Below are 63,016 nucleotides of genomic sequence, written 5' to 3'. Positions count from 1 at the left end.
TGTCAGCCTCCAATGAATAAAGCAAATATTCCTGTGTGAGGGGCACCTCAGTTCCTCGGGGCCTGCATTCTGCTTCTCATGACCTAGACACGTGGACTGTTTAAAATGAAGCATTTAGTGGGAGCACCAGAAACTACTTTTATGGAAAAGATATTTAAAGTCATTGTTTTTGTGCTTTAATGCTAAACTTGATCTTCTGGCACTTACTCATTTGGGGACTGAAATCAGCTGTACCTGGCAGAATCCATGTCTCTTTTGTTGTATTTGCAATACCTGGGCTGGAGCTTGGGTCACGGTAGATGAATTAATAATTGTTCAGTTCGTTACAACTCATAGGTCCTATTGTGACCTACCTCAGCAGAGAAGTAAAACAATTTAGAGTCTTAACTATTCCCACCAGCACATCCTGGGGATTAGAACATGGATTCTTCGGTCAACAGCCTGAAATAGCACTGCAGCCACAGAGGGGGCGCATCTCACTCACTGGGAAGTTTTCCCAGCAGATGCTTCACCCGCCCCCCAGCCCACCCCACTGGGCAGGGCCACATCTGGGGGAAGACTGGCAGGATGCGGACTTAGAAAAGCTTCCCAGGTGGTTGAGTGGCCACCGCTTATTGTGAACCACGGGAGTGAAATCAAAGCACTGCAGGTAGTTCACGGTTGGCCATGCATCTCCTGTGCAAAAAGCTCCGTCAGGGGCCACAGCTGCCCTCCCTGAAGATTCCCCAAGTCCAATCCCCTGTGACGTCCAGTCTGGCTAATCTCTGTGAACCTTTACAGAACGGGTTCACCCTGTCTTCAAGGTTGATAGAAACTAAGAGCCAAAAGTAGAACTGCATCTCTTAATGCAACTGAAATCCTCGGGCTGCTCCCTTTAAGGGCCACGTGACAGTATGTTCAGTTAAGCAAATATTTCTCAAAGGAACACTGACTGCAGAGGGGCCAGGGCTGCGGCCCGTTTGAACTGATGTCAGTTTTCCCTTTCAAGAAGGAGCATCCCTCGGCCCAGGTCTTCAACATTTCTCTCTTCTGTAATCTGTTCTCTGATTTTATTTCTTGGCTTGTAAAAGAATTTCATTTTTGTCTTAATGGGCTTCATTTTTAATGTCTGTCTTCTGTAACCTACCTCAAATTCTTCAGGAAGTAGGTAAGATCTGCATAGCAAATTAACTTTTCAGGACCCCACTTCTCATTAGCATAGAATTATGAATGGAAAGTAACAGAAGAAAAACAAAGACGCAATAAATAGAATACAGTAAAACTTTTATTAAGGTCAGCATGCATGAACAGGCTCTCTTAACAGAAAGATAACTCAACAGCAACTAATTTATAGAACTTACAGCACCACCACATTTCAGCAAAATGCAACGGAAGACATCAGATAAATTATAGTGATTTGTTTTAAAAAAATCCGTTAAATTATCTCTTACCTCTCCAATAAAGTATCATAAACTCAGTTAAAGAAGTTAGTAGGAAAAAGTGTTATCTTCCTTCCCCACTCTCTGCGCATCCATCTTCCAGGAAACCACAGGGGTTGCTGACCAGACTTGGCATGAGGCTTCGAGGCTGTTGCTTTTCCTCCTACATTGTAACAGATTTCAAATGGTACTAGACAAAAACAGACTCTGAACACCCGAAGAAATCAAGAAATCGGTCTGCCTGTGTTGCTCCTAGGGGTCCTACACCTTGACAGAGCAAATGGCAAGTCTGATTTCAGCTGAGCTGCTACAGCAGCTGAATGTTCCAGGGCATCTAAGAACAAGCAGAAGCAAAGCTACTATTAAAATGTGTTAAATTTAAATTAGTTTTGCACTTCTTTGTAAAACAGTTCACAGTATGCAAAGTGTTTTCCGATACTACTGACTTCATCAGGAAAGCAGCACCCTCTCTGCCTGTGAGGCTCCAGCCTGTCCACAAAGGTGAGTTTCACCTGGCCAGGGCAACGCATCCACGTGCCCTATTCAGAAAGAGCATGGACTCCTTCCCGGCCATATGGAAGTGTCAGAACACTGGCAATCTTATTTCACCTCTGGTGTGACACAAAAAAACAGGTGTCCTAAGATTAAGTAGATAATCCTCTAACACAGAATTGAGTTTTGTTTTCAAAATTTCCTGAAAATAAGATTTGTAAACTGTTCAAATTTGGTTTCCCATCTCCAAATTGCATCATCTTTTTGGTTGTTTGAAGCTAAGAAAACATGACTGTATTTCCTCTGATTCCATACCCAAGAGAAAGAAGAGACACACAGTAGAGTCTGTATCTTTCAGGTTCTCGACCAATTCTTTAGGCCTCCAGATATAGGCTTATATTTTTCATGGCTCCTGGAAATAACAGTATGTGCTGACTAGGGAAGAGAAGGAAATAAACTTTGAACACCAGGTTGTCCTCTTTAATTTTCACAATAATCCTGTGAGGCAGGTATTATTCCCATTTTTACAGAAGAAACTGATCCTTAACGTGGTTCAGAAACTTCTCCAGAGTCACAGGACTAACGACTGGTGTAGATCCCAGGTCTAACTCCAAAGTCTGTGTTCTTGCTCCTCTGCCCACTGCCGCCTGTTCCATAGCTGGACTCTCATCTCATTCTGTTCTTGAACTTCATTATGAGCAGCACTGCTGGGCGTGGGGGGATCCTAGGGAATATTTCTGCATGGGATGTTACTGACTGCTTGCATGTTAAACTTGGGTGGACAAGGGACATGACTGGTAATGCAAAGGGTCGGGTGGTTTGGGGTAACTTGTTTTGTTCTCCTGCACCTCTGGTGGCTTGCAGTCTCCATGACTGCAGGAGTGGGGAAGACACTGGAGATGAACCGCCCCGCAATGCCTGTGCTGGACTCCTGAGTGACACCAGCACTAGGCTCAGCAGCCCGTGAGATGGGAAAACAATTCTTTAGCCATAAATGACCTTTACTAGGAGACGCATGGAACTCTTTTTTTTAAAGCCGTGCTCTGTATCTGCTTGATTCTGAGGTTCTATGGTGAGTTTCCTCAAAGTGGTCAATTCTGTGAAACAATCTGAAGTATAACAGGCTGTTCTGTATGCTACACTCCAGTCCAAATCTTAAGAACAAGTTGAACTCTACACCTTGTCCCAAATTCTGCTTCTTTCCTGTAGGAAAATCATGAGGAACTCCTCCAGAACCCTTCAATGGCATGGTGCATATAAACACAGATACCCAGTTTGGATGAACAGTTAATCTTTCTTGCAATGAAGGGTGAGGTGGGAGCACTATCTCTGGAATATGAGTCCCAGAACAGTAATGTCAGTCTCTGACCCTGTCTTAGGTAGGCAGACTGGACTACTGCTACCTGTACTTCAGAAGTAAGCAGTAGGACTTCTGGATAGAGATGTTGGTTGAACACAGGCATACGACCAAAGGAATGTAAAAAAAGAAGGAGCAATCTGTTTCTGTATTATGAACAGGGGAGGGCACCATGCTCCTGCTGGAGGTGATACATGTGAAACCTGGTGAGATATTCACTGGATGAAAAGGACCAGCCTGCCAAATAAGTCAAAGGAAAAATGCTGGTTGAAGCATGTAAACATCCTTAACCGAGATCAGCGAGTCCTAGAGCTGAGTTGGAGGACCCTGAAGCAGGGTTTGGAGGGTAAATCTTAAATGCAACAGCAGCTCTGGGAAATGTAAGTATAAAGTGCACAGAGTGGGGACGTTAGTGGAGTTCTTGCTCTTGACTTTACCTTGGGACAAGCCTTTGCCTTAACTCAGAGGGAGCATTAAAGAATGTGTCCTACTTTTCAGTTGCCACAATAATTCAGAGAAAATAAAGATGTTTATATATATATACAGCAAGTCTTCCTGCAAAAACTGCCCTTGGTCATTGGCCCCATCGTATTCTACCCGAGCTATTGTACCTAAGGTCCAGCAAGTTTAAACTAGGAGAAATCAAATTTTGCCCATTCTCATTTTGTCTGATCTTGGGAGATTTTAACAGCTTTTCACACAATCTCTTCACCAATCCCTTCTCACCTCCCATTGTGAGTAAGCCTAGAGCTCTCTCTGTGATGAGCAAAACATCATGAAATATAAGGGAGGATACAGCAGTTGAAAATGAAAGAGGGTCGGCCCCGTGGCTTAGCGGTTAAGTGTGCGCGCTCTGCTACTGGCGGCCAGGGTTCGGATCCCGGGCGCGCACCGTCGTACCACTTCTCCGGCCATGCTGAGGCCGCGTCCCACATACAGCAACTAGAAGGATGTGCAGCTATGACATACAACAATCTACTGGGGCTTTGGGGGGAAAAAATAAATAAATAAAATCTTTAAAATTTCGATATTTGCATTGCCAAAGAGTTCATTTATTAAGCTGATGTATATTGAGTGATAATATGTTCGAAGCTCCATTCTATGCACTGAAAATAGAATGAAAAACAGTCCTATACCCCCATAGAGTTTATATTTTAGTGAGGTGGAGGCAGAAAGAAAACAATCATGTCGTTGTGTGATTGTGCAGGGTTGTTTTTTTTTCATCACATGCAGTTGTATGACCGTGTTCTTTTCAAGAATATTTAATTATACAAAATATATTGTGTAGTTTCATTGATGACACATATCAGGATTTCTCTAATTGTGTAACAGAGAGTGAAACGTTTACATTTTTACAAACTTAACTTGGATAACAAGAGAGAATAATGTATCTTTAGTAAATTATCATCGCTATAAATCTTATGATAGCTTTAAGTTCTTAATCTGTGAGCAATAGACTCTAATGAAAGGGTCATGGTGGTGACATTATTACAAGGGTTTGAGGAATGCATATGTTGCTGAAGCATTATCTGTTACAGAATAAATAATGTCAAATATTGGCAAATTTTTTTTACAAATATATGTACCTGTTAAGTTTAATAAAATTTAAGTTCATTTAAAAGAGAAAACAAATAATTTGATCAGCGGGCAAAGTAGTGTCAAGACTTCAGAAGTCTTACTACACCCTGCCAAATTCTCATAAAATAACAAAAAAGAAAAGAAGATACCCTAAAAAATCTGTGTTATCAGAAGGGTGAAAATGAAGGGTGGCTACAAGTCGTTGGTCATACATAGTGGCAAGTATATGATGACTCCTCCTTCAAAATGAGAAAATAAAACTAGACTCAGATTTAAGGTGCAAGTATATGCACACAAAATCGATGGATATAAACCTTGAAAATGTCTGTAAATATGTAAGTATTTAGCAATCCATAAAACTCCTATCTATGTCATGTAGATGTATTTTTATGATCTTGCAAATCTTGACTTTAAGTATAGTTTTTTGAATGGAAACTGGATCAACTGTATTTTAGTCTCTTTGGAGAAAAACTATATAAAGGAGGATGATCTGCCTGGGCTGAGATAAGAAGAAAATCAAAGAGTCAGGTCCTGGAAATATTCATCCAAACACAGGAGAGTTAAAGATCCTCATGACACAGAACTTATTCCTCCAGATTCTGTGACAAATTTATCACACTGTGAAGTTTATATCTAATTCCACTTATCTTTTATGAAAATTAATAATCAACATTATGTTCCAGGAAAACTTAATGAAAATAAACCACATACTCTGACATTATTTTCAAATTTTCAGAATAAAGAAAAGATACTATAAGCATCCAGGCAAATTAATTGGGTTATCCTCCAATAATCAAATTTCAAAACAAATTACCCCTTTGCAGCTCTAAACATAGTAAAATAATAGCATAACACCAATAGAGCTTTCAATAAAATATGTGATTCTAAAGTTCAAAACACTCATGAAAGCAACTGTGTACAGAGTCTGCTACTTGCTCCCCAATAACCATTTACCTCCTCTTCCTTTGAATAGAATTCTCTGTTTTTGCATCAGTACAGAGCCAACTGTAATAGACAGTGTATCTAACAGCCCCCACTGAGCTCCTATGGATCTGTGACTCAGTGGGCTCAGTGGGATGTAAGGAGAACTAGTATGTGTTATTTCCAGAAAGTGACCTTAAAAGGAAGAGGTTTACTTTTTCAGCCCTTTCTTAATTTCTTCTCTCGCCATACAGACATGGTATTTGAATTTTCAGCAACCATCTTGTATCTTAAGTGGAAATTATGTTTGAGCATGATTGATAGAGAAACAAGACAAAATGTTACCTAACCAAGTGGGCTCACCTCCTGGTGAGTTAAATAAGGCTCTACACCAGTGGAAGTTGTCTCACAAAGTAAAGGGTATTTGCAGCAAATAGGAGGCCATGAAGAATGATTTCCAAAGTCATGGTGTCCCCGAACAAAGGAAGGTAGGAACTTTTATTTGGTTGGGGAATGAATATTCAAAAGGGAGAGGCGGGTATTCACTTGCACAGGCTCAGTTGGAGAACATGCTTCCACATAATGAGGCCTAAGCTCCTCCTGGAGAGATCTTTGCATTAAAAATAAGGCAAAGGTCATGGGCATGGCTCTTGTGGGGAGCCTTGGTCAGTTTCAGGACGGCTCTTGGCTACATCTCCTTAACATACAAAAGGAAAAGAAACAACTTGGAAAAACAGTTAATTGCTTCCAAACCCACCTTTGAGTTTCTCCAGGCACCTAGTCGGTGACAAAAATGAACTGGGGTCTCTAATGATTTTGGTACCAGCCTTGGACTGTTTCCCTCTGGAGTTGGTTTATATAAGAAATACATGAACTTCCATCTTAGTTAAGCCACTGTTATTTTTGTTTTCTCTTACATGCAGCTGAAACTAATTCTGAGACTGCAACAAAAATTCATTCTTAGCTATAAAAGGGTCTAGCCTGAATGAATTGCACTATAATAAAAACTGCTGGTTGCATTCTATGATACAAACAAGCTCAAGTCTTCCTTCTATCATCCTGATTTTATCTCTCTCCCACCCTGTTTCTTCCTTTTCTTCACAGCATTTGGTTACATGGTAACTAATCAAAAACATGTCCGTTGAATGAAAGAATGAATAAAGAGCATCTTACAGGTAATGAGCACAGAGAGACATGTGCCCCCATTATGAATAAGGATTTGGATGATACAGTTGAAATAAAAACATAAAATAAAATTGTGTACTGAAATTAGTACTTTATTAAGAGGAATGTTAACTTGCAAAAATAAATTAATTCTTATATCCTTTTCTTCTCTCACATGAGATAGATAAATCTTGAAAATAAAAAGTGAAATTAGAAACATGGTATTAAAAGATAGACTCTTATTCACAGCACAGAACACCTGGAACCCATGAATTATCATGGCCGCAGGAAATCAGGTTCTTGCCTATCAGGAAAAACCCAGAATTGCAAAAGCAAATGCCACAATATCCATATACATATATGGAAGAACTGAATCAAAAAGCAGTTGTCCTTTTAAAACAATAGTTCACAGAAAACCTCTGAAAAAAAAAGTAGAAATCATTCTGCAAAAAATAATAAATGAGATTTTAAGAAGCTATCTTCTTTTTATCCTTATTTTCCATTTTTGAGAAAAAAATTTGGGAGTATATAAAATTGTAAAATAAAGATAACACGCATGTACCCATCACTTCAAATTATGTATATTAAAATTTACATCAAATGTTTCAAATCGTTTCCTTTTTAATAAAAGAAGTAAAACATTACAGGTAAAAGTAAAGGACTCACTGTCTCCCACTCATTTCTATTGCTTTCTGTTCCTCCTTTGTGTTCCTATCTTAAGTCCTTATCATTGAGTCTAGTTATAAAGGTTTTTATACACATGAAAGTATTCATGAACTACATATTTTTTGACTTATTTCAAATTTATATATATTGCATCATTCTGACACGCCTTTTTTTTTCCTTTCGACATTTCAGTTTTCCTAGGTACATATGAGAGTATACATTGAAGATAGGAATCCTATTTTTCAATAATGGTGAGCTGAGTCATTTACACTAATCACCCTGTAATAAGCAACCATGGAAACCATATTAAAAAATTTTTAAATTATCTTAAAACTATTGATGAACCAACAAAATAGAGTGGGAAGTGCCAGAGAAAACTCTGGGAGAAAAACGGAACCCAGAAAAGGGAGAATATCAGTAACAAAATTAAATTTGCCCTAGGGTCATTTACTGATACCGGGAAACTTAGGTTTGTCTTTTTAACTTCATGAGGCAAGAGGAACAGAAGTCAATGCCCAGGGTCCATCCAAGGTGGAAAGCTTTATCAGAGATGGTCCCAGCATTGCACTGGATGTGCAAAGGACTTCACCCTCCGGCTTAGAGTGAACCAAAAGTAAACCTTTTGGGTCCTTTCTGAACCCAACCCCAGAGGACTGCAGGGAAGGTTGCCATAGCATTAAATGAAGCAGAAGAAATTAAAAAGGAATAGAAATATAAAAACTTAACCGTGAGAATTTGTAGCCACTGCCCAGACATTGTGAAGATTCATAGCCCAAGTTCTCATGACCTGGGGGGGTCAGGAAAGCCCAGGCTCTAAACATGGTTTAAGGTGGTGCCCAAATGACACAGCCAAATAAATCCGTAGGTGGAAAACTAAGTTATCTCTGGACGAAAGTACATTTACCCTATGCCTTAGGGAATCCCAACAAGTATTTTTACAAAGAGGAATGAGCAGCACAATCAAAGGCAACTAGGCACACAAGGAAATAAGCCCCCACGAATGAGAACCTGCAGAAACAAGTGAAAGAATGACACGGTGACTCGGAGGCGAAGAAACAACCCAGGCTTAAGAATTCTATTCAGTAAATTATTTGACAGTGGCAGCTGTCCCATGGTATGCACTGGAAGCAAATAGACCAGAAGCCTGCTGAGTTTTTGAGGGAATTCTATAGTCAAAGAAATTAAGATATGGACTTAGAAAGCCTTTGACTGTTTAAGCTTTTGGGTGCCCAAATTTCATGGACAGTAAGTAGTCTGCAAAAGCTGTATATCCCCCAAGGAGACCGTAGCCCCTAGCCTCTATTCATGGTCATTCTGAAGTGGCCATGGAGGAAAACGAACAAATAAGAATGTCCCTGGGGCAGATCCACAATACTAGTGACAGATGGTGTTGGCTATAATGAGACTTATTGAGAACAACATAAGAATCAGAGGGAAAGCAGAGCATACAGTACTCCTAAGGCCTTACTGATACTCCATAGACAGATATGCTTGGGCTAGCAGAGCTGGAAGTGCTGTGAAAGATAATTTAATACAAGGACTCTCACTCCAGCACCACTTTACATATTTATAGATTGGTGTAATAGAGAGTATAGAATACCGATGTGACAAAGATTTCCACAGTTCTTTTTGAAATATTTATTTATTCTTAACTGACCCCACTTAGGTGAACCAGGCTTCTTTGAGTCCATGCCATCAGACCCCTTTCAAAAAGCTAAAACCATCTACTTAGTACTACCTTAATCCTCTCAGAGGCCTTAACAAAGCGTGATGACAACACCCTTGAGCTAGTCTTTACCCTAAGGCTATGTTTTAGATTGACTCTAATTTCAAGTTTTTCTCAATTTTATCTTCTACTATTTGGAGACAAGACCCAATTTTAGTTTTCCTACCCTGAAAGTTTTGGACATTCTGGGCTCTCTATATTCTTTTTCAATTCTGTGTGCACACTGGCTGGTTATATTCTGAATTTATCTCTTGTCTCTTATCAAATGTAAAACTAGTAACCACTTATACTATGAACATTCTGCCACAAAACCTCTTTGCTCAGGGCCACAAGTTCAACGGGTAAATATCTGCCTTCTAAGTTATCAGGAGCAAGGGTGGTATCTATTGTTTCACCACTGCAGAGTTGCTATTTTTCCAGCCTCCTTTATATTTTAGGATTTTTCATAGCAGAAACCCACTTCTAAGTATAAATTTCTTAGTCAATTTTTTGCTGCTATTAACTCCAAAAATCTTAGTGGCTTACAAAAACAAATGTTTTCCTCTTTTTTAAGATGGAAATAAGCAGGAGTTTGGATGCGGGTTTCCATCAGATTAGCTCCTGGCTTCAGGTCTAGCTCAGGTTTGATTCCCATGTCTTTGGTCATGCAGATACCCGGCACACGTTCCTCTCATGACTCATAACAGGATCAGAAGAGGCCATGCCAAATCAAGTAAGACATTTAAAGGCTCTACTTCCATTATTTTTGTTAGCATTCCATTGGCCAAAGCAAGTCACAGAGTCTACCTCAGCATCAATGGAATGGGGAAGTCCATTCTGCCTATTATACTGGGAGGTACTGAAAATCACCTAGCAAAGGATGTCCAGGTAAAATCTGGAAGCCATCTGGGCATGAAATTTTCTTTTTGGAAAGATTTCTAATTAAAAACTCAGCTTCTTGAATTAATATAAGACTATTCAAGTTTTGTATTCTTATTGAATCAGGCTTTGTAATTTGTGTCATTCAATTAATTTGTTCATTTCACCCAATTTGTTGAATTTATTGGTATAAAGTTGAATTTATTGGTACAAAATTGGTATTCCTTTATTTTTTTCTTTTAATGACCAGGCTCTGTGGTGAGTGATATATTCTATTGCATTACTGATACTGGAGACTTTTGTCTTCTCTCTTTATTCTTTATCAGTCTAAAGGACTGATATCAGGAAGTTTTTAAAGATCTAACTTTTGGTTTCATTGGTTTTCTCTATTATTTTTCTGTTTGCTATGTCAATGATTTTTGTACTTATCTTTATTATTTCCTTTCTTCTACTTGATTTTATGACCTTATCACTTTGGAAGAGTACAGGCCAGCTATTTTGTAGAATGTCCCTCAAATTTTTTTTCTGATGCTTCCTCATAATTTGATCAAGATTATGCGTTTTTGGCAGGAACACCAAAGAAATGATGCTGAGTTTTTCTCAATGTGTCCTATCAGGAGGAACTTCATGTTATTTGTTCCATTATTGATGGTGTTAATTTTGACCAGTTGGTTAAAGCAGTGTTTGTCAGGTTTCTCTAAAGTTACTTTGTAATTAATAAGTATCTTGTGGTGAAAAAATTGGACACTATATGATTATCCTATTTCTCATCAGACTTTCACTAATTTCAGAACCATTGATGAGTCTTGCATGAAATAATTGTTATTGATGGTTGCCAAATGCTGGTTTTCAAATTGCATCATTCCTTCTACATGTATTAGTCGGAATTCTGCTATAAGGAAGGTACTTTCCTTCTCCTTATTTATTCATTTATACCAGTATGAACTCAGATTCTTATTTTTTTCTATGTATTATAGTCCATTGCCATTATTATTTACTTTTTTCTCTAATTGTCCCAGATTTGGTCAGTGAGAGCTTGTTCAAGCTGGCTTCTGAGTCCTTTTGACATGTTACTATCAATTTTTGAGTACTTACTTATTTTCTGGAACCCTTAATTTCTGATACCACAAGATGTTCCAGGCTCATCTTATACGTTCCCTGCCTCAGCACTGGAATCAGCCATTTTCTCCAAATTTCTTTTATCAGAAAAAGGTATTTAGAAATCTGGGTCTGGAGTCTTCTAGGCTTTCTGAGCAGACAAATCTAACATATATACACATATATACATATATATCATATCTATCTCTATATATACATATATATATCATATATATCGACAACATATGTAAGTCCTCGATAAACAAGAGTGAGTGACCAGAAAGTAGGAAGATTGCAATAACAAGTAGAAGAGGAATGTACAGCTGGCTTGAATTTGCAAACAAATCTCTGGTAAGGCAAAACTACCTCTCACTGATCTCCCTTACTCCACGCGTTACCAGGCCTGGATATGAAGTTGGTGCCCTACTTTTTTCATCATAGCTACTTGCAGACAAATCTCTTTGCTTCCTCACCACAAAACCCTTTCCTCTGAATCTCATGCCATCAGAATATATCACCCACTATCTTATTTTTTGCAGTCATCTTTAGATGCCCAGGCCATTCTAAGCTTAATGGTTGCAATTTATATTCATGAGCATTCACATCAACTGGGCCCTTAGCACTACCCACTAATTTTACTAAATTTCTCTAGTTCTTCCCTTCTTGTCCTCTCTTCAAACATACAACATCTCATGTGTATCATACTCATGATGACCTTGCTTTATACATCATTGAGAAAACAGAAGAAATTTGAGGAAAATTTCCAAAAGCTGTCACCATGATATCCCCGTCGACCTGCAACTGTGCCCTTATATGCCACCTTCCTTCCTGTTAACTATGTGTGATCTGCCCTATCTGCTTCTAAGGCAAATCTCTCCACTTGTGCACTAAGAGCTAAAACTTACTGAGCACTTCCTATGTGGCTGGCACTACTCTAAGCACTTTATGTTTACTAACTTACTTAATTCTCATAGCAATCCTATGTCTCCCCACTTTACAGGTGGAAATCACTTTCAAGATAGATAACTAAGGTACACAGACACGGAAGTTTCCTCGAGTCACACAGCTGTTAAATGGTGGACTCCAAATTAAGCACAGTCTGTCACCAGAATCCACGCTCTTAACCACTAGCTACACTGCTTCTCAGGGTGGAATCCATTACTTCTCACTTCCTCAAGAACTTTAGAATTCTTACCTTTCTCTCCTGCATCATATCCATCAACATGCAGCATGATATAATTTTCCCCATATTTTAAAATGAAACCTCTCTTGATCCCACATTGCCTTCCAGCAAACATCATATTCCTCTGCCCCAACTTCTCTGCAAAACTTCTCAAAAAAGTTGTCTATACTCTACCTGTATTAGCTAGCTCCAATTTCTCTCCCCCAACTCTCTGTTTTAGCCTCTCAGTCTGGGCTTTTACCTACAACCACTCTACTGAAAGAGCTTTAGTCAAGGCCCCCAATGACCTCCCTATTGTAAACCCTAATGTTTAATCTTAGTCTTCATCTTGCTTTCTTCACTTAGGTTCCTTGACACATGTATTCCTATTGCTGACTCCCAAATATATATCTATCTTAAGCCAAGTAACCTCCTCTGAGCTCCAGATTTGTATTTTTGACTACTTATACAACATCTCCACTTTGATGTCTAAAAGGTATCTCAAACTCATCATACCTGAAAACTCCTTATCTTTCTGTTACAAAAGTCTTTCCCAACTCATTATGTGGCAACCTCTCCCTTTGTGTTGTTCAGACTAAAAATCTTGGTGTCATCCTAAGTCTTTTCTTTTTAACTGCACAGCTAATCTTTTAACAAATCCTGCTAGTCGCAACTTCAAAATATAATACACTTCCCATCACTCATCTCCCCAGAAATTGTCAAGATGCCTGGCTTGGAGACTTTGAGATTGCTGGCAACATCGGTCTTCTTTGTTGTTCACAGGAATCTTCTCTCTTCCTGGTTCTGCTTCTTCTACCTCTGTCCTCACAGCTTAGTCCATGATGAGAGTATAGGATTCCAGAGAAGAAAAGCAAGGAAAAGAGTTATCTTTAAGTAGTTCCGCTTCCATTCTGTCATGATGTTCCCCTGTGGCAAGGAAAACCAAAATTTGGCTACCTGCTTGGAATTCAGAGAGGGAAAACTATACGGAAAAAATTTAACATTTTAGTAAATTATCCTACAAGAGTGGAAGAACAGTTACTCTTTTTAAAGAGTGTATGGGAGACTTGAGATGGAAGTAGTGGGAATGGGCAACAAGGAAAACACCACTTCTCAACATTGAGGCATATGCAGTATGAAGAGGAACCAGCCACTGTTGGAGCAGACTGCAAAGGAAGCATTAATGCCAGGGAAGAGGCTGCTTTTAACTTAGGCCAGGGCGTAAAGGGAGCACTCAAGGTCTGCGGGTGGAAAATGAGGCATGTCCACTTTGGGCATTAACCAAAATCAGTGCTAGGGTTCGATGAGACAAAAACTATTAATGTTCAATTGTCCCAAGATTTTTGATAGTGATAGTGGGTTAAATATTATAAAACACAAATTTCTGTGGTAAGCAAGTATAACCTCTTGCAACAAATAAGCATCAGTCTCAAGAATAAAGGCAACACAATCTTTGCAATCAAAGTATAATCTCACAGGAGAGCTTATCTGGGGAAAAAATAAAACTACACAACTTTATGACAACAGGATACAAAGTAATTATAAATCTTCCAGGAAAATCCCAATCCCCTCAACATATCTACTGTTCATATTATTTTCTTCAAGGTAACTGATTGTTAAATATTTTTTCAGCTTTTACCCTTATCTAAATAATAAGCTATAAAACCTAACTCAATGTATGTATTGTCAAAGTTCAATATTTCCCGATGTCTAAAATTCTTGCTATGATAAACCTGTGCCCGTTGATTCTAACTTTTAATTTAATCAAAGTGGAATAACATATTTGGAATTCATAATTTTTGCTTCCACACTAAACAAACAATACACTGTAGCCCTCTCTCCAAGCCTTTCCTATTTTGAACATGCTGCACTACTTGCAGTCTCCAATCCCACCATGTGAATCTCACCTATTTGTCCTTTCTCAATTCACATCCTGTTCTGAATGCCTCCCTGCCCACCACTCATCCACTTAGCAAAGCCAGTTTAGGCACCCTCTGTATTCTGTATCTACAGTTGTATAACTCTACGTTCTTTCTCTCAATAAATGTAGAGTTTTAGTCTTCCTGTGGTAGACTGTAAGCAACTTGAGGGTAGACTACTCTGTGTTGTAGTCATCTTGGTAACCTCAGCACATGGTAACCCGCACATAGTAGGCTCTCAGGTATTTTTCTGAACAACTGAGTCAGTGTTATCCTTGCTACTATCCCAGGAAGCACCAGATTGTCAGAGTAGACACAGCAGGCTCCCCTATTTAACAAATGAGTGAAGTAGCAGATGGATATGTGCCTAGTCACAGAAATGTTAGGAGAGTTAAAATAATTTCCTAATATTAGAAGCTATTAGGAAATTATTATTAATCTTGTTAGTTGTGATGATTATGGTTAGGTAGAAAAAATGTCCTTATTGTTAGAAATGCGTATTGAAGTATTTATAGTGAAATGTCATGATGCCTATGGAATTTACTTTCAAATACTTCAACAAAATAGATGAAGCGATGTGATAAAATAATTATTGTTAAATTTAGTTATGCTTATATTCTAGTCTATTCCAACATTTAAAATGTAATTGGCAAGATGACAAGAATATATTAAGAATTTAGAAATTAATGTGATTGCTTTTAGGTAAATCAATAATAAGTTATACATTAAAAGTAACTGAAAATGAATCATACTAGGATAAGCAAAGGACAGCATCCTAAACTACTTATGGGAGGCAGGAAGGGAATCTCTTATTTAGAAATAAATTATTTACATTTAAGAAAACAAATTTCAAATACTACATGAGACAAAAAAATGTGATTATTTATTTCTATTTAGGGAAAATAGATTTTTTCTTTACATATATTCTTGAATGTTTTTTGTTATACATGTAAAACCAATATGTTCACTGACAAATAAATATAAATAAATTAATCTTAACATTACAAAAGAATAAGATTTACAATAATTTGGCTATGAACATCTCAGCTCAGAAATATAGAATCTTTTTTTATGTTAATATCGTAATATTTCTGGATACTTTTAAAGACATTAAGTCAAGGAAGACACCTTTCACCCTTTCACAGGGCTCTTCCCCCCCCCAAAAAAAAAGAAAGAAAAGATTGTCCTAAGAACAAAATTGTAGTGACAAAGAATTATTCCTTCATGCTATACTCTTCCTTTGCCACCAACTAAACCAAGAAACTGAACACTCTTGGGTCATTAGCATGTTTTCCTTTAAAATATTTTGCCAACCCATTCAGACTCATTTTAATGGAATAAGATGCAAATGCCTTATAGTCAAGAAGGATTATTTTATAATGTGGCTCATTTCTTTTTAGCAATTTTGCTCAAAAGAGTCTGATTTTACTGTTTGTTTTCAATATCCAATTCATGTTTTTTAATTTTTTTATTTCCTTTGTAAGTAAAAATAACATTACATATCTAGGGGGGAAAAAAGTCACTTATTTTCTTCATGCTCACATTCTAAGCGTGAACAAATCTCTACACTTTCCTACACTTTTAGGAAAGTAATCACTCTCAATCCTGCAAGTTGTTCTATTTTCAAGAGTCTTAGGAGTGTTGAGAATGTGATTCCAGGACAGATTCCTTTTTCTCTTTGCTTCGTTGACATTCCTATGCACCTTAAGGACAACGAGAACATGCAACATGAAGAGCACTACTGCATTTATTGTGTCCACTCCTCCAGAAAGCTCTAAGAAACTACAAATGTTCTGTGTACTTGTGTGCACTTTCTTCTTAACTCTTCTTTGGCTAAGTCAGCTAGCCAATAGTGACTAGCATCATAAGCAAAACTGTCAATGTTATACATGTGTGTCCTGAAAGTTAAAAAAAAAAAAGAAGTTAAAATCAAAATAATTTTATTTACTGGTGAGAGACATTAATTTTTTTAGTTACTATGTGATACACCACAAAAAAGAATTAATCGGTTAATTTGGGTTGCAAAATAAATGAAAATTAGTAAGTTAGAATGGAGACGCGCAGCCAGGACAGTTTCGAGTTCATTAGCTATAGCAACAGCAACTAAAACATGAAGCTTGAGTTTCTCCTTCCTTGAGATTAAGTGGCCGAGTTAGAATCAACTAAGATACCTTCAAATTAAAAGTCAATGAAAACCCTCTGACTACTACCTGTGGAATAGAGGAAAGTTTTCATCAAAAAAACAAGACACCTAGAAAGTTTCACAGATACGCTTATGTTATTTTTGTGTAATAATTCTGTATAACAATATAAAGGAGATATCTTACCAGATCTATAAACATGACTTATAAAAGGTACCTCAAAACAAATTTTCATATTTCTGAACTCTGGAAACTCTAAAAAGCCATCAAGCACAAAGGAGAAAGAAATACAATACAGGCCAATCATCTCAAGACACAAATAGTCATAATGAAGGCATTTCTATTTGTAAGCCCTCATGTATGAACCTTTTGGTATTTTTCCAAATATCTGTGGCATTGTTAGCATCCAATCATTACAATCAACTGAGTGCAAAACACAGGATGAGATGATGAGCCTATTGCTGAAGAGTCGAGAACTGGTGACACATCATATGGATGAGAGAGTCTATATGTTAGTCGTCCATTCAACAAAGAATAATTCTGACAATAACAGGGGTTTAAGCCTCTATTATTCTTTAACAGTCAGAGATAAATCCTGAGCCAAGTGTATTGATGAACATTTTGCAAGATACAGAAATGTGATTTTATAAAATCATATACCTTTTATAATTTACCAGGTCTTACTTCTGAGGCATCACCGCTGAGTAAATTATGAGCTATAACGTTGTGTGCTTTGTTGTTCTCATGTGTGTAATAAGAGCTGAACAGTAGAGAAGGAAAACACTAATTGAATTACATAATGTTAATTTCAATCAGAAAGCAATATTGGCATTTGCTTACAATCACATCCCTTTTATAAACTAAAATTTATCATACATACCCAACACTTCCGAAAGAAGTAAATAAATCTTTTGATAGGCAAATACAAAGGATCACCAGGTGGAGGAATGTTATCACCTTCACACTCATTAACTCTTACCCCATCCACATTAAGATCAAATTTTTAATTAAATCGATATGAAATCAGATTGGAAAGGATAAAGTTAGCTCTTATCCTCAGCAAAATACTTATACTTCCAAAATAAGGCAAGTGGAGTGTTTTTTAAGTGTACATGAAAAAGGCTAATTCTTTCTTAGAGGTTTGCATGAATTTCCTCTAACACAGAAATAGAGGAATTAGATTTACTGCAAAACCCAATAAAATTCAAAACAAATATTTTCTCCTATGTTTCAGTACTTTTCATCCTATTGAAAATATCATGGCCAATTATTTTACCAAAGTATGTAAAGAAACTGATGACAGCTGTGAGAGAGCACCCATTAAACTCATCACCTTCCACCCCCCTCCACCTACCAAGCCCCAAAGAACAGGCTTTGGAAGGTAAATTGATAATGCTCTAATTCAAAAGGAGAGCTGAAACAAATGCGAGGAAGTACATAAGACTGGTGGTTTACTTTTTTTCCAGAGTAGTTTTGCCGAGGCATCTGTACCAACTTAATTCACTTTATGTGACTTAGAACTCTGTTGTTTTTCCTGGGCTCTAAACCACATTCTTAAAAAGTTTCTGAAAAATCTGAAGAGAAAGTTATATTTTACTACAGTTGCTATTATAGCATCCAGAATACTTTATTGGCAGTAAACAAATATCTGTAAAATCCATTAAAAAAAAAAAAAGCAGGACCTAATATGGTCAAATATTTTTAACAAAAGACTGAACCATTTAGTGATTTAAAGAACATTTACCTACTTAAGCTTATAACAGGCTTAAATAATATTGTTAATTTAAGAAGAAAGGAAAGAGTTATAGAGGGTAAAAAGTAGATAGTTCACATCACTCAAAGAATTAAAACACGCAATTTAGTAACAGCATTAAAATATAGTTGTTCTTAATTCATTAATGAAAAAATAGACAGGCGTTGAGGCAAGTTTGAAATAACTCAAGTTTATATGAACTCCACAATTAGTTTTCTGAACAGTAAAATCTACAAAACAGAAGAGGGTCAATTTAAAAAATCCTCTGTCTATAAGATATGTCAGAGCCAACCATGACATTATACTTATATATATTTAATGCAGATCAGATGCTTCAAATAATACTGATTTTTTTTTCAGTGTGTTGCTGTTTTACCACCTGAGGGCCCACTATGTGTCAAGCAATGTTCTAACCTCTTTACAGGGGGCAGGCAACTCATTTGGATCTTTACTACAATCCCATGAGGTAGGTACCATATTTTCCCCACTTCACAAATAAGAAAACTGAGGCATAGAGATGTTAAATTGCTCACAGTTACACGGCACTTAAACAGCAGACTCAGGATTCGAAGCAAGCAGTCAGGTTCCAGAGTCTGCCCTCCTAACCACTGGGCTGTTTTTGGCTAGACTGGCACCTATTAATAAACACAACTCAGAAAATGGCCTAATCATAGGCAATTAAACAATATGTTAGAGGTTGATTTTTCCTAGATTTCTTTGCTTCTGTACAACATACAGTTACTATCATAAATTGTACTGAGTAGGGAAAAAGGTGAGTTGATTAATAGATTGCAAAGTGAGACTTCAGCTTTCAAATCACTTTCCTTTGAGATGTTGTTAGTGCCCATAAATATATTGAGAAGTTTAAAAAAAATAGACACAAAGTTTGTTCATCCAGGATAGTAATTACAGACAAAAGGAATATAGAGATAGTAAGGCAAAAAATGCAATTAAGCTAAGAGCGTTATCTTACTGACACAGTGCGAAGTTTTACAGAGAAAAGTTAAGAATAAATTTTTAAAAATCATCAGAATTTCTGCTCACCCTGATTTTCCACAGTCCAAGAAAATTTTGACTAGAATTAGGATAATTATTACAGTACCAGCAACTATTCCTTGAGGGGGGAAAAAATTGGTAAGAGTTAATAGAAACATGAGCAATCACATATACGGTAGTTTCACAATGGCAAATATACTGGTTATGAGGCAAGTTCAAGAAAAAATAGAAGACATGAATTATATTTTGTATATGGCTTCCTTATGTCACAAGTTTGACAGTAAACATTGCTTGTTATTTGTCTTGTTTTCTTTCAAAGAAAAATGAAATAAAATATTTAAAATAAGGTATCACAATGCTCAAACAAAACTTGACAGGTTTGAGAGGATTCTGAAGTGTTTCAACCCCATCATGCTCAATTTTAAATGTTTTGATCATTGATCATTCAAACATGATGACTGAATTATGTAATTTTAGCACTAGAAGGTACCTTGGCGTTCACTCCCATTTATAGATGAGTAAATTGAGTTTCAGAAGGGTGAAGATGACATGTGGTTAATGTGAAGGTCATTTACTTAGTTCACAGTAAAGATAACAGAGATGTGGGCCTTTCTCCATCACAGGAAAGGTATCATCATCTGAGCATGGAGGGTAAAATATATTTTCTTTGCCTACAGAATATGCTTTTCAGCATTCAGTCTATTGTAGATAAAATTTCATTTAGAAAAGCTAATATTTACTTTTAAAATTAAATGCACTATTTTGAGTTAAACAACAGCAAATAATTGGTCAAGTGAGTTGGTCAACAGCAAATAATTTTTATAGCTTGTTTCTTAACACACAATCTTTCATCTCAAAACCACCCATTTGCCCTTTTCCCCTACCCACCTTGGGTCTCCCTTTTCCTCCCCACTCCACCCACCAAAGTCCTTGAGCTCTACTCTTTTGATTTGTACTACAAAAGAAATTAGAGATGATACTAGAAAAGCAACTGAAGTTAATGTGACTAATAAGTGTATTTGGTTCCAAATCAGCAAAATATAGATGTCACACAATTGCACTACCATAAAGATATACGATTTAAAAAGCAGCTATTTCCACCACAGGTAAGTTTTCACAGTATTTTACCCAATTTCTTTAACTGATTTCCTAGCACCATATCATATAGCCTGGAAAGAATGACTCATAAAATAAAACATGGCTTCTCAAAAATTTTGAGTTTCTTTTCCCTTCACCAATATCATTAACCCCATCATTTTCAAATGTTGCAAAAACATCCCATTTTCAATTTGAATGATAAATGAAGACAAGAATTTAAAAGTGATCCAAAATATCTGGATGACAGAAGTAAGAGCTAATTCCTAGAACACTGATCAGCACATATATATAATTCTAGAAGATAGCATGTGGAGGTTGACCATTTAACAGAAAACCAAATCAAGATACTGAAATATGAGAAACATAATTCTACATAAATGATTCCTCATAAATTAATAAGAGCATTATCTCCCAAATTAGAAACAAAGAAAACTTTAAGGTATAAAGGCAATAGTTTATGATCTCAAAATTCATTTGGTATCTATAGAAAACCATCCCAAAAGTGATTCAGTGTCAATTTAATATCTATGCAATTTGGATAAATGAAACCAAAATTATGAGTAAAATTATGATTATGATTCCAATGTTCCTAATCATTAATTGAAGAGCTTTTAAGTAGGAAAATTACATAATTTTGGAAAATGGTTTTCTCCAAGTAAAAGGAGTATTTTAGTAATGTTCCCCATTATGTAGAACTATATTTACATAGTGTTTATTTATTTATTTATTTTTTTATGAGGAGATCAGCCCTGTGCTAACATCTGCCAATCCCTCTCTTTTTTTGCTGAGGAAGACTGGCCCTGGGCTAACATCCGTGCCCATCTTCCTCCACTTTATATGGGATGCCGCCACAGCATGCCTTGCCAAGCAGTGCTTCGGTGCGCGCTGGGATCCGAACCGGCGAACCCTGGGCAGCCGCAGCAGAGCACGCGCACTTAACTGCTTGCACCGCTGGGCCGGCCCCTACATAGTGTTTAAAATGTTGCAAAACAGTTTGACACCTGTTATCTCATTTGATCACCTCCAATAACTAGCTCAGTTCTTGACAAATAGTAGGAAGTGTTTAATAATTGTCTATTAAATTGCATTGAATGATACTCTTTTTGCAGATGAAAAAACTGAGGCCATTAATGTACAGAGTATCATCTCCATTTCCAAAGAACCCAAGTCAGAATTCTACCTACAAGATCTGGTGTTAATTAAATGACCTTTATCTCCTTTTCTGAGGAAATGTGGGTTCACCCAGTCACTTCAAAAGGTCTCACTTGAATACCTAATAAAGGAGAAATGCAGTCCAGATGCTATGAAAAACTGAGAAAGTTGTGGGTAGGTTTTGTTCTTCTTTCTAATCCTATAACAAAATAAAGGGACTGAGGTCCGTGGACAAGTGAAGTCACACTAGAAAGAGACTTTTGTAGAAGGAGAAAGCATGTGCTTGAGTAAACGTTAAATTTTCAATTTATAAATCAGGATTCAACAGTGCTTCCTCAGCAACGTCCACAGGTCCCTCTAAGTGCCTTGCTAGTATCCTTGGACTTTCTGTGCCTCTGTATTTCTTCCAAGTTTTTAAATAAGGAAGGGAAATTCACACTTGCCTTTCCAGACTAAGCAGATCACTGAAAAATTACATGTTTATATTATCTGACTTCTTAACTTTGAATAACATGTAGATAACTGAAGTCACTTTATAATGGGATTTAAGTTTGCCACGAGTAGGGCCAGTTAGTAAGACACAGTAAAGACGTTTATATCAGCATCTTATGCATTTCAAATAGCTACCGATGATTCAAGGCTCTTAAAAGCACACTTCAATTTGGGCTAGTCTGTAATATATGCCACATTAAGGTAGACATATATAGCATAAATATATAAGCATGTGATATTTAAAAGTACAGAAGAAGTACTTTAGATATTTCACTGAGTATTCTTTAATTTTTTCCTTAATAATTCCTTCAATTGATCTATTAATCCCCTTAAAACATCAGGACTATTTTAATTGTCAAACGAGTTGCACAGTTTCCTGTCCTGCCACTAGGACAAGAATCTTTCTATCCTTTCAAGTACCTAGTGCTGGAGAAACTAGTCATCTGCCTTTATTTAAGTGCCTAATAGCTATGTGACCTTGTGCAAGTTACAAATCTTACAAAACCACAGTTCTCTCAGCTAAAAAATGGGACATAGCTATATCATAGGATTGTCGTGAGAAGTAAATGAAATAACATATACAAAAATCTTAGTATAGTATTTGCCACACAGCAAAAGTGCAAATATTACCTTAATAAAGGACTATGCTTATTCTTTGGCGTGGCCAGAGGGAATGATAAAATTGTCAGAAATCCACCTTAGAAAAAGAATAGTGACTGCATTCTATGACTTCTTTAAGCTGATATTTATTCAATTTTTAGCACTGTACTGGGAGTTTTCATCTCAATTACCTCAAGCTACAAAGAGTTTAAATAGGAATCATGGTGGTCATCTCATAAATGAGAAAATTGGGACTCAGAGAGATTAAGTTAATCTCTTGGGTTGAACAATTACTAATTAAAAAAAAAAAACAAACAGGCTTCAGCTAAGGTCTGGCTAACTCCAAAGCACAAGCCCTTCTTCTATATAATATTGTCATAAAAAACAAAAACAAAACACAACTACATAGAGCACGTATTTTCAGTGTGGATGGTATCATCCCAAAAGGGTGAAAACAAATTCCTACCTTTTTATATATAAAGTATGGGTATACATATAGCACATAAACAGATTTACAATGTATCTGTGGTATTAAAATTTCACGGGGGATGACTAGGAAAAAAATGTCTAAAAAGCTCCTTAGGGGGGAGAGAGCAATGACAAAAAAAATTTTGAGCAACGCTGATAGAGAGCCAGCAGAAGAATAGCTTTAAAATTCACAGTAAAGGCTTCATTTATGTGGCAAATAAGGAAGTTCTGAGATTAGTCAGTCTCTGTCTTAAGGGAATTAAATAGGAAAAAATTCAAATACTTCCAAAGTTCTTATATCATCTGTATCATTCACTTCCATTGCAGTGTAATCAATAAAAGCAATTTCCCTGCAAACAGAGTTTGCTTATCTTTAAAATGAGAAAAGTGACCTGATTCACAGAATAAATTTAAGAAATAAAGATAATTTTCAGGTTTATATTTTACAAGTATAGGATCCCAAAGAAAATTATTGTCATATGTCTGATTCAAAAGGCAAAGAGCTACTCTTTATTTTTGAGCACAATTTGGTATTACAACTAACTCTAAGAGAAGGTTTCTGGGAAATCATATAGTACAGACTTCAAGAATTTCAGAAAATAATAAGCGCTTTAAACCTTCACTGAATGCCACTGAGCCGGTGAGAAAAAGCTCATCTATTAAACCCATCACTGTTGTCAATATTAAATCATTGAAATCATGAGATTTTCATTTAGAATACATTTATTTCTATTTAAAATATAGAATGAACAAAGTGAATTCCAACTGTTGGAATCTTTCAAGATAAATCTTTTACCTTAGGACAGATTAATTCAAAATATAAAAGAACTGTAATAAATAACAATAATAAAAATAATAAAAAAATAGCTGCTTTCAGAATTATAGTACCTTGGCTAGTTCATGCATGCATAAAACAGGATACTTCAGCTTATAATGACATAATTTTAAAATATGCACTTTTTTATAAGAGCATATTTTCTATTGGACATTACTTATCAATATGCCAATTTAGTTGCATTGCTTCTTAACAAACGTTTCTTTTACCACCTTCTTTAGGAGTTAGTAATCTTCTTGTTAATGCATAACATCAAATAATATATATGGACAAATATAGAAATGGTCAAGGAGTAGTTTATGATTAATTATAAAATACTTCAGGATAGAAACTATATTAATAACTGTCTCCACGTGGTTCTTCAGCTCCTAGAGTGATGCTTGAAACAAGAGGCACGCAATAATACTTGATTGATTGGCCAAATGATTTGAAGTTGTCCTAAAATTACCTTGGAACAAGAACATGGTTGAGAATACTTAGGAACATACCGGGTACCCAGCGGTGTCCACAAAACACGCCGATAAAATGCATTTACCTGTTTTCTTTTTGGCACCCATAAACACTGCATTTTAATAGTATTTCTAAGACAGTTAAAAGACAATATTCTCTTCCAGGAATATGGATTGTACATGCCACAGTGATGACAATTTCTTTTAACTGCTGGAGAGCCAAACTTACCAGATGCAATGATGACAGCACCTAAAGAGAAAAAAAGAAGAATTACAAAAAGAAGAATTTTAAAAAGTCATTGATTTTCTAGCAATTTAATATATATATATTAATATATATATAAATAAACTGTACTTGAAAGGTCAAAAGTAACTCAGATTTCTGTAACTAAAAGAAATAATTATGAATAAATTTATGAAAACAATTTCACATTATTAACTTAATCAAGTAACATACACCCATGCCTGTATCTATTCAACAGAGTTAACACTATAAACATAAACCATGAAAAAGAGTTATTGAATACTGAAACAAACACCAACTAAATTTGGTTATATGACTTGATGGGAAGAAAAAAGTTTGAAAGGTTAAATAGTAAATAACTGCTGATCAATCCTATGATCAAGAAACTATCAGAAAATGAAATCTCTTTCAGCAGACTCTATCAAAACTTAAATGACCATATCACCTTATTATTTTTACCTTTCAATGACTATGAATGAGGCACTGCAAAAATTACTTTCATATATTTATAATAATAAACATGCTGCTCTCTTAAGTGGTGAACAAATTTACTCAAAGTGCCATTGAGAACAGGCAATATTACACAGCAAGATTTAGAGCTAGCAAATGTGTTTAAACCTCACTTTTCTCCCTATTAAATATGCACTGTATATGTATCAGACAAGTTAATCTCTAAGCCTCTAGTTCATCATCTATAAGATGAAGCTAAAAAATACTTATTTTGCAAGGTCGTTGTGAGGACTAGTGTTGACAAATGGAAGCTGTATGGTACGTGTCACCATAATACATACTCAATAAGTGGTAGCTACTTTTTTTTTCAATAAGAGCAAAACATGATACATGATATTTAAAAATAAATTAATTGTACATGAGAGAAATTTGATCCCACATATTGATTGTATTTTTATAATAATTGACTCAGATTTAATTTAAATTTGTTAAATTATCTTGCATTTTTTGCAGAAAGAAATACTTCAACAAAGTTCTATAACAAATTTATATAAAGTGAAACTCATTTCTCTTTGCCTTGCCCTATCAAACACTGGGTATATTCAACCTAAAACTTTTAGGTTGTCATAAAAATTTAAGAAGTCAGTAACCACATACATGTGTTAAAATTAATAAACTAAATCTTATCTAAATGTATTAACATACACCTCAAAACCAATGTTGAGGGCAAAACGTCAAGTTAGGTAATGAAATATGACACACTCTTTATGTAAATTACAAAAAAAAAAAACCCATACAAAACAATATTATGTACTAATTATGTATACATACATGTAGCATAAGAATAAAAAATTAGGAAGATTGCACTCCAACCACAGGGCAGTAATTGCCTTAAAGCGAGAGAAATGGGAGTGGGAAAAGGTGAAAGGGAACTTGAACAATAATATCTGTAAGGTTTAAATTCTTAAAAATATCCAGGTAATGGCAAAATAGGCTTCAAGATAACAATTATGAAATGTATGAAATCATTATGAAAATATGTAAATTCTGTAAAAATTCTGTAAAACTATTTTAAAAAAAATACAATTATTTGATGCCACTAAAGAGTGACCAAAAGAAGGCAGGAATTGAAGTTCCTCTTTTAAAGAGGGGAATTAAATGGGGTAAGATTTTGTGTATTTGGCTTTTTACCCACAGGAATAAAGAAATATACAAAGGAAATCTCAACAATAATATCTGTAGTGTTTTAAGTTCTTAAAAATTACCTGGATAATGGCAAAGTAGACTTCAACATAGCAATTATGAAGTCTGGACAAAATATTGAAAAATAACAATAACAATGATTTGAAGATACTGGAGGGCAAACTAAGACAGGCAGAAACTGTTCAAAGCCAAGGGAAAGAACTGCATGGAATGAGATTTGCATACACGCAGCTGAGGGGACTCTCTAGGCCATGTAGTGTAGGGAGCAGAAAGTCACAGTTTTACCAGCTTGAGAAGTTAGAGGATGGAGTTCAGGATCAAGAGAGCACCTGAAAAGCGAGGAGGCAAATCTAAGGGCCTGCTAATGTTCTATTTCTTGACACTTGCAGTGGTTACACAAATATTTGCTTTAGAAAAGTTATTGAGCAGTACATGTATGTTTTATGTGGTTTTCTGTATGTGTGTTGACGTCAATGAAAAAGTTAAAACAAATGTTTAAAAATTATCTCTTTGCTCAGTCCTATTGAGATTTTTCCAAGGAACTTAAAAAAATAGGTATCTCTATGAGAGAACAAGAATGTCTATAAAATGATTATACATTAGGCAAGTTGTGAGACAAGAAGACAGCCCGGTGGCCCGAAGCAGCATTAATTACTAAGAGGAGTTTCATTCATTCCCTCAACAGGTATTTCTGATGTGTATGGCATATTTTACTCCACTTTCATAAAAATTGTCATTTAAAGAGCCTTGTATTAACATGAACTATTTCAAAGAACTCTGTTTTCAATTACTTAGAAGACACTGCTGAGATGCTTTACCAAATTAGCAACTCTAGGGCACCGGGAGAGATCCTTCGGCATGCTTGCAGGATGAGTCTCTGTCAATAAACCAGACCCAGAAATCAACCTTATGGATGGTACATATTTACTCCCTTGAAGGGTCTTGAAGAATTCCATGACTCCCTAAAGCTAACACAGAAAACAGAATTTCTTCACCAACCTTAATTTAGCACTGTTTTTATGGGGCCACACCATTTTCTATATTATCACAAAATGTTTCTTTTTTAAAGATTTGCCCTAGCACAATCCAAGTCTGCCTCTGAAGAAACTCAAAAACATTAGTATGAAAAAATTCTGGCTACAATAAACCAGAGATTATTTAATTTTGTAATCCCAGTCAAGTTGAAATTTCCACCATCGCACATTAGATCCATACCTGGGAAACCTGAACAGTGTCAACTGACCTGAAAGAAGGGTTCCTCTTCCTGCAGATGTGGTTGTTACAGGAAAACGCGTGGTTGCCCTGGGAACAGCTGGAGTCGGTGCTGCTGTAATAGGAGCAGCAGAGGTCAATCTCTGTGTTGTATGGAAACCCTTAGTCACTGAGGCATGTACAGGAGTGGACTTTTGTGTTGCTGGAAGACTCTGTGTGTTGACTCTTTGGGTTTTTGGTGTGACTTGTGTAGCAGAAGCATTTGTCACGATGGGATTCTGGGATGCTGGTGGGGTCTCTGCAAATAGAGTGTTCGATATGGGGGATTTTTTGACTGTTGTAGCTGAATCATTTGCTGTGGTGTGTTTCCGAGGAGTTGATTGGGCTTCCGTAGTTGGAACATTTACTGTTGTGGGTTTCTGAGAAGTTGATGGGACTTCAGTACCTGTAACATGCACTGTGGTGGGGTTCTGAACTGTTGATGTGACCTTGGAAATCCTAGAATTATCTACGGAGGAAAAATATTGAAAAAAAATTAGCTAAATAATGCTGTCCAAGTTAAGATTTAGGAACCAACTGCTTGCTCTATGAATCTTCTCTTTATTTCCTCACAAATACCTAAATATGACTTGTAGGAAACCAAGTCTTATTGTGTATTTCCCAAGTAACTGAAATGCTACTTTGTTTTTGCTTTGATATAAATTACCTACAGGCAACTAAAGTGGATTTACACCAAAGTAGTATTGAGGTTCTTAAACCATTTTCTGTGTGAGGAAAGGAAATCAAAGTCAGAGTTGACAATGATCTCATTCTGTGAAACACCCCAAATAAAGATATTTTCTCTCATAAATTGTCTTCTTTCACTCATGCCAAGACCAAAGAACAGCAGGATGCAACCACTGGATCAATGGAGATAATCACAAGATAGTTAACTTTTTCCAAAGCTTTAAGGACATGTTAGCGACCTTGGATACTTGTTTTGTTTCACTTCTTTTTAAAGTAATAAAGTCAATTGGAATAAAATAATTTGCTTTTTCTTCTCTTCCGCTGGTTACCAACTTTACATACATTAGTTCCTCTTTGGATTTTAGGGCAGATGATAAATATCTGAAGTGCAACTTCAGTTAAGATCCTATTCTGAGAATCACAAATCTAACAATGTGGCAAAATGTTAGGTCTTCAGTGTCTGTCTGACTTCGGGTTGCTTATACAAACTCTCTCTTGTGGCAGTATTGAGTAGTGCTTAAGCCTATTTCATCACATATTAGAGACTGTCGTCAATTTCTCTAATCCCTCTAAGATTTGGTTTTCCCATCTGTAAAATGAGGATAAAAACAAAGAAGATTTTATAACATCATTGTAAGGAATAAGGCAAATAACTTCGGTAAGTTATTTCACACACTGTCTGTCCCTGAAGCAACACGCTGTATCATCCCATACTACTACTGCCAGCACCATCAGCACACATTCTAGGTGCTGTATGTCCTTTACTTCTGCTTCTTTTACCTATCTCACGGGATGCTATAAGGAATAACTCAAGTAAAATACCTATCAGGTAACACAGCACTTAGCAGGCCCTCAAAAAATGATAGATATTATTAGGGTAAGTGAAGTTTCTATATGGACTTCATCTAAGGCCATCATATATAAAATTTATTTTTTGTTCTACCAAGTCAGTTCTCATTTTTGATCCAGAGGACATATGTACTACTATAGTTTAAATTTCCTGGGAATTACTTCTCCAGTTATCTTTTGTTATTTGGTGTCTAGTTTAATTCCATTGTGATCAGAAAGTACGGTCTGATTACTTTCAGTCTTCTGAAATGCATCATGATTTAGCGCCCAGCATATGGTGAATGTCCCATGTACACTTGAAAAAATTTTGCCCCGTGTCCTTATAAGGTTCAATACTCTTATATATCAATTTTTCAAAGTTTAATTGTTGCTCAGATCTTCTATTTTCTTACTGATTTTTGGTTTCTTGTTCTATTAACTATTGAGATAGGTATATGGAATTCTCAAACTATAATTGTAAATTTGTCATTTTTCTTTCTGTCCATTTTTGCTACGTATAGATTGAAGCTACTTTCTCAAGTGCACATAGATTTCAGATTGTGATATATTCCTGTTGAACCTACTCCTTTATCATTATGAACTGTCTTATCTTAAAGTATACTTTGATATTAGTAGAGTTGCACCAGCTTTTTTTTTGGTAATTGTTTGAATAGTATCTTTTTCTATCCTCTACTTTCAACTATTCAGTGTTCTTACTATAAACTGTCTCTTATAAACAGCAAATAGTTAGATTTTATCTTTTTCTTTGTTTGTTTTTGTGAGGAAGATCAGCCCTGTGCTAACATCTGCCAATCCTCCTCTTTCTTTGCCGAGGAAGACTGGCCCTGGGCTAACACCCGTGCCCATCTTCCTCCACTTTATATGGGACACCGCTACAGCACGGCTTGCCAAGGGGTGTATCAGTGGGTGGGTGCCCAGGATCCGAACCGGCGAACCCCAGGGCCCCCGCAGCTGAGCTCTCAAACTTCACCACTTGCGCCACCAGGCAGGCCCGATTTTATCTTTTTAATCTAATCTGACAATCTTAGTCAAATTACACTTAATGTAATTACTGATATAATTGGGTTTATATCAAATACCTTACTATTAGCTTTCTATTCCACCCATCTATTTTATGTTTCTTTTTATTTCTCTTCCTCTCTTGTTCCCTTTGGATTAAATATTCATTATCATTCCTTTATTAGCTTACGATTTATACTTCCTTTTACTATTACTTTCATGACAACCCTAGAGATTACAGTTTGTATTAGACTATGTCAATTATGCAAATTAACACTTTTACCATGTTTTAGTACTACTAGAACCTTGTAACTTTTAGATTCGATTTACCTCTTTCTGCCTTTTGCTTTATTGCTATTGTACATTTATATTCTACATATATACAAACCCCACAAGACATTGCATTTATTGTTTTGTAAAGTCAGTGTTCATTTGCCCTTGGCGGTGTTCTTCATTTCCTCTTGCATTTTCATGTTTTACCTGGTATTTTTTTCATTTTACCTGACGGATTTCCTTTAGTTTTTCACTCGGTGCAGATCTGGTCTGCTGGTGAGAAGTTCCTTTAGTTTTTATATGAGAACATCTTTATTCCGCAGTTTTAAAGGATATAGTCATTATTATAGAATCCCAGGTGAATGGCAATTTTCTTACAGCATTTTAAAGATTTCTTCCTATTGTCTTTTGGCTTCCATAATTTTTGTTGAGAAGTCAGTGACTGGTTTTATTGTTGCTCCTTCAAAGGTAATGTGTCTTTTTGTCTCTCAGTGCTTTTATCATTGTTTTGAGTTTCCAGAGTTTTGCTATGAGGTGCCTGGAAGTGTTTTGTTTTTATTCTGCTTAGAGTCCTGAGAGCTTTTGCAATCTGCTGGTTGATGTATTTCATCAGTTTTGGAAAATTCTCCGTCATTATCTCTTTAAATGTTTCTTCTGCTCCTATTTTTTTTTCCTCTCTCTCTCTCTCCTCTTTTTCTAACATACATTAGAACACTTTAACATGTCTCAAATGTCTCAAACTTTTATCTATATTTTACATTCTTTTTTCTCTTTGTGCTTCAGTTTGGGCATTTTTCATTAATCTCTCTTCTAGTTCCTAATACTGTCTCCTGCTGTGTCCAAATCACTGTTAAATCTATCGTGTTCCTAATTTCAGATATTCTATTCTCTAGTTGTAGGATGTCTATTTTACTTCATTTTCATAGATTCCAATTTTCTTGAAATTCCCTATTTATCTTTTCCTTTAATATCTTAAACATATTAATCACTCATTTTCAAGTCCTTGTCTGTTAACTCAATTACCTGGCTCCTCTATATTTGGTTTTGTTTTCTCCTGATTTGGTTATAGTTTCTGGCTTCTTTCGATGTCTAATGATTTTTTTGTTGTATGCCAGACAATGTATATAAAACCTTCAGATGATATAATCTTCCAAAGAGAGAGTCCCTTTTTCTGACAGGCAGATTGGTTTGAGGGGATCACATCCTCAGCCTATGAGGGACTGAGCTGGGTCACAGTGTTAGGAAGACTCAGTCTACTTCTGCTCGTGCTTTTGCTTTTGATGGACAGTCTGGTGGATCTTCATTTCCTCAGCCCTGAGAGATTGTGGGAGATCCAAGTCTGTCCTTCAGAGGTCCCCCAGCCTAGCAATCTAGCTTCCTTTTCCACAGAGCTTCAAAATGGGCAAAAATGTCTTACGGGGGAGACTTGGACATATGCCTGATATGAGCCTGTTCCTCTGACGGGTATTTGTTGTCCCAATACCACAATGTTCAGATAGATTTCATTTTGAACTTTGGAAGCTTTGGGTCTAGCTCCCCACTGGAAGTGGGGAGTCTCACATGTGGTCCACATGCAGTCCCAGAAATCAGCAAATGGCCCGTGGGAAAAACTGGGTCTTCACTGAAGACCTCAATTTCCAGTGTATTATCCTAGCCCACGACAACCATTAAAGGCTTTGCTAGTTTCTCTCTTTCCTGGTAGTGGTCTTTCATCTGGGTCAAGATGGATCCTCAGCCCAGGCGTGCCTCACAATAGTTTGCCTTCACTCCCCACCCCCAGGAATTTTAGTTCATTTGGTCCTAGTTGTTCCTATAGCTGTATCTTATGTCTGTAAAGATATGAATTTTTAAAAATGCCACCCAGGTTTTGTAGTTATTATAGTGGGAGAATTGGCCTGCAATGACCTACTTGGGCACTACCATAGAGTTGTAAGCTCTAAATAACTGATGATTTAATAAAACAGAGGAAAATAAATATGAAGCAGATCAAATGGCCAAATTAAAAAAAAAACCAAATATATCAAACTTCACTCATAATTAAGTAAATTCAGACAATAAAATGTTCACCACTGATACTGTCATATCTCCATATCATAATAATCATTATTATTAACAGTACAGAGAACCAGCACAATGATGCAATATTGGTGGGAGAGTAAATTGGTACAGTTTCTTTGGAAATACATACACTTTTGATATAGTAATTACACTGCAAGGAATTTATTGTACATAATGTACTTGCACACATGTACAATGAACAAGTGTACAATAATATTTGTTGTAGCATCCTTTGTAATGATAATTAAAAAAAGAAAAAAAACCTAGAACCAAAAACTAAATTCCCTTCAATAGGAGACTGGTCAAATAAATGATACATCCATACAATTGATATGATTTAAAAAAGAAATATGGGGATGTCTATTTATTTTCTATAATAAAACTCAAAAATTTGTAAACAATGCTTACTTCTGGGAGTAGGAGTAGGGATAGAGAGGAGATTTTTACTCTTCATTTTACACTTGTCTGCATGGTTTTAATATTACTTCCCTATGTTTATGTCTGCCACTTATAATAAAAAAACTATTTTTAACAAGCAATGGTATTCAAAAATCATGCTGGGCTGGCCCCATGGCTTAGCGGTTAAGTGTGCGTGCTCTGCTACTGGCGGCCCGGGTTCAGATCCCAGGTGCGCACCGATGCACCGCTTCTCCGGCCATGCTGAGGCCATGTCCCACATACAGCAACCAAAAAGATGTGCAACTATGACGTACAGCTATCTACTGGGGCTTTGGGGAAAAAAAGGAGGATTGGCAATAGATGTTAGCTCAGAGCCGGTCTTCCTCAGCAAAAAGAGGAGGATTAGCATGGATGTTAGCTCAGGGCTGATCTTCCTCACACACACACACACAAAATCATGCTAATAGAAGTTTAAGTATAATTATAAAAAAGTAGCATCTGCTTGAGTCCTATTGACATTCAAATAGGACACTGCTTAAACGAAGGCCACCTACTGGTACTATGCAATGTTACAATCCAGCTTCACTGATCTCCTAACTGTCTCTCCAAAAATATATTTAAAAAGTAGTTGTAAAGATTCTGAGAGTACAGCCTAGATATAAAAAGGCACTAAGGAAAAAACGTCTGGACGGAGGAAGAAGGGAGACGGGTCAATGGGAGAGAGAAATTCTGGAGGCAGAAAATGAATGAACGTAATTCAATGAAGTCAACGGCTCTAAGCAAGAGTTTCTCTCAGTAGTCACAGGTATGATTACTATCTAGATCCCTCAGTTCAACCTAAGATTCCCTCCCAACTGAATAAAATGAACTACTTTGTATACTCTTTATATAAACAGAGATATCTATATTAACTTACTGAAAGTAACATGGTAAGAAACAATAAATTTAAGCTAATTCACTAAAAACATGAGACATGTTATGTATATACATGGATGTGTATATACATATATGCATATGTGTTGTGTGTTTCTATTTATTTATTTATATATGACCACACGTTCTCACATCAGGGCTTCTTCCTTTTTTGGAAGTCACAGACCCCCTTGAGAATCTGATGAAAAACTGTGCCCTCCAGAAAAATGCAAATATGCATATGTACCACATGTTACATTCACTTCTTAGGGAGATCATAGACTCTCTGAAGCCCATATATAGACCTAAGGATAAGAATACAACAAAAACATAACTATGCAAACTGATTACCTTTGCATTCAGGTGGCGGCCCACTCCATTCTCCTTGGTCGTCTTTTACAGTACAATAAATAGAGCTCTCTCCAACCAGGGTGAAGCCTTTCTCACATTTATATGTTACAGACTCTCTATACACATAAGTGGCACGTGGTTCTAGAATTGTTCCACTGTCAATTTCTGGTGGTTTTGGACATGCAATTGCTTAAAAAAAAAAAATCCAACATATTTTAAATTCATAAAACTGGCAAAGTATTTTTACAAATAAGACTAAAACATTTAAAGATTTTATTTTAAAAACTCAAAATCTACCATTTTTCTAAATTCAGTATTATCAACAAGAGATGCTTATAAAAATCTATTAAGTAGTGGGTTGTATATTTGGAGCTTTGGATACAAATGTTATAAAACATGAATGCTAACTTTGAGACCAATTTATAAAAATAATAAGACAGAACATATATGTAAAACAAAAATTACAATCAAGTTTGCACGTGTTACATATCAAACTGCTGTTAGAAAAAGTAAATGCTACAGGAGTTCAGAGGTGAAAGCAGGGCAGAGACTTGAGGGAATATATGGAACTTGAGTTTAAACCTAAGATGTATCTTTCTAAGACACAGCAGAGCAGAGGGCTTCGCTCTTCATTCTGGGGCTTATGATGTCAAATGAAAGGAGTTGGGAATTCAACTGGCATACTTGGGAAATAGGAATACATCATTTTGGATAGAGGAAAAGATCTTAAATGTCAGGATTACATTTTGACTTTTAGGGCAAAATTTTTTAAGCACGTCTCGACTCCCAGCCTTTTATTTAAAGTGAATCTTAGTGAACAGCTGAATTTATAAAAGAAATACAAGCAGAGCTACTCTAGCTATATTATAAAAAGAGCCCTCTCCCCGGCAGTTGCCCTGATAAAAAATTCAGTGGTTCCACTTTCTCCAGAGCCATGAAGTTGTTTTTCTTTTTCTTTAGCAGGAAAGCAATGTGATCACATGTGTACATCAAATTATATTACACTGCATGCCCTTAAGTACCTAGAGAATACTAGCAAATTTATAAATTACGTTTGGCCATTATTTTATAAATTACTTTAGGCCAAAGCAAAGAGCAAGGACAAGCTAATCTGATTTACAGTGGGCTAGGGTGTGTGATGATTGCACATACCATCAGTTCAGTTCAAACATTTTCTGAGCACCTAATACATACCTGGCACTGTTCTATAAACAGAAGTGCAAAACCGAATAAGATAGGGTTCCTATGTCTTAAAATATAGAGGGCAAAGAGATTGAAAGAGATAATTTCAATGCAAAATGGTGAGGGTTATCACAGAAGCATGCACAGTAGTGTGGAAAGAGAGAAGAAAGACAGTTAGCCAGACTAGGAGGTCAGGGAAAGCTTCTAGAAGGTCTACCAGAGCAGACCCTTACAAAGAAAAAAAATAGCCAAGCAAAGAAGGATCTGAAGGACATTCCAGGCAGACGCAGTAGCATAAAGAATGATGTGGGGGCATGAAGAGGCATGAGGTACATGGAAAACGAGAGTGGTTTGCATGGGTAGAGCATAAAGTATGAGGGCAAAACATCAGCATGAAGTAGGCAGACCATGGCCAGCCTTATACACCATACTAAGAAGTTTCGACATTGTAAGTGATGAGGAGACACTAATAAGATTTAAGAAGGAAAGAGACAAGTCATATTCGTGTTTCAGGTGGATCACTCTGGGTAGAGTATGGATGAAACATTAATGGAGTGCAAGAATGGAGACTGGAGGTCATTGCAATCAGTATCACCTTTGAACTCAGGCAAGTGGGACTCCTGCCCTAGCTCCCAACTTTAAAAGGCCGTGTTCTGGCCCTCCTCTGGCTGTGCCTCTATCTACTAGGCAGGGTATCTGCAAGGCTGAGGGGATATGCTCAATGAGAGCTCCTCCCCTACCCCATTCTAAATCACACTCCAGGAACTGGCACACACAATTGCTTGTGCCAATACCCCTTTCAGGGCCTGAGAGGGTTCCTTCTCCTGGTCCATATTCTTGAGGATGGTCTATACTGCTGATGTGCACACCTCTAGCCCAAAGTTCAGTGGAGTGGGGATAAGGGTCACAGGCAACACAACTTGGGTGTGTAGGCCGAGTTGTCCATTTACATGCATCAGAGACCCCTCACAGTACAAGGAGGGGGCACCTATTTGAGACAGGCTGGGTCTTAGGCCAGACACCTCCATGTATACTCTTGCCCTGGGCCCTGCAAATGTTAGGGGTGGCCCTTATTGCAATAGTCCTGACAGGGATAATAACCAAATTAGAAGTAATATAGATGGAGGGTAAAATACAGGTTTGAGAAATACATTAAGCAGGTAAAGCAAAATGATTTACTGATTAGAAGTGAGAGATTATAAGATAATGAGAGGGGCCTGGGATGACAGATATTATATAGCAGGGACTGATTCTGGCTAGCAGGTACCAGCAGTCAATCAAAATTACTTTTGAAAAAGAAAACATTGTCAGAGAGATAGGAAAACAGATCCTTCTGGCATTGAGGCTTCATTCAGAGGTGAACAGGTATTACCTCTGTTTGATGTAAAACAAAAGATAATTCTTGACTATGTCCATTGTTCTTTCCTTCTGCAAACCCATATCTCCATATCCACATCCACACGTGGACATCAATGCAGTCTTGTGTGTTTATAAGCCAGGGCTGCATACTTGAGGTGAAACAGCCTCATTGTTTAAAAATTTATAATTTTCACTCGATCTTTTTGGTATTGCCAAAACAGAAAAGTTATGTGGAAAATCAAAACTAGAGCCTGGCTGGCCCCGTGGCTTAGCAGTTAAGAGCGTGCGCTCCGCTACTGGCGGCCCAGGGTTCGGATCCCGGGCGCGCACTGATGCACCACTTCTCTGGCCATGCTGAGGCCGTGTCCCACATACAGCAACTAGAAGGATGTGCAACTATGACATACAACTATCTACTGGGGCTTTTGGGGGAAAAAAAGGAGGAGGATTGGCAATAGATGTTAGCTCAGAGCCGGTCTTCCTCAGCAAAAAAAAAAATAAAAAGAGGAGGATTAGCGTGGATGTCAGCTCAGGGCTGATCTTCCTCACACAAAAAAACCCCAAAAACAAAAAACTAGAGCCTAAAAGAAGTAAGGCTTTGTAGCAATAGTTGAGGACACTGGAGTTGCTTAGGGAAAAGGGCTTTTTCCTGTAGGTTACAGACGTCAGCGGTTGCTGAATTGGAGAGATAGATAAAAGAGTCAAAGAGGAAAATATAAACATCAGGATGTTCACCATGGAGTTCAAGTCACCAGACAGGAAGTAGGACCGTGGCTTAGCCATGGGCAAGCGTGAAGAGAAAGTGGATTTGCAGTGCAAAAGCTCTTCTATGCTGGAATATGTCCTTACTGTCCACATTTTTGTGAAATTCATAACAGCAATTGCTTGTGAACATATTGGCCTCAAACTGGGAGACTGCTTGTCCAGACTTTGTGACAAGTTACTTGTGTCAGAAAAAGATATGGTCCAACTCCTCCTTGCTTTCCATATTTACTTTAGTATCATTTATAACATCCCTTACTATATACAGTGGAAATGGGAAAGGTGGTGGTGGGTAGTAATGATGAAAATTTCAAAGTAGTAATAATGAGAAAAAAGGAGAAGTAATAGATACAGGAGAGTGGGGTGCAAGGTGGGTGTGACAGGAGTAACCTTCTGGTTGGCAAGGCTGCGTTTTGTCTTCATACCAGTTGATCCCACACATTCCCTACCACAGGGTGTCAATTAATTTGCTGCTATTCATTGGGTTTTTCGGGCCAATTTTTTCAGAAGTGGGTAGCCAGGACCTTCTTTCTAGTCTATCTTAGTCTGGAAGCTCCACTGAAACCTGTCCACCATGGGTGACCCTGCCAGTATTAGCGATACCAGTGGCATAGCTTTCAGCATCACAGCAACATGCAGCCACCACAGTATGACAACTGACAGATGAGTGGTGTGGCTCCCTGACTGGGAAATGAACCTGGGCCGCAGTGGTAAGAGCACTGAATCTTAACCACTAGGCCACCAGGGCTGGCTAAATGCTTGGTAAATTACACTAAATCTACTTTAGTTTCCTGCTCCTAATAACACCAAAAACTTGAACTTAGCAATAATTTTAACAAGGATGGGAGAAATAAAGCCCACATTTAAAAATGCTGCATATATTTTGCTCCTCTCAAGTTTTAGGGGACATATGTCTCTAATGGATATAAATTTGACCTGATATATCCATTTATGATAATATTTCTGTGCCCTATCTCCCCTTGAGAAGATTCTCAAGTGCATAAACCATGTTTCTTCTTTATTGTATAACCTTATTTCCCTAATGATAAAAATGTATCACACTTTAAAACACTTCTAGATAACTAGCTCAGTTAATAATCCTAAAAGAGGCACGTAGGGAACACCAGGTCTTAGAAAAATGACGGGCCTGAAGTCAAGAGATCTGGGTTAAAAGCCTCTTATTTTGAGATATAGGGTCAAGTCATATAGACTCTCTGACCAATAGTATTTTAATCCATAAAATTAAAAATTATGGGGGAAAAAAGCCCTGTATCTATTTTACTTGATCGTTAGAAAGAACGGTAAGACAATAAATGACCAAGCACAATATAAACCTGAGTTTGTTTTTAATCCTTTATCTCCACAGCTAATAAATTAAGGAGCATTACTTAAAAAGGTCTTTAAATCAGCTGAGACACTCACACTGTGGAAGGCGAGGGCACTACACGTATATGCTGTGGATAATTCTTCATGAGCGGAAAGCAACCGATCATTGATTTGTCAGCCCCACAACCTGAGTGCTTAGAGTTTCTCAAAGTCTTACCTTTGCATTCTGGCAATGGATCACTCCACTCAACAGTCTCACCTGCGAGAGCACAGAAACTAGAAGATACACCATCTAATTTGTACCTAAAGCAATGAGGGGAGAAAAAGAATTAATATTTCATTTACACACGTTTTACTTCCCTTCAATTCTCTAGAATATCATCTCAAAATATTTACTACACCAGTAGATGGAGACAAAACTATAGTTGATAAAAGTTCATATGGCAGTTTAAAGGAAAAGAAAAAAACTAAATTTAAAAAGGTGATATCCACAGGATAAAAAAGTATAAGACATGCAAAACATTTTTTATTTGAGTGGGGCACACGTTAGAAAATACTCAAGTGTTTTAAAACATTTAAAAATGACACAGATGCTTGAATATTTTATATTTCTGAGTTCTAAAAGACCAATATGGGCTTCATAGTATAATAGAATGTACTTATATTCAAAGGGTTCAAAGTACTCCCAGATTCAATATTAAAGATATTAATGATCCAAACATCTGTATTTAGTACAGGAGACAAGTGATACTGATGTTTTTATTTTATGAAGAAGAGGGACACACACACAGAATAAAATACAATTCAATTTGCAGATATTAAATGAGAAAATGAATATAAAGTTTTCAGTAGTGTCTGAGACACTGATGATACTCCAAGAGTGAGTTCCTTTTCCCTACAGAGAGAACTTATAGAAGACCTTATGTCAGAATGATATTTTCACGCTAGGAATAAATGTTTTTAACCCATGATATTTTATAACAGGTTGTTTGCATACAGAAAAAAACCATATGCAAATTCACTGTTTAGGTAAATTAAAGATTGGTTTCTTATTTAACACTTGAAGAATTTAATTTCTGCAAGTTATCAACAACCTATCACAAGTTTTTTCCTTTACTAGTCACATTTAAAATTTTATAGTGAATCACATATGTACTGAAATCTAAGAACTGAGAGCATTTGATGTTATCAGAAACCTTCCTTCCTCCCTCATTTTACTAAATTTAACTGTGATGAGCTCATGATGAAGAATGTTTGAACAGAGGGGTTGTTTTATTGCCACTAGCTTGTAAACACTGGCCACAAATCTAAAAACTTCCACCTTAAATCCTAATTTGTTTTTTCATTTGTTAAATAGAGAGCGTCTAGTATGCCAAAACTTACCCTGTGTTACATGAGAAGAAGATGGATGCGCCAAATAGTATGCCAGTTTGTATACTGACATGACCATTTGGTATTTCTCCAGGATTAGGACATGATTTTTCTAGAAGAGAATACAAATTGATTTTTTTCATTAAATTATCAGGCACATCTATGCAAATTCATCATCTAAACCATTGGCATTTCTTATCCTTAGGCTTTTTTAATCCTGTCTTCATTTTATAAGTTTCAAAAAAGCAACATATTTAGAATATATACTTATTTTAGGTAAGCTCAAACTACTTAAATGAGAAATCTATGAGTAAATTAATATTCCTATCGCATAAGTATTTAGTTTGTCTCATTCAAAATAAAATGACTCTGGGGCCGGCCCAGTGGCATAGTGGTTAAGCGCGCGCCTCCGCTGCTGGTGGCCCAGGGTTTGGATCCCGGGCGTGCACTAGACGCACTGCTTGCCAGGCCTTGCTGCGGCGGGTGGCATCCCACATAAAGTAGAGGAAGATGGGCACGGATATTAGCTCAAGGCCAGTTTTCCTCAGCAAAAAGAGGAGGATTGGCATGGATGTTAGCTCAGGGCTGATCTTCCTCACAAAAAAATAAATAAATAAAATAAAATGACTCTAATGGTTCAAGAATCATTCTAAATAATAATATGTACACTTAGACTTCCAGCATGAATGAAGAAATACTATTCCCCCAAATACCATATGGTTAAGAATACTCTTTAAAATTATACTCACTTTTACAAAATTCAGCTGGTTTGGACCATGTAAAATCCGGAAGGCAAATTAGTGTTCCTGATAGAGAATAGTCCCATTTGTAGCCCTTTCGGCACTCATATTTCACAGTGGAACCCTCTGGGAAATAATTCTGTTTGCTATAAGGCTCTTGGAGAGATGCAAAAAGTAGCCTGGGTGGAACATCACAGCTCCCTAAAAGTATTAACAAAAGCAGCAACAAAAAGAGTAATATCACCTTATTTTACAATTTATGTTTAATTACCTGGAATTATCTGGTCCTTCCATCACCCCCTTTTCTGTACTTCTTTGTACATATTTAGTATTTATATTACTATCACTAGGGCATTTACACTGTATTCACATACATACTTTCATTTCCTAATTACAGAGGCCTGTGAAGTAGATTTGGTACATAGATGTCACTATGCCCACAATTCAGAAAATATAACCCATTTAAGTTGCCTGGCACAGTTTTTGCACTAACTCAACAAATGCCAGTTCCCTTACCCTGCCCCATGTAGCACAGGGCTAGATGAGAACTGGTATTTCCAGATCCCTGGGCTAATGTCCTGGACAACAAAAACAGCCAATATTTATTGAATACTTCTAAATATTTTACACATATAAACTCATTTAATCCCCACAACAACCCACGGCGACAAAGATCAGATGAGCCAATAGTGTACCTAAAAGTATTTACAATCTGTAAACATCTGAGCAAACGTGAATTTATAGAGGCATGGTATAGTGGAAGGGGCATTGGATTAATAGCCAAATGACTCAGGTCTGAACCCTGTCTCTCCTGCATGAGAGCTGCTGATCTCAAGGAAGTTATTTAACTTCGAGGGGCCTGTTTCCTCAACTGTAAAATGAGGATAAGAGTCCCTACTCACCTCATGGAGTTGTCTGGAGGATTAGATAAAGGAATATATGTAGAAGAGTTATAATCTCTAAAACAGGATATATATGCAAAGGCTTATGTACGTCAACCTACTGCCTTCTATCATGGAGAGATAAAAACAAAAAGCTAAAACCAATTTTACCCCTGGTTTCAAAAAACACTCGTGGAGGGCCGGCCCGGTGGCTTAGCGGTTAAGTGCGCGCGCTCCACTACTGGCCGCCCGGGGTTCGGATCCCGGGTGTGCACCGACGCACCGCTTCTCCCGCCATGCTGAGGCCACATCCCACATACAGCAACTAGAAGGATGTGCAACTGTGACATACAACTATCTACTGGGGCTTTGGGGAAAAAAGAGGAGGAGAATTGGCAATAGATGTTAGTTCAGAGCCAGTCTTCCTCAGCAAAAAGAGGAGGATTAGCATGGATGTTAGCTCAGAGCTGATCTTCCTCTCACACACACACACACACACACACACACACACACACAAAAACAAAAGACACTTGTGGCAGTTTCTATATTTACTGTAGCTTCCATTGCTCCAAGTTGTTCAAAGGCGGGAATCAAGTCTTATCTTTATCTCTACTTGTATATGTCAAAGCTAATATAGGGCTATGCCTGTAATGATCGATTTTGAGGTAAATACAGAGAACTTTTTAAAATGCCACCAGAGTTGTACTGGTAAGTCCTACTTTACAAAATGAAATTTAAGAAAACAGAGCACCTAAGTTATGAGTCTCAAGGTAATTACTAAACATATTCATACATAATTTACTCCCTAAGCAGTACCTATTGTTTATTTTCTCTATTAGTTCAGGAGGTACATTGTTAGGGAAGCAAAAAAAAACATGTGTTAATGAAGAAGGAGGACCTATTCTGGGAGGTAATGCTGTCAATTAACTGGGCGTCAAGTGCCAACAGGTATACTCTGGGGTTTAATAATGCTAGATAACTATCAATTACCAGCCACTCCAAAGACGTTTAAAACTAAACAAGGTGCATTCCATTCCCGTAACTTTTTTAGAAAGAAATGAAGAACTTACGATTACAAAATTCTGTAACCTCTGTCCATTGATTGTTAACACAGATCACTGAGTCTGGCTTGCCAGGAACTTTTACAAAGCCTTCATTACATTTGTATGTTACTGTTTCTTGTTCAGGAAAACGTGTAACACTTCCCAAACTTGTATGGGCATTAGGTACATCTGGGAGAGGACCGCAGTCACCTAGGGAGGAAAAAACAGAACTGAAGGAAATACCACTTTTCAATTCACAGCAACATTCCTTTCCCAAAAAGAATAAGGGAAGCAGCAATGGCTTTTGAAGCACTCGTAACATTTCCATCCAGTGCTGAACTGACACACCAAGCAAGAACTTGCTAGGCTTTCTGTCAATTCAAGACTAAAATAAGTCGAGAGTAAACCCCTCCCCTTCATTATTAAAAAAAAAAGTGGTTTAGAATTTATCTGCACATAGATACTGTTGCTAGGCACGCAGTAAAGACAGACGCCCCTTGTAACGTTACACCTGGAGGAGACGAAGTGCAAATTTGAAGCGTCATGTGCTGCACACGACTGGACTCTGTTTAGAGGCGAGAGTGGTCAGCTATTTGGCCTCCCACCCTTAAGGAGATTTTATGGGTTTGAGAATTCACTCTATTGGAGCCCTGCCTTTCGGCTTCCCTACGTTTGGCTGCTCCGCAAACTCAGCCGGTGCTTCCTCAACCCTCCACGCCTCACTCCTAAAGCCACGCCAGCTGGGGTCCAGCACAGCAAGATCCCTAATTGCTGGTTAGGCGCGAGATGCTCTTCCTCTTAAAGTAGAGGATTATGGGAACAATTACCGATGCCCACATTTCTCACCTCCCCAGGTCCCTAGACTTCTCGGTTGTTACGGAGACGGACCTAGCCCCTCCCACACAGTCTAAAGGTTTACCTAGCCCGGCTATGTCCCCCGACCCCCACTCACCCCGCGCAGCGGGTGGACACAGCAGCAGCAGCAGGGTCAGCCCGCCAAGGAGGCGCAGCACTGCGGGGGCGCTCCGCCGCGCGGGACTCATGGCGCACGGGGACAAGGACCTGGCGCCGGGACTCCGCAGCCTCCTCCACCCTAAGAGCCCTAGCGGGCTCGAGCAACGACCTGTAAGTAGAGCAGCGTCTAGCTTCACAAGTGAGTTAAATTAGCGCCTTGGGCGGGGCCAGAGCTATGAATCATCTAAGGGTGGGGCGAGGCGACGGGTGGAGAAGGCTTTTGCTCATAGCAGGTGCTGGGCGGGGTAAGGGCGGGAGCTCTAGTGTCACCGGCCCCTGGGGACCCTAAATTACAGAAGAGGGGTCTCGGGCGGGGAGAGGAGCTCACTGGCGCGGGACGCTGGGACTCTTGCTTTCTCTTTGCTTTGTGGGTCCTGTGATGAGCCATCCAGCCATCTGGAACTGAAAATATCTGCTTTCTACGTAAACAAAAAAATGAGGGGAACGGAGATGGGGAGCGGTTCGAGTGACGCAGGCTTTGCTCCCTGGGAATTTGAATTAGTTTAAGTGGAAATTAAGCGCGCCTGAGTGCTGCAAAGCTGAGCGGTAGGGGCGGTGGATTCCGAGATAGCTCTGGGGAGCTGAGAAATAGTGCCCACTCGGGGACGTGGTGCCTTCAGCCTGGAGGTATGTCAAATGCCAACAAGAGGATGGGGAAAAAACGACGGAGTGTGTTGTCTCCTAGGACACTCCGAAATCTGAAATCAGCCAGTGGGAAATGACCCAAGAAAACAGGTGGAGCAACGCTGTAGGGCGCGACCTTTGTTTATACCATGTTTGGGTGGGAATCACTTTCTTCCCCAGGGTGCTCTTCATTTACCAAAGACAACTCATGAATTCCACTTTTGCACTTTTCTAGTCTGTCTGCAGAGAGAAATTCACCATCCTGCGGACCATGCGTGTGTGTGGGGCAGGGAGAAAGGTGACAAAAACAAACAAACACGAAAATCAAACCACCAAGCACCAGAATGCTAAATGATAGAGTGGTGGATTTTAAGAGGAAGGTTTGTTAGAAGACCTTCAGTATATGCTAGTGGTTTGCGAGGCTGGCTACATGTTCGAATCACTTGGAGAGCTTTGTAAAAATCCAGATGCTCAAACTACACCTCAGACAAGTTAAATTAGAATCTCTGGGGATGGGACAGGGGCATCAGGATTATTTCAAGTGTTCCAGGTAATTCCGCGAGGCAGCCAGGTTGAGAACCACAGATCTATATGGTGCTGGTCAGAAGAAAGATCCACTCAGCTCAGACTGTACCTACCAAAAACACTAAAGGACATTGATGGAAAGGGCAGTTACTCATCTTCATGGAGAGTAACCCCAAGAACATGTTTCCCTTTAGTAATTTACCTGGGTCTGGTTAGCAGAGTCCTAGCCTAGGTTTCCTATCCCCTCAAACACCTTACCCGGTTAGGTGAAATCCCTGACTTGGAATTATGCCTTGGTCCATGGACCAGCTGTGGGGGTAGTTGTTGCATCCTGTCATGATTTTCTTTCCTAAATGCTTCCTGATCATTCTTTATTGGTTAGTATGTTTTATAAGGAGGAGAACAACAGTTTTTTGACAACAGCCTTTTCTCTGACTCATGCTTACTGTGCTGAACTGAACCATGTGTCACCCAATGCTGGAACCAATCCTATAGGGATTCCTAGAAAGGAACTATTATGGGCTTTCATTGAAACCTATCAGTATTAAAACATTCTAGAGTTTAGAAGTTGGGGAGGGGGGATTTTAAAATCATCTAGTGTGACCCTCATATTTGACATTAAAACACCTTACTTTTACTCCCATATTTGATACAAAAACACAAAGTGTATCAGGGCCCAGCAGAGTTTTAGAAGTGATACCAGGTCTTCATTTATTCTCCCTAAGAGCATTCCATGACCTTAACCACCACTCCCTTCTGCCACACTGTTGTAGGCAGGTAATCTTCATTCCTGCTTGAGCTCATGTGAAAGATAAAGTGGTATCATGAAAAAGAGCTGAGTGTCAAGGCCGGTTATGGAGCTATCAGAAGACTTGACTTTGAGGCCTGTTAGAGCTCTTTAAGAGTTTATTAAGTGAATATAATAGCTTTTTATCCAAAGAAAACAATGAGCTCTGCAAAGTGTCAAAAAAAATTCTCTCTACCACCCAGGTTAGTCACACTAATGCTCTAAGTATTCACCTTCCAATATACTTAATTCTTGATGATACATTTTTTTTTTTAAAAAAGGAACTTTTACGAGAAATAACTGGGTAGATTCTTTAGTAATACTTATGACCACTCCCAAAATTTCAACATTCTAAAGGCAAAAGAAAAAAAAGTCCACTACCCGTTTACTCAATTTAGAAAAAGGATCTATAATAAAAACCTACACATTATTAAGAAAAATTAAATATGCAAATTTGTAACTTACTGAAGATTATTTTAAATAATGGCCTCAATTTGTTGTGTTCCAGTCACTTCATATACATTATACCCTTTCACCAACACCATGAATTGTCCACATTTTATAGATGAGGAAACAAGCCAAGAAGCTAAGTAATTTACCAAAATCTGTGCAGCCAAGTGACCAGGCCAGACTATAAAGCTAGTTTGTCTGATTCCAAAACCTATACTTACCTCTCCTACTCTACCACACTACATTCTTTTTATTGGAATCAGTCAGCAATGACTTCTTCTAACTGGAGGACACTGAGTTAGTATTTTGGGAGGTGATTTGAGACCCCAGCTGCTTCTCGTGTCAGCAGTAGTCCTGAGTCTTCATGCTTGGTCTACCAAAAACTAGCCATGTGTTCTCGGCCGAGTCACTCTACTCTCAGGGCCTCACTTCCATATTGATTAAGAAAGAGTTTGGGACTAAAATAGTCTCTGTGGAGCTTTCCAATTCCAAAATAAGAAGTTTATGTACTTAGTCAAAAAAGATTTTAAAGAATAGAAAATAGGTCTGTGATTTTGGTAAAAGTTAGGGAACACGGCTCTAACCCCTGTCCGAGGAACCATATAATGACTAAATCAAAGGCTTTTAATCAATTAGGGGGCACTTAATGCTCAGAAGCACATTAAGAAAATGCCAGTTCTTGTGTTCAAGAATCTATAATCTATTAGGGAGGTTTTATGTGACAAATGCTATGAGAATGTCACAACCAATGTAGTCTGGGGCACGGAAAAGAGAGAAAGGAACATGGCAATTGGGGTGAAGGAGGCTAATGGCCTAGCAACTCAGCTAAATATGACAAATAAATATCAGTGCAATAGGGAAAAAATATGAAAAAAGATAAGAACAGTATGAGCCGAGATTTGGAGTCAGGAAAAGGTCAGTTGATTCCAAGAATAGTAAGGAGTTTAGTTTAGGGAGAACCAGGGGGCCTGAATTGGAGCAATGGAAGAAGACACTGAGAGAGAGGCTGAGAAGAGATTTGAGAGCCAAAAATACAATGCTTTGGCATTTTATGCTATTTTTAGAAGCACTGAAGGACCACTGAAGATTTTAAGCAGAGAAGTACAAGGTCAATTTAAAAGTTGTATGTAAGGGGCCGGCCCTCTGTCTTAGCGGTTAAGTGCACGCACTCTGCTGCTGGCGGCCCAGGTTTGGATCCCAGGCGCGCACCGACGCACCGCTTCTCCGGCCATGCTGAGACCGCGTCCCACGTACAGCAACTAGAAGGATGTGCAACTATGACATACAACTATCTACTGGGGCTTTGGGGAAAAAAAGGAAGAGGATTGGCAGTGGATGTTAGCTCAGAGCCGGTCTTCCTCAGCCAAAAGAGGAGGATTAGCATGGATGTTAGCTCAGGGCTGATCTTCCTCACAAAAAAAACCAAAAAAACTTGTATGCAAGATGCTGCAGTAGGAGTGACTCTGTAAGCAAAGACTCAACTTAGCTAACTATACAATAGTCCAGTCATTTTGGATTGGAGAACAGAAGTGTCTTTAATTTTAGTTTTAAAATTAATAAATCTATATTAAAGAAACAGTCTTGTTACTCTAAAAAACCCGTGACACACTTATTATGGCCATTTGAGTTTCCATGTCTGTTCTGACCAAGGAAATGTCAAAGGAAGAACCCACAGAATTTGGTGACTGATTAGATAAGGAGCAAGGAAAAGAAGCGTTCAGGATGACTCAGAGGTTTGGTATCTGTTAGACGAGGGGCCCTATTTAAAAGAGCTATTCATTGCAAAGTCAAGAGGCAATTTAGGGAAGAAATAACAAATTTGTCTGCACACTTGCTGAATTTAAAATGCCTTGACAGGGTGTCTAGGGGATGTACAGCATGAGATGGAAATGTAGGAGAAATTGAGCTGGAGCATGAATGAGACATGGCCGAAGGCGAGGTAACCAAGGAGAAACTGTATACAGAAACTCAAAGAGGCCCAAGGGTTGAGCTTTGGGGAACCCCACAGTAGAGTACAAACAATGAAAGGGAAGGAGAGGGTGGTGGAAAAAGAGGAGAAATAATGCAATTTCCTGAAAGCCCAGGGGTACAAGACTGTGAGCCAAATATTAACATTCTCATTGTGAGTGAGGCAACTTGTGTTTAGGGGAGTTAAGACACTAGCCCCAAACCACAGGGCTTGTGAGGGGTGGAGCTGAGCTTTAGGACTTTAACTGCTCTGTTAACACTGCTCAGACCTCCCCTCCTCCAGGAATGTTCCCTGCCCCCAACATCAGACCCAGAAACTTCCTCTGTGCTACCAAAGTTCTCCATGTGTCTGTCAGTTCCTCAAATCTAAAAAATCGGTCTTTTTCATATTTGCGTTCATAACTCTGCCTAAAATTATTCCCAACTTATCTTAAAATGACCAAGGAAAAACCAAAACTTTTTATTGAGGTATCTTATCATGCAGCTGCAAATGAGGCTGGTTGTGCTTTGCATAGTAAGTGAAGTGTATTTTTTGAAGATAAATGAAAAAAATTAGCAGACTCCTGTTTCTTATAAGGGAAGTTTATTCTCCAGGAACTAACTAATCAAGGTATCTATGTACTACATCAGACATAGTATTTTTTTCCACTAGGCACAGGTTGAGCAGTACCTAGTAAAAGTGGTGTAACACCATGTAACATTTTCATCTGACATGGTGGCATCCTGCCCTGCTTCTGGCTTTCCTGTGGGTGTGAGGAAAGGCTCAGCAGCCAAATGAAAGTGTAATGCTTGATTCAGACAAGCAAATGTTGCTTTGCCAAGCCCTAATTTTCTGAGACAGCAGTGAATTTTTGCCAAAGTGGAGGTAGAGGCAGGAGCCAGAAAACTTGTGTGTGGTGTGTGTGTGTGTGGTGTACGTGTGTGAATATAGGTATGTGACTGTATGTATGTGTGTATGTGAGTGTGTGTGACTATGTGTGAGTATATGTGTATGTGAGTATATGAATGTGTATTAGTGTGTGTGTATGTGAGTGTATGTACATGTATATATTAGTGTGTGTGTGAGGATATGTGTCTGTGAGTGTATGTATGTTTATGTATTTATGTGTGTGTGATTATGTGTGAGTATATGTGTATGTGAGTGTATGTATGTATGTGTGACTGTGTGTGTTTGTGTGAGTGTGTGATGGGAGACAATATAGCCCAGGGACTAAGTGGGTGGGTTTGGGAGTCAAACTGACTTAGGGTCAAATACTGACTCCATTGCCCTTACTTTCTGTGTGGCCTGGTATTCAATTGCTCTGTGCCGCAAATTCCTCATTTATAAAACAGGTATGATAATATTACCTGCCACATAGGGGTTTTGTGACAGATAAATGAAATAATATCTGTAAAGCATTTGGTACATTGCTTGGCCCACAGTAAATGCTCAATAAATATTAGCAATAATTGATGGCAATGACTGACAAGAATGAACATTTCATATACCAGGACTTGCCCCTTTTTCATGCAATCTATAAAAAAAAGGACGTGTCATGACATAGAATCTGAAAAATCTATAAAATAAATATAAAATTTCCAAAGGAGATGCTAATAGTGTTGAGATCATTCAGTTATTCTCCGTGTTCTTTCCCCACCCAGTAGAATTTGTTCTTTGGCAAAGATTAGATCATTTACAAAGACTGGGATTTGTTTAAGTGTTGGTCTCTTTCCCTATCTCCACCGTAGTCCCATCTGCATTTTGTTTGCCTTTATTTATGATCCTGCAAATTAAAAAGCAGAATTACAATCTGAGCTCATTAGCATTGCACAAGGGCGAGGAGAGAAGAAATTTGCATTTAAGGATTGAGGACCATGTACTGACTCTCAGTTTGAGACCTAACCTCGCAACTTAACCATCACAGCAATGCCATGAGTAAACTATTATCACATCCATTTTCACATGATGACACAGAGGTTCACAGAGGAAAATAATTGCACCAAAGGATACAGATGGCAAAGTCGAAATTTGAACCCAGTTCTGAGTAGCTCTAAAATTATACTCCTTCCACTACACCTGTTACCTTATATTTGTTGGTGCATAATTAAAGCTACATGTGTCCTTGATATTTCTCAGAGGTATTCATTAGTGAGTAAATATTTTCCTACCACTTTTCTTTCAGTTGTCAAATAAAAGCCATTTACCAAACGATGAACATTTCCTTAGGATAAATTGCACTTTCTCATATAAAGCCAAATAGTCTGCTATAAAGAAGGCAATTTACCTCAAACAAACAATAACTGCAATTACTGTTGAAAATGCTACTCTTTCCTCGAGGTCCCCATCTATTACCACCTCCTCTAAGACTTCTGTGGTATCTCTACTTTCCCCCTCCTACACGTCAATCCTTGTGTTTCAAAGCACTTGGACTCTGCTTGCTGGTACTTTCTTAGTCCCTTCTGCCACTTACGGGCTAATTGAAGCACAAGTCTAAATCTCAGAGAGATTTGAACTTATTGAGGGCAAATATAATATCTAATTTATCTTTGGGGGCCGGCCCGGTGGCGCACGCGGTTAAGTGCACGCGTTCTGCTGCGGTGGCCCGGGGTTCGCTGGTTTGGACCCCGGGCGCGCACTGACGCACTGCTTGGCAAAGCCATGCTGTGGCGGCGTCCCATATAAAGTGGAGGAAGATGGGCATGGATGTTAGCCCAGGGCCAGTCTTTCTCAGCAGAAAGAGGAGGATTGGCAGATGTTAGCTCAGGGACGATCTTCCTCACAAAAAAAAAAAAAAAAAAAAAATCTAATTTATATCTTTTACTCCCTAGTACAATACCATGCACAGAGTAGGCACTGAATAAATGTTTGTTAAATATATTTACCAGTCTATCTTCTTTATGACCCTGGGATTTATTGACTTATTCAATAAATGCTTCAGATATATTAAGTAAGATGAGGACTGAAAACATTGTTTCAACTTTTGGCCCTTTCTCTCTTAATTCATAGTCTACCTAAACCTTTCCTGACCTCTGTATCATATTAGAACTTCAATAGGTAGAAAAGAGAGGAAAGAATTTTCCAGAATAAAAGATCTCTATAAGATGATTTTGAGCTTATCTGGAAAATATATGGAAGTGAGCTCATTTTCATCACCTTTCTCTCTCCTTCAAACCTGCTTTACTTCAAAGAATGGTACCTTTATCCACCCAGACCTAGGTGCCTCCCCATCTGTTGCTTGCATTACTTGAAGACATTTTACAAAAAAAGATATTGGAATGACCAAAATAAGCACAGGGAAAAAATATTCAACCTCATTATTCATCAGGGAAATGCAAATAAAAAGCACAATGAGATACTACTAAACAACCACTAGAATGACTAAAATTTAAAAAGACTGAAAAAATCCAGGCATTGGTGAGGACATAGAACAACTGGAACTCTCATACATTGCTAGTAAGAATGTAAAATGGTACAACCACTTTGAAAAACACTTCGGTAACTTATTATAAAGTTAAAGAGATGCCTTATGACCCAACAATTCCATTTGTAAGTTTTTTTTAAATTTTTTTATAATTTTATTTATTTATTTATCCCCCAAAGCCCCAGTAGATGGTTGTATGTCGTAGCTGCACATCCTTCTAGTTGCTGTATGTGGGACATGGCCTCAGCATGGCCGGAGAAGCAGTGTGTTGGTGCACGCCCGGGATCCGAACCCGGGCCGCCAGCAGCGTAGCGCACGCACTTAACCGCTAGGCCACGGGGCCGGCCCCATTTCTAAGTATTGACCCAGGGAATATAAAAACATGTCTACAAAAGACTTGCACATGAATGTTCATAGCAACTTTATTCATAATAGCCACAACTGGAAACAATTCAAATGTCCATCAACAACTGAATGGATAAACAAATTGTGGTAGTTCCATATGTTGGTACTTCCATACAACTACTCAGCATTAAAAAGGCACAAATTAGTGATACAACGATATGGATGAATCTCAAAAACACGCTGAGCAAGAGAAGCTAGACACATAAGAGTACATACTACATGATTCCATTTATGTGATGTTCTAGAACATACAAAAACCAATTTACAGTGATAAAAATCAAAGTAGTGGCTGTCTAGAGTGGCAAGTGCAAAGGGGTAGGAGGAATGACCACAAAAGGGCAGAAGGAAACTTTTTGGGGCAAAAAAATGTTATATATATTGATTGGGATTGTGGTCACATGTGTATACATTTGTCAAAACTCATCAGAATGAATACTTTAAATGTTTCCATTTGTTTTATGTAAATTATACCTGAGTAAAGTTGATTAAAAACCATAAAATGAGATCAAAGGTTTCAGTTCTGGAGGTGGTGAGCTTCAGCAACAAAGAACCAAATAAGTCATTATGTCAAGTCATTATGTCACAATCAAAGATACCTCTTCCCTTTTTTGCCCCCTCATTTAGTAGATCAGTTTTAAGTAATGTTGACGTTGCTTGTGAAATAATCTTAGCCTATATGGAACAAGTCAGCTTTGCTGACTTCCAGAAAAACTGAGTTGTTTTATATTTGAGAAAATTGACATCATGACAAAAACTATTATAAGCGTGTTGGATCAACCGTTTGATTTGGATAGAATAACTCTGGTTTTTTTTTTTTTACTATATTCTGAGTGACACAGGGTCAAACCAGAGTGCTCACCATTACCAGAACATTCATAAGAACTTCCAATGCAACTTCCCACCAAATGAGAACCAAGGAGATTCCATTATCCATACGGTTTGGACTCCAGCTTGCTTACTGCTGCATCTGAGTTGCTGGTGATATGTTCTCAGAGCTAGTGAGGAGAGTTGCTGGCTTTCCTCCAAATGGCCTCTCCCCTGCTCAGTGAATCTCCACTAAATCTGGTGCCAGGATGATGCAGAAGACAGATGTGATGACAGCAACAATTCAGATGTGTGTAGCACTTTATTGTCTTTGGGGTGTTTTTCACTGAGATCTCAGTTAATCCTCAGATCCGCTCTGTGAGGTAGGTGTTATGATCATTCCCTAAGAGAATTTCAAGGATTACCTAACTAGTCCAAAGTCATACATCTGGTAATGATCAGGGCCAAACTTGAACCCAAATTATCTGACAGCAGATTTTGTCCTTAGTCCATCACCTCACTCACACTTCACAATACACTGCAAAAGGAAAAGCCAACCCTGCAGGCACCATGTTTTAAAAGGTGGTGTGTATATGGTCTGCTCACTCCAACCACCAGAATTTGCGCTGTAAGTAGTCAGTGGCTACTCACTGGCTCAAATATCTCTTTTTAATAATGTCTATTTTTTCTATTAGTTCACAATTTTAAAGCAGCAATATGATGAATTAAGAGAATAATTATACTTGTACTCCAGAATGTACTATGTGCATTTTCCCAGTTAAGTGTAAATACATATAAATAAATTAAATGCAATATAAAAACACACAAATATAGATAGAACTATAGTGTTATAGTGTGCTTCTGACGTTAGTTATCAAACCCTAGTTATGCTTCCTTAGATGTTTTCTATGCTGTGGTTTTATTTCCCATGTGTCATTATCAGTTGCCCTTTAGGGGCAGCAGTGTGGTTAAAAATGTCACTTTGTTGCCTCACTAAGGTTTTATGGTTTAACTATTTTATCCCCACTTAAATAGAACTTATGTTTAAACTGGCTACTTATTTCATACTCTGTTGTTTTTCTTCAAGATTTTTACTTGGAGAACTAGCCTAAGGAGGTAATTCAAAATACAGAAAAAAGATTTTAAGCAAAAAGATATTACACTTATATATATATAAAAATTTAGAATGTGCTTAAATATCCAACTATATTTGGTTAAATACCTTTTAGTACTCACATTACTGAATGTTATGTCATTATTAAGAGTTATGTATACAAATAAATTTGTGATGGAATATGAAATATTTTATTAAAATGTTAATTATTCAAGCAAGATGAAAATTATAAATTCTATACATAATATGATAATAAATCTATGGATTAACATGGAAACAAAGTTTTATATAAAAGAGACTGATAAAAATAAACCAAAATGTTAACTAAGGATATATCTAGGGGGTAAGCTTACTGATTTTTTTCTTCTTTCTATTTTTATTTATTTCCCACATTGAGCATGTATTACCGTTCTAGAAATCTTTACTTTCATTTAAAAGAAATCCTGTCAGCTGATTCATGACCATAGTTGCCGAGTATTCGATTATTCTGGGTTGTAACTTGTGTGAATCTAGTGATTTGAACTTATTTTTTAAACAGCGGATACTTGAATTTCTTGCAATTTAATTCCATTTTAATCACATCTGTTCTGTCCTTCCTAGTTTGAAAATATTTCTCCTTGGTAGAAAAATAAAATCCAACATTCTTTTGGTAAGTCTGGGTGGTTCCTGCCATCTGGAATCCATCCTTTCTTTCCACTCTCACTAACCCCAGTCTAGTTCTAGGCCTTGATGACTCTCATCCAGACAGTCACAGGAAGCCCTCCCCTGTTCTTTCCGCCTCCTCTTCTCCTGTCAATTGATTATGTGTACAACGTCCAGATTAAGCTCCCACGTGCTCAGCAATTACTTCCCACTTCCACAGGATAAAGTCCAGGCTTCTTAGCCTGCCATCAAGGCCCTGTATGATTTGACATTAGATCTTTCTTGCCTTGCTCTCACTGATATCATTTGTGAACGAACAAAATTTGCTAGGCTGTGGCCAAATTATCTTCCTTGCTGACCTCTGGTATATGGTTTCCCGCCTCCACATCTTGACTCACTCTCAAGGGATGCCCTCCCTACCCAGCTTGGTCCAAGTAAGTTTTTCCTTGACCATCAGCCTGAAGGGTTCTTACTCTCTTCTGAGCTCCTACAGGTATATACATATTTTCCTTAAAATATGCTTGCATTCGTTGGTGACATCTCTTCTCGCATTACATTGAACTCTTTCTTAAATCTTATGAGGTTGTTTAGCTCTGTTTTTTATTTCTCAACTACGTTACAAAGCAATTTGACACAGTGGATAATGGCACCGACTCTCAAGCCTTCTGCTTGGGTTTGAATCCTGGCTTCATCTCTTATGAGCTCCGTGACCTGGACAAGCCACTTCATTTTATTGGGCCTCAGTTTCCTCATCTATAAAATGGAGGTAATAATGGTATCTATTTTGTAGAATTAAGTGAGATAATATAAAGTACTTGGAACAATGCTTGGTGTGCATTTGACACCAATTAAATATTAGCTGTCATGGCTGTTATTAAAAGTTATTTTAGTGTAAGGATTGTGTTTCATATTTCTTCACGTCTTCCCCAACACTTAGTAAAGAATGTTTTACTAGGGAATGCTGAGTAACATTTATCTATTTGTGGATTTTTTTGTTAATGCGACTATCTTTATATCACAAGCTGGCAAATCTTGGGAATTTAATAATAGTCTATGGTGTATCAACACTGTATTATGTGCTGTACACACATTATTTTACTAAATATCTGACATAAATCTTTTTTTTTTTTTGCTATTTGGCTTTATATGTGGTTTTTAAATTTTAATTTTAGGTTATATATATGTGTGTGTGTGTGTGTGTGTAATTTAAAAAGCCAAATAGTACTTTAAAGACATGAAGTAGCAAGTCCTTGACCCAGCATCCCCCTAAAAGATAGCCATTTTCAACATTTTTAACTGTATCTTCAGATACATACCGCCATATCTCTATTCTTCTTGTCTTAAAATTTCTTTATCGATTATAGACCTTATCTGTTGACTTCCTATTATGGAAGATTAGAATTTAACTTTCTTATACTCCCACCTCCCAGACATACTTTCCATCTCTTTCCCTTATGCTCTGTATATAGTTATATTACAATTTTTCTTAAATTAATATTCAGTGTTTATATATTAGTACTAAATAAATATTATAAACAGATTAGCCTCTAATGCATTACTATTAATTTCTTTTGTGTACTAATTTTTTATATCTCTCTCCATTGATAATTGCCTCATTCTACTGTTTGCTCAGTTTTTCTCTGTACCTTTCACTAACTTGCACAGAACAGTACAATTCCTTAAAATATGGTCAAACATTAAATAAATTATGAGTTTCATTTTCTTCTTCTTCTTCTTGGAGTACATTTTGTAGTCCTTCATTATCTGCTATCAATCTATACTTCTGTCATCTTGGAACTTTCTTTTATCATGATTCTGACAATTACTTTAGCCTCTTTTGTTATTATTGTTATTGGAGTTCCTGCTTCCTGAACCCTTGTCTTTCTTTTTCTTGTGTTTTTCCTCATTTTGATGGTCTATGTCCTCCAATATCTTCCTGAAAAAAAAAAGAGGGGTCATGAGAGGTAATTTTCTCTTTTTGACTTTTTTTTTTTAATTTTGAAAATCTTTGTTCAACCCACAAACTTGATGGAAAGTTTGTCTAGGTTTTTAAATCTAAGTTGAAATCCTTTTCCTTAGAATTTTGAAGTTATTTCTCAAATGCCATCTATTTTCAGGATTACTAACTTCCAGAATTTAGATGTCATTCTGACTGCAAATTCTTTATGTTTGACCCAATTTTATTCTCTAGAAGGTTATAGTTTCTTATCTTCAACCTTGGAACTCAGAAATTTTATCACAATGTGCCTTGCAGTAGTCTTTTTTTCATTCACTGTACTGGACAAGTCAATCTAGAAATTCATGTCCTCCAGTTTTAGGAAGTGTTCTCTTATTCTTTTGCTAATTTTTTTTCTGTATTCTCTTTCATTTTTTTCTTTTTTGGTGAGGAAGATTGTCCCTGAGCTTACATCTGTGCCCATCCTCCTCTATTTTGTATATGGGATGCTGCCACAGCATGGCTTGATGAGCGACATGTAGGTCTGTGCCTGGGATCCAAACATGTGAACCCTGGGCCACCAAAGCAGAGCACACAAACTTAACCACTATGCCACTGGGCTGGCCCCTCTGTATTTTCTTTCTTGATCTTCTATTAGTTAGACTATTAGCCCTGGGATTTCTATTAGTTCTCTAAACTTTGTATCTTTTCTTTGCTATTTTTCAACTCTTTGTTTTTTTGTTGTATTTCCTTGAAGATTTCCTCAACTTTTCATCCACTCCTCCTATTGAACTTTTATTAGATCTTTTTAATTACCACCAACTCTTATTTATTCTCTGAATGTTCTTTTGTTTTTACCAGCATCCTTTTCTTATTTCATGGATATAATATCTTCTTTTATATCTGATGATATTAATTTTGCAGGTTTTGTTTTGTTTTTGGTGGTGGGGAGTTTTCTTCTGCTGTTTCCATTGTCTATGTGTCTTCTGAGTTTTTTTTTTTTTTAATCTATTTGTTTGTTAGTTTTGGCCTTTGTTTTTCGTGTTGGAGACTTTCCTCAGTTGTCTTATGATCCATGACTTTCCTTTAATATTTAAGGGTAAGGCTCTAAAAGCTGGTCACAAAGCGCTGTGTATATGTGGTCTAAGCTGGTTTCCTGGTTGGCTTGATTTGAGGGTTTTGTGTTGGGAACTTGACAGTGTAGGAAGTAGCCCCATATGTTATTGTCTGAAAATATATTCTCTTAGATCCATTCATTTCTCTAGAAAGAAATCCTCCAGAGTTTTGCCTGGGATGGGACAGGGAGGTATAAGCCTGGCTACCAACATCCTGGGATCTTAGCAGGGAAAGGGGGCAAGAGTCTCACCATTCAATGTTTGTATTTCATACCCCCTCTTCTTTCACTTTCTGGTACCTAGAGTTGAGAATTACTCTGGCTTGATTTTTCCACTTCATAGACCCTGCCTCCTGCCAGGGTAGTCACCTGGATGTCTGGGTATGAGAAGGGTACCTGGGGTCTATATATGTAGATTTTCAACCTATCCTCCTATTTTTAGTCTAAACCCTCATCCCATCATCTTCAGAGGTTCTTGAGGCCTCTAATTTCTCAGCTTTTCTGAGGTTCTTCAGCATAAACAGACCAGCTTCTCCCTCTGTAGGGAGTTAGGTTTTAGCTTTCTACTTTCTGCTAAATCAGTAGCCTTTCAAACACCTGTCTGCATCTCCTCACCCATTGTCATTCTCTTGTGTTTCTAAGCCTTTTAAAAAATTACTGTCACTTTACTGTAAACATGAATATTCATTTTTCATTTTTTTAAACCAGAAGTCACTGTAGGACAGAAACATCCAGCAAGTAAGACAAACTGTGAATTAGCTCTTTCCTTTTAAATGGCTTGGAGAGTGGGCTCTTCTTATCCAAAATATTACCTAAAATGCAACAAAGTGCATCCATACGTGTTCCCTGAAAAGCCAATTAACTTGTGAGTTATAAAAGAAAATCTTCAGCTTCTACTCACGTTTCTTAATAAAAATCACTTGACAAAATGTTAACTCAAATTCCAGGGTCTAATGGAGGTAGTAATGCTTCAGCTACTAGACACAGAACTAATTTTTATTCATAAAGTTAGCAACTGTTTATTATGCCCCCACTTTGTGCCAGGAACTAGGCTTCTTGTCTGGCGCCAGCACTTCTCATGGATAAGGTGGTGGAGCGTGTCAACCCATGGGGAGCCTTCCTTCTCTAAAGCAGCCAATTCAGAAGGGCAGTCAAGGATCACAGGTGCTCAATCTGTGCACAGAGCACTAATGTTTTTACTTTTAGTTGAAGTACTGTTTGAGAAAGTACTGTTTCACCATTTCAAATATGTGACAAGTCTAAATTTCCAAAAGGAGTTCCAAATTAAAGTTTTTTCTGTGATGATATCAGCACATACTTAAGAGATAAATTCTTTGAGAGATGTCAGTAGTTTTAATCTAGTAGCTGAAATGACATAGCTATCTATTCCTCCTGGACTAAGACCAAGATGTTAAAAAGAAATGTAAGCAGTCCTAGTGTGGATGATGCAATTTGAAGTCAATTTAGGCTTTATCTTTATTTCTTCATTCCAAACCCAAATCCTATTGACCATTTCCAGAGCATGTGTGATTTCCTCATAGTCCTACCAATTACGGTTAGCAGCTTTAGTTTGGCAATGTTTATGTTGAAGAAAATCTGAATATTGGTAGTGTTGCCAAAGGAATCCTTTTCTGTTGTGAATGTCAAGTGTATTTTCAGGATGAGCAGATATAATGTACAAAGGTTGCAAATGGCAGCCTGCATGCTGGACCCAGAACTCGATATGCATTGTTTGTCTGGGCTCCAAGCCTTCACTTGGCCCTGGATCCCATCTTACCTCTCCCATTCTAGGACATTCTTCCAACAATTTTCTCCTCTCTCTCCTGCATCATGAGTGTTTTCTCTCAGTTGGATCTTTCCTCTAAACATACATACATACTGTTATTTCTCTGATCCTCAAAAAAACAAGAGTCGTCTCTTGACCCATTTCTCCGTTCAGCCACTGCCCCATTTTTTACTTCCCTTAGAACTCTTCAAAAGACTTGTATATATGTACTTACTGGGTCTAATTTTTCTTCTCCTTCTTGAACATATTCCAATCAAGCTTTTGCCGCTCCCCCCCAACTCTGCTAAAACTGCTCTTATCAAGGTCATTAGATTAATGATCCTCACATTGCTAAATGGTCATTTCTCAGGACTGGCAACAGTATTATGTCCCAATTGACGACTTCCTTCCTCTTAAAGCACTTTCTTCTCTTGGACGCCATATTGTCCTGGTTTTTCTCCTATTTCACTGGCTGTGCCTTCTCAGTTGGCTTTGCTGGCTCTTCTTCGTCTCCCCAAATTCCAAATACAGTGCTTTAGTGCTGAGTCCTTTGGCCTGTTCCCTTCTCTGTTGACATCTAGTCTAAATGCTATAATTCCCCAAGTTATGTGTTCAGTCTGGATCACTCCCCTGAATTCTGAACCAATATTTACCCAATTGCCTAACTGACAACTCCACTTGCAAATCTAATCTGCATTTCAAACCTAAGAGGTGAAAAAGCGAGCTCCTATTTTTTCACCCCACCCCCAAGATCAGTTTTCCCCCATCTTGGTTAATGACAACCCCATCCTTCCAGGTCAGGCCAAAAATCCTGGGAGTCTTATCTGATGCCTCACTTTCTCTCACACCTCACATAGAATCTATCAGCAAATTCTGTTGTCTCTGCCTTCAAAGTACATCCCAAATCTAACTCTGTCTCCCCACCTCCACCTCTACCGTTCTTGTCTAAGCAGCCGTCATTTCTTGCCTGTGTTACTGCAGTAGCTTCCTCTCAGGTCTCCTAATTTCTGCCCTTACTCTGTAGAAGTGTGCTCTCAACATAGCAAGCACAGACTCACTCCTCAGCTCAAATGTACCAGTGGCTTCCTATCTCACCCAGGGTAACAGTCCAGACCCTCACCATGGCTGACAAGACCCTGTGGGATCCTGTTCTCCCTGACTCCCTCTGGGTCTCACTGCGTCAACTGCACTGGCCTCTTTGAGCTCACTGGGCAGAGTCCCACCTCAGAGACTCCTATTGTTCTCTCCTCACGTGAGTATGAAAATAGATATCTGAGTGGCTCACTCCTTCACTTTCTGAAGGTCTGTACTCAATTCTTTTGTTCTCAGTAAGACCTTTCTCTGCTACCCTATTTCATATTGCAGCCCACTCCAACATCATCTGCCCCATGCTCCTGCTTTATATTTCTTTAGGGCTTGCCTCTCCATCTAACACACTATATATTTTACTCATTTCTTTTGTTTATTGTATGTGTCCCCACACTTGAATGTCAGCTTCACCCAAGAAAGGGATTTTTCATCTCCTTTATTCACTGCAAAGTCTCCAGTTCTTAGAATAGTGCCTGGTACATAGTAGGTGCTGAATACACATTTGTTGAATAAATGATTTCATGTACAAGGTTTTTAAAATCTGAAAATTTCCCATAAAACACCATGTTTATAGTTCTTATTGAATTAGGCAGCACTGGGACTGTGTCTTCTCAGGCTGTCAATCACCTGGAGTGGCATAGAGGTTGTTTCCTTTGGATGGTGAATGCTCTCTACCACGCCCATTGTCTTTCATCTGGTGATGATTATACATTATCTGACTCCCTACCATAGCACCCACTTCTGTCCCACTTGTGTTGATAGGGGAACAATAGTTTCTCTCTTTCTTTCTTTCTTTTCCACAGAGATAATTTTCAAAGTAGCAGGAAGAAAATTGAAAGAGAAAAATAATTTCGTTTGTGTCTGCTTCGTGGATGCCCTAAAGTTCATCTCAGGCTGAGCATCTGTGTGCTCTGTGCCTGCTCTCTAGAATCTACTTTCATGGTCTTGGTAAAAACCTAGACACTGTCTTCCAAATTGTAATTTCAGCCTGAACTCTCTCCTGAGTGCCAGACTCACATAACACTTAACAGAGACCACTGCTGGGAGTTCTCAGAGCCATCTCAAATCCATCCTCTAAAAAGATATTTTCATCTCCACCGCTAACCTGCAACTCTAACCTCTTCTTTTTCATCCTCCAATCAAAATTTCATTTCCTCCGTTGTTTCTAATCATAATTAATGGCACCATAAGACACTAAGTAAATTTGGGCCAGACTTCTGCAGTCATTCTAGAATTGCTCTACTTTTCTCTCATTTCTAACATACATTTCATTCACCAAGTCCCATGAATTCTATCTTCTAAATAGCTCCTATTTTTTTTTCCTCTTTTTTCCTTTGCCACACCAGTTTTTTTTCTTTTGTAATAATCTCTTAAATGATCTTCTGGCCTTGAGTTCCACATACCCTCAACCCCACCATGTTGCTGGCATTGCCATCTAAAAAAAATTATTTTAAATCCTACATAGCCTTGACTTTCTGTAGATTAGAATCCAAAATCCTCAGCATGACATGCAAGGCCCTGCAGGATCTGCTCCCTATATACCTTCTCATTGATATCACTTGCTTTGCCCCTGCACACACCCTATGCTAAAGCCAAGCTGAACTATTTGCTCTTTCTATATGCTGTGCTCTTTTTCATCTCAACTGCTAGGCCTTTACCTAATAGTCTCTTATTTTAGGATGCAGGTTAACTGTTGTTAGCTTCATAAAGTTCTCTGCAGCCTTCCCACATAGACACGCATAACACTTTGTGAAGTTTTTAATTACAGCACTTGACAAAGATCTGTAATTATTTGTTATGCCACTAAACCATGGCCTCTCGAGGAAAAGATTAGGAATTAATCACATTTCTGTCTCTAGCAACTAATTTTATGTTTGTCTAGCAGTGTAGGACATATAAGTCATACTCACTAAACGTGAATAGATAGGTAAATGAGTGAAGCTGCCAAGGACAGAGATTTGATTCAACTCTCTTTCTTTTCATTAGCACTCTTGTTTCCGGGGTTATGTACATACTAGCCATCATCTTATGAGCTTATAATAACAAAATATCAGATCACTTAGCTGCAAATGAGTGATTAAATGTCTATTAATCTTTCCTGGGAATTGTGAGTCATAAGGACCTGGGCGTGGTACGTTGCATGCTCTGTCACATTATTTTACAGGGCTGTACAAACAAGTAAACCGTTCTACAAGGCACAGAGCAGAATAATGGAGAGCCTAAAACCAGATAAACTCAAGGGGCAGAAAACATGACTTAAATAAAATATACAAGCAAGAGAACAAACTACTTACAAGATGCTAATCCATTTTCTATTTAAAATTTTCTAAAAGAAAATGTTAAAAATATCAACCCAGCCTTACCAATTCTGTGGTTTCTAATAGTAAATAATATATTTGTTCCACATGGTCAATTTCAGACCATTTCTCTTCCACCCTCTTGTAAAAAAACTTCTCCTCCCCTATCGAGACAGTTCAATTCAGCAATACTATTCCACGCCTTCTGCTTGCTGTCAGCTACTGACCTCTCTTCACCACTGCTCTTGATTCACTGAAGGCTTTGGCCCCCTCACAGTCTTCTTTCCCATCCAACCTCCACTCATTTTTCAGGATGACATCATATCCATGTTTGACATTCTGGGCATTTATTTCCTTGACACATTCATTTGAAATAACTTCCTCTACTTCAGCTACCC

At 37.8% G+C, this 63,016-nt stretch overlaps 1 protein-coding gene across 12 annotated transcripts; it reads right to left on the bottom strand.

Moving 5' to 3' along the window:
* Positions 1-6,274: 6,274 nt before the first annotated feature.
* Positions 6,275-43,806, bottom strand: CD55 (CD55 molecule (Cromer blood group)). 12 transcript variants are annotated; one of them, XM_058539730.1, is made up of 11 exons: positions 43,636-43,806; positions 42,711-42,893; positions 40,769-40,960; positions 40,032-40,131; positions 38,866-38,951; positions 34,020-34,208; positions 27,484-27,960; positions 24,573-24,593; positions 19,298-19,367; positions 17,161-17,260; positions 11,852-16,257 (listed from the first exon to the last, which is right to left on the bottom strand). In XM_058539730.1, exons 1-10 carry the CDS (start codon positions 43,724-43,726, stop codon positions 17,164-17,166), a joined length of 1,506 nt encoding a protein of 501 aa, XP_058395713.1. In that variant the 5' UTR covers positions 43,727-43,806; the 3' UTR covers positions 11,852-16,257; positions 17,161-17,163. The 12 variants fall into 12 exon arrangements, 11 of the variants coding, with proteins under 11 accessions (XP_058395717.1, XP_058395713.1, XP_058395719.1 ...); XM_058539732.1 differs by lacking the exon at positions 11,852-16,257 and adding an exon at positions 17,956-18,074 and having other exon boundaries at positions 17,174-17,260; XR_009219841.1 differs by lacking the exon at positions 19,298-19,367.
* Positions 43,807-63,016: the final 19,210 nt, after the last annotated feature.

The sequence above is a fragment of the Diceros bicornis genome, chromosome 4 (assembly GCF_020826845.1).
Source record: "Diceros bicornis minor isolate mBicDic1 chromosome 4, mDicBic1.mat.cur, whole genome shotgun sequence".
In the NCBI taxonomy this organism is placed as follows: Eukaryota; Metazoa; Chordata; class Mammalia; order Perissodactyla; family Rhinocerotidae; genus Diceros; species Diceros bicornis.
The sequence above is the reverse complement of the archived record's forward strand: the minus strand, read 5'-3'. Positions and strand labels throughout refer to the sequence as shown.

What these genes read in the sequence shown, in the direction of transcription:
- CD55 (XM_058539728.1), bottom strand. Translation starts at nt 43,726, where the DNA reads ATGAGTCCCGCGCGGCGGAGCGCCCCCGCAGTGCTGCGCCTCCTTGGC. An exon ending in GGTTACAGAATTTTGTAATC is followed by an intron (nt 40,961 to 42,710) that starts GTAAGTTCTTCA and finishes TAATACTTTTAG; the next exon opens with GGAGCTGTGATGTTCCACCC. An exon ending in TCCATTGCCAGAATGCAAAG is followed by an intron (nt 34,209 to 38,865) that starts GTAAGACTTTGA and finishes TTTTTTTTTAAG; the next exon opens with CAATTGCATGTCCAAAACCA.